At 41.8% G+C, this 72,089-nt stretch overlaps 1 protein-coding gene across 1 annotated transcript; it reads left to right on the top strand.

Moving 5' to 3' along the window:
• The first annotated feature begins 41,686 nt into the window (after positions 1–41,686).
• On the top strand, positions 41,687–42,199 carry LOC119521733 (ferritin light chain-like). Its single transcript, XM_037820341.1, has one exon. It carries the CDS (start codon positions 41,687–41,689, stop codon positions 42,197–42,199), a length of 513 nt encoding a protein of 170 aa, XP_037676269.1.
• The last annotated feature ends 29,890 nt before the right edge of the window (positions 42,200–72,089 follow it).

Below are 72,089 nucleotides of genomic sequence, written 5' to 3' on the forward strand. Positions count from 1 at the left end.
CCCAAGACCCGAAGAGGGGATTGTCCAAAATAGTTGCAGAGTGAGGACTTCTGTCTCTGTGGTTGATTTTCTTTCCACTGTCCCACCTCGCCTCACAAGTCTCACTAACAGCAGTGCCCACTATGACCCTTGGATCATTCTCTGCTCCAATGGAACCCACTGACTTTTACCTAACAATTAGATGCATTTTGATCTCTGAGAAAGACAAATCTTTGGGTTGTAGGGTATCCAAGAGTTAATTAAAAATGAAAATGACTCTCTTTGCATTCAGTTTCAAAGTCTCTCTAAGGTACATTGACAAGGACTGGGTCAATGAAAAATGCCCCGTGAACTTTATCTCTGTATATCTGCATCTAATTTAAATGGGATCTCCCTTTTGGTAGAATTTTTCAGAGACAGCTGAATACACACCTTCTAAACAGCTATGCTCTGGAAAATCCTCCTGTAATTTGAGATTTCTTTCACCCATGTTTCCTGAAGGCCTTGAGAACATCTTGTGTGTGTTTGCCCTCTCTAGCCCCAGCGCTGACTTGATGGTCCCCTGATGCGCAGTTTCTCTTTAATAACTCTTCTCTTTCAGTTACAACCATCAGTCAGAGGACACTCTCTGGGAGCCCAGGACCAGGAATCGCGGCCTGCAGGGATGTCCCTTAGGCCTGGGGACTGCTGACTTTGCCCTTCTCCAATGAGGATAATCAAGGGTCAATGCCTGGGGGAGGGGATCTCCTATCCCGGCGAGCAGCATGAGCCCTCCAGGGGCATTCTGGTCTCAGCTGCTCACTAACTTGCTGTGAGTCTGTGTAAGTCATTTCAGCTCTGATTCTTCATTTCCTCATTGAAAGCGCACGTCCTGCTTCTGAAAACGACACATTCCTCTGCAAGGAGTATTGCTTAAGAGGGCGAAATGGGCATTAGTCTCTTCTGTGACAGGGCAGGGTTGTCTTTTCTTACTGCCAGAGAATTTGGTGATTCCAGTTAATTTGTGGCATCCCGGCCCATCACAAGTGGTCATGGGAGGAATGAAAGCGAATGTTGGAGGTTCCAATTTCAAGTCATCGACAGCAAGCTAGACGTTCTGTTCATTTCACGTAGTGAAGTCTTGCAGCTTAAATTATGCATGCAGAGTGAGGAATGCTATTGATAAATATTATCAGAACTCACTCAAACTTGTAATTTTTTTTTTTAAGATTTTTTAGGTTGTTAAACCCTGAGCTCTCTGATTCATAGATTCCCAAAGCCAATCTTTGTCTTCTCTTTAATACTTTGATCTTACAGAATGGAATCCTTTTGATGAAGACAATGTGAGAATAAGGATGGTAGCTTGGAAACCCTTTCTCAACTGTCATCTCACTGGATGGCCCTAACAGCCCTGAACCGACCTGGGCTCCTTTCCCAGGCACTACTTGGGATGCAAAAAAAAGAAAAAACAAAAACAGATGGCTTTCTTGGTCCTCTCCCTGCCTTCAGGAACTGAGTGTTGATTTTCCAGGAGCTCCACATAACATTATCCTCAAAAGTAATAGCTCTCCTGTTTTGGTTCTGGCATGAAGAAGTTATGCTTTCCAGGGCTGGGGAAGCAAAACCAGGTAACGAATGAACGTGGCTGCAGCCTGTGGGACTTGACTTTTCAAAAGACTGGAATTCACAGCTACTTTATCCCACTACCTCCTCTGGTAGTTACAGATAGATGAGAAGCTCCTTGAGGGTAGGAGCCATATACTTTTATCATTTTCTTATGTCTCTCAGGGCCCAATAAATGCATCTTGAAACCATGGACTGAGGTTCTTTAAAAAAAAAAAAAATTCCACCAATTTCATTTCAAAGCAGACTTGATTGCATTGCTGCCCTGAGTGGGGTTCTCATGACATGGGTTGATGCATCGCTGTGCATTGTTATTAGTGACCACAGAACCCCCAAAACCACTCACCCTGGGTGTTCACACATGATTTGACATCTGTGAACTGTGAGTCTATTTCTCCAAGCAGGTGGTATAAATTCTCTTTCTAGATGCATGAACAGAAGCTTGGAGTGCACATGATTTGTCCAAAGGGCTACAAGGATGAAGCCCTCCTGAACCCTTGTCCAGTGCACTTTCCACCAGGCCACCCTTCCTCAGCCAGAGGGTGGAGCATAAATAAATTCATGCAAGAACAACGCCTTAGCTGTCGTGACATCAGCACCCTCAGGAGGAAGCCAGAGGGTGGGAGCTGAGGATTTTCTCAGGTCAGTAATCAGCAGTTATCTGTCACTTGGGGAAAGCATTTGGCCAGCAAATGGGGACCCAGTGCGGTGTCTTCCTTCCCACCTCCTTGCTCTGCATGGATTATGGATGGGCATTGGCAAGAAGTGGCTTGGGGGCACCCTGCAGTAGCTGAGACCATCTTTCTCTCTCTAATAGGTGCCTGTGAGCTGCTCCCAGCAATGGGTAAGTCTGTCAAGAGAGAGAATGCCGCTTGGCTGCCAGGAACAGGGGACTGCGGGCTGGAACCCGAGGTTGGCACACAGCAGGGAAGGCACAGTCCAGAGCAGCAGGGAGAAGGGAAAGCCTGGGCCAGTGGACTGGGGTGCAAGTCCTGGACTCACAGCTTTTAGGCATGTTATTTAATGTCTCTAAAAGTCCTGGGATTTTATTTTTTAGAAAAAGCAGCTCACAAATGCTTCCAGAGCCTGAAAGGGACTTGGGGATGGGTTCAGAGCCAGACCAAAGCTCACGAGCTCTCCAAGATTGCTAGCTGCAGCTGTCACTCTAAGGTGGAGCTGGGAGCTGTTAGTCTGAGGAAAGGGGGGCAATCAGGGATCGTTGTTACAGGAGGCTGAGGGGCATGCCCTGTCCTTTTGAATCCTGGGATGTCTCCTTTACAGCCATTCAACAATGAAAATGCTCGGATCTATCAAATGTGCAGCTACAGGTCACAAGGTGGAGGCCCTGGCTGGGTTTGGTCCTCAGAAGTGTTTTTATTTGGCTGCCAGAGTGGAGCTTCTATTTATTTTTTAAATGTGGAGCAACATGAAAAAAATGAAGGAGTTTTCTGAAAGAATCCAAATTTCCAGTTTTCATTGAAACTTCAGAGTAGCTAACTATACAGAACTGCTCATCACGACAGCAGCTGTTTGAGTGGAGGTGCAGCTTGCCCCCTTTGGAAGGCTCATGAGTTTAGTTAGCCACAGTCCTCACCGCTCCCTAGTGTCCCTGACATTGGGGCAGAGTATCCACTGCTGTTCGTACTGTGCTTGCATTGCTGTTTTTCTTACAGGAGACGAAGAACTCTTTGTTCCCACATCACTACCCAAAGGGGGAAATCAGGAAATAGGCTTTTCTCACACATAGTCTCCTTCCCTCCTGCTGGGGCCCTGCCACCATTTGTGTCTGGAACCACTGGAATAAACAGACTTTCTTACATGAATGAGTGGGAGGAGGAGAAGTTTCCGTGAGGGGATGTATCCAGATGTGCTCAAGAAATTCCAAGGGGGAAGGTTGAGTGGATTCAGCAGGGGCAGGTGGGGGAGGACCTGGATTAAATCACAGACAGCAGAGGTTAGCCAAGGTTTTGCCAGGACCCAGAGCCAATTGCTCAGAGTCTAAGGGTTCATTAGGTGAGGCTCAATTTACAAATCGTAAAACGACAGCTTTTCACTTGGCAATCTCTGGTGTTAATAAGTCGGTTATGAATGCAGGGTTAAGTGAAGCAGGCCCCCAGATTGTGCATGCCTCTGTGTGTGTGTGTGCGTGAGCAAGTGTATGTGTGTGTGACACACCATGTGTGGTTTCTCGGAGTCGGGGAAAATCTGTCAGCCTTTTTAATACTGAGTTAGTTTTGACAACAGAATAAGATGTATTTTGAACACATGCACGTCCTGCCTGTTCCAAAAGGGGGCTAATGAGAGAGGGCTGGGGAGAAGAAGGGAGGGTGCGGTTGGGTTTCTGTAAGGGGTATCTGCCTCCTTCTGGGGCAAAAGCTGGGGCATCTGTGTCCTGCCAGATGGCTTTTTGGGCTAATCCCAAGGGCCAGAGAGGACCAGAGCTTCCCTAGCTCAAGTATATTTGGACAGTGAGCTTACTTGCCAAATCTGTCCCCACCTCTCAGGACAGGTTCCGGTAAGTCGACGTGAATGGAAAGCATTTTGGTCAGAGTAGCCTATAGAATAGAATAAATCCTTTGAACCAATTGTATAAAAATGCAAATGTAAGGCAAGCAATTAAAAACAGATAGAAATTAGAGGTTTGGATTTTGCCAAGCAAGCTTTCTGCAGCCACCGTCAGATCTGCGTGCAATTTATCTGGATTCCGTCAGTGGTGGCCGGACTGGATTTTGATAAAGAGCCGCAAATCTGTCCCTCTCTAGCTTCTGTGACTTACCACACACTCCATTCAAGCTGAGGCTCCTGTGCAATCCCTTGCATAATTTGGAGTTAATCATTTGTACTTCACAGCCTCTGAGAGGCCTTAGACTTAGGAGGTGGGGACAGATTTGGCTTTTTAATCGCCTTGTATATTGTGCAGCTCGAGATAAATGACATCGACTGTCTGAAATCTACATTCTTGCTTCTGATGCAAAACTGTAATTAATTTTGTGCAGTGTTTCAGAATTGATCGTGGTCACTTGAATTTCTAATTTTTCATTCACTTCAAAGACCCTGTTTTTTTTCCTTCCCCTTTCCTTTAAGGAATGTGCTCAGGGTACATGAACGCTCTCTGACGCTGGTATAGAAAATGACACTTTTACGCCTCTTTTTCAATAAGGTGAAACGGAGGTCAAGGCCTATGACTCATATTTTTCTTTTAGCTTGTATTCAGATATATTTTCTGACTTATAGGAAATACAATCGAAACTTATTAAATTATAACCAAATAGTTTGGTGGCACTTACATATTGAAAAAAGCTCAAAAAGCTTCATTCACACATCCTATTCAGTATAAGACAATTAAGCACAATTTAGGCAATAATTACCCTAATTAACTACACTATAATATTTGTATTCAAGATCATGGCAACGTTGTATCAGTTCACCATTTAAATAATAACAAGGTTTCCTAATTTCTCTGTATTGATGGTTGTTGTATGTGATTCTTTGTTTGGTATATTTCACTGTAAAAATATTTGTCAGTGAAAGATTGAACAATATGAATGAATTTGATTATGCCATTGTCAAAAGCCCCATGCATCACAATTCCTTGTTTTTAATCACTACTGTAAACCTTGCAGCCGGAGGGCATAGTTTTAATTTGGGTGTCTTACTAATGAAAAGAAAAAAATAATTGTTTTGCCAGGATTTAATAATAAGCAATAAAATCAGCCAACCAGATTTTACCTCTGCATTCAATCTCTTTTTTATTATAAAACATTTTTGTCCTTTTTTTAGATTACAGGCGTAGATACTGAACATTTTACTAATAAATATTTCAGTTTGCTTATGGAGGCTAATGCTGTCATCTGAATATGGAATTATATTTCTTTCATGCTTCATTATCATTTCATGGTAGTAATGACAGTGAGGCGATGGAATATTTACAGGCTTTTCAGAAGACATTTATCCAATACATTCCCTGAAGGGCACCTAGGCTTAAAGATACATTATCCTTTTGTAAAGCTCTGCCCAGAATCCCAATTCCTGAATCAGCCAATCAGAACTTTTTGTTCCCCTTGAACACTTAACACATTGGTGTGACTTCCCTTCCCTCCACCCCCACTGGTGGGCCATTGTCCTGGAAGTTAAGGGGAGTTAAGGGAAACAGGAGGAAATAGGACTCTGATCTCTGTCATCACAATCTGTGTAATGGGCAAGAAATTCTCAACTTCCCCGATGCCCCCTACATCACCTTTTGCCTTGGGCATTGGGTCTTGGGCTTGACTGTGGTCCAGTTTTGTCTGAAAGGCCTCCTTCTCTATTTAAACTATTTTCTAGATGCTTCCAGACTCTGGGGTTGTTTCTTATTAATTGATGCTGCCATTGGGGCTGCAAATTGTAAACCACGGGTCTTTGGGGACTTAAAAGGGAGCTAACCTATGGTTATAGGACAAAAGGTGTCTGGAAGGTTCTTCTGAGGGATGGGAGGGACCACTCTGGGAAGGGCAGAGGTTGCCCATGTTCCTGTCGTGGTCCTGGAGGCCGAGAGCAGAGCCTCCACAGAATGTCCACAGAACACGTGATAGACAGTAAGGAGTGGTGGGGACTGTGGAGAACTGGCCAGCCCCTGTCCCGTCTAAGGTGGCAGCTGTTCCTTGTCTCCCACCAATCAGATTCAAGGTTAGCATTGTCAGATCTGATTTTTCAAAAGAAACTGGGAATCTGGAATTTCTTGAGAAATCTCTTGATTTTTAAATACTGGCAGCTGATTCAAATATTTACAAACTATCGGGTAAGCCAAACAAGACCGTAGTCTCTCTTGAGGCCCATGAGCTGTCAGGTTTTGAGCTCTAGTCTCGGGATGCCTGCGAGGATGTTTGCATTGTGTTCTGGGTGCAATGTGCAGACGGGAGGATGGTGATACCGACAGAAGCTGCTTTAGCCTTGAATCTCACATCCTGCTGCTCAGATGCCCGCTGCAGCAGGCTTGGCGTTTGCTTGGCAGGAAGGTCCCCTGGTGAATCTCGGGGAATTTGTCTCTTTCCTTTGGTCTCATTTTCAGTGCTTGACCGTAGTGCTTCAGAATGGCATTCAGTGTCCAATTTATTACGACTTTTATCTAAGAATTCTTTCCTGGACAAACTGATTTTTGTTGTGGGGTTACGGTATTGATGACTATCTGGTTTACATTGCATCTGTGTTTTCTTTAGCATAGATCTATTTGCTACTTTGCCCCAGCTTTGGAGACCTTTGGGTTATGCTATTTTCCAGAATTGGGTGAAAGGAAGGAGGAACCAGATACAGAATCTGGGAAAGCCAGTTGCTGCAGGGGTCTCGCTTGCTTCTGGGAGCTGGTCTTAGGCTCATGTGCTTTCTGTTCAGAGAGCAGCCTGATACCTGGTGGGATTTGGCCATGACAATCTTCTCTGCAGCCTGCAGTCCTGGGTGGATGCTCAAGGGCAGATGGCAGTGAAATAGCTCCACTGGAAGCCATTTTGCCATGGCGCAGTGAAGATTGCCTCGGTTTCTCATCATGACATCACTATCATGTCAGAATGGAAGTTGGAGATGTATCCAAAGGGGAATAAGTGGGGGTCAGGAGCAGCAGCTGCTTTGCACCAGATTCCAGCTGTGTCCTGGACAGGCACATGCTGTGTCCACGAGGACAGGACCACTGGTGAGGACCCAATCCTGAACTCAGTCTTGCTGGTAGGCTAGAGCTCACAATTTTGTAAAAAGTAGTGAGAACCAAGCTTCCCCATGGGGGAACAAGGGTAACTGTTTTCTCAGTCTTGTCTTTCTGCAGACATTTCTATATTTAGGTTTCTATGTGAATAAGAAGCAACAAGACATAGGGTTTTCCAATCTAAGACAGAAGATGAGTCAGTCTGGCCATAATTGATTTGAAAAAGGAAGTGGTGCTGGCTTTTGTGTATAACCCTAGACCCCCTCCTCCACCACATTGCATTATGCTCTTCTCTCCTGGGATTGCTGCCACAGTACGTGGGACAGAAGGACCTCTAAAGCCCCAACAGCTTCTAGAAAAAGCCCCAGGCAGACTGGGGTGAGGTGCTGCAGGTTTGCATTCTGGAAGCAGGAAGGGAATTATCAAGAAGTCCCTGGACTCTGTTGTCTCCTGGTGAGTCCTCAGTGCCCCTTCCCCCTGCCCCAGTCCAAGACCCAGGATCCAGAGGTGGGGGCTTGCCACCCACTCAGGAGCAACAGCCCAGGCTTTCCTTCTGTGGCTTGAGCTCTGGGCTCAGGGTGAGACTGGGTGTTCGGGGAGGGGTCTGATGTGGGGATGGGGGTTGTGGTGGAGGAAGACCCCTGTGTGTGGTTGTCTCTGGAGTTTGGAACCTGCTTTTGTTTTCTTCTTCCTCGTCACACCCTGGTACTGCCAGAGACATCCTGACCAGGGTTGCCTGATGAAACAGGGCTCCCGGTTAAATTTGAATTTCAGATCAACAACGAATCATTTTTTAGTATAAGTATATCCCATGCATTTTTGGGTCATACTTATACTAGACAATTATTTGCTGTTTACCTGAAATTCACATATAACCAGTTGTACTGGATTTTTATTTGCTAAACCTGGTAATCCCAACCTGGAGACAGTGAGAGCTTGGGCCCTGGCTCCTTGAGGCTGCTGGAATAAGGGAGAGAGACTTAACCCCCTTTGCAGAGCTTAAGGCTGTCTCTTTAGAAATAGACAAAGTCAGGCTGATATTTCCTTCACCTCCCCACAAATGCTTAAGCTGCTCAGTTTTGATATCGAAGGTGTCATTAGGCTGTTGTGAGCTGGGTGAACTCCTGCTCCATTCATTCCCATCCTGTCAGGTAAACGAAGGCTGCTCGTCTACGCCCGTGTGGATGATCCTGCCACACCACCTCTCTCCCCCCACCCCCAGCACCCCCAAAGATCTCACAGACATTGGAGCTGTTCACCTAGGCAGGACTCCCGCTTTCTGTCCAGGTTTTTTGGGGTCTGCTCTGTTTCCCAGAGAGCTTGGCGGGCTGAGGGTGTAATGTCAAGGCCTCCTAGCAGGGTGGCAGGCGAGGGGTCTTCCTCTCTGCTTCCCCCACCCCCTGCCTCACAGTCCCACTGACCCCCTTTCAACACATGTCAGTGTGCAGGGAAAGGTCTAGGATGAGTGGGATGGAGAGTGGGTGGAGAAGAGTGACCTTGATTATTTTGCTTCATTGCATGAGTTTGTTGCCAAAAAGCATGCATTATTTTTAGACTATAAGCACCAACAGTGTTGAAGAGGACAAACAATATGCCTGGACCTTGAAAACCCTTTTACCAAATGGCTGCCGAGAAAGCCAAGGGGACACGTAATTCACAATCCAAATCTCTCTCTAAAATTTTACCCATTCCTAGTTGGGGTGGTACAACCCTAACACCAAAATCAAATCACGATGATGAAGGGGCTCGGTGGACCCAATTCCTCTTTACAGGATTTAAGCTCATTGCATTTGGGTTGGAGGGAATAAATCCTGGAGTTGGGAGCTGCCCGCCAGTCGGAAATGAAATGCCAGGAGTGGGCGCAGGTGCGTCTGTCTCACTGGAGTGGTGGTCTTTACTCCCCCAGGGCTCTTTCTTGGCCAACATGTCTTGATGCCAACCACAGATTCCACCCTAAGCAGCACTGCACCTCTGACCATGGTGTCAACAGACGGCCCCTCCCCTCGGGGTACGAATTGGAGATGCTCCATACCTGATCTACCCTGGAAGGTTCCAGAACGCTGGTGGAGGTCAAGATCTGCTGTCTCTGTCTGGGGCTTGGCTGCCCACCTCCAGCGCCCCCACGGCCATGTGAGCCTTCTCTGAGGCCGTTTGGAGAAAACACATCATATTTTTGACGTAAGGCTCCAATCACAAAAAGCAGGGATGGCTCCTGCAAATGTATCGATTTGTTTTTCCTCCCTAGACCCGTGTGCTGTTTGTAGGTAGAGGGGGAGAAAGCCTGCGAACAGAGTGGAATCTACTTCTTAGAAGCCTGGGTTATCAAACTCATTAATCTACATGTCAAGAGGCTAGGAATGAATAATTGTGTGTAGAATTTATCTGCCAACATGATAGCTACTTTTCAGCTTTCTCCTCAGAGCTCCTTCCTCGTGCGCCCCTTATTATACGCTTTGTCTTCCCGGCTGAGCCTGCCTGGGCGCGGGGGAATCCGCACCTCGGCCCCTCTGAGGACAGTTGCTTTGAAACATGACACAGTTAGTCCTGCTGCTGTGCAGGTCCGCTCCCGGCCTTATTAGTGCGGGGACGCCTGTGCCATCACATCAAAATGGTGACTAATTAGAAACAGAGGGAGGGACCTCCCCACCCCTCACCCCCACTCGCTTGTCTGTGTGCGCTCCTCTCTGGATGTCGTGGAAAGGGTATTGCTTGGGTAGGGGTGGGTGGTGGACGAGGTCCCACTGTGCCCCGTGGGAGCGGGATCGAGTGGGCTTCCTGGACCCCGTGAGGATGGGGTGGAGGTTCATGGCTGGCAGCTGCATCAGAGAAAAATCTGCAGCTGGTGAGGACAAGTGGCACAGAGGCAAGCCAAGGGACTCAGAGCCTCGAGGGACCCGAGAGAGCACATGCTGGCCTTGGATTTGTAGACCCCATGGCTGCTGCTTGGGAAAGTTAGCAGGGGGCCACCAAGATGAAGTGCGATCCCACCCACCGCCTCTCTCCGGTGGTCTTCGCCTTGCTCTGTGTCCTGGGGTGCATCGACTGAGTACTTCCCAACGTGACCCCTTTGCCAGGAGCACCCCCCAGCAGGCTTTGCCTTGTCAGCTACATTTATGATGCGCTCATAATTAAATGTCCGCGCAGCTCACGGTGCGCTGACCACAGAGGGGCCATAAGCAGAAAGATGAATGGGACTGAGAGCTGTGATATTGCTTCACTCATGCATGGGCTTCGGCTGATGTTAAAGATTGTTGGTGATAATTATTAATATGTGACCTGGTTGGGTCTTTATGTGGACAATGACAATTTTAATAAAGTGGTCCACTCCGCGGTTGCTGTGTCTGCCCTTCCAGCCTCTGACATGCTCACTTTTCACTTTTGAATTTTTGAAGGGCCCTATTTCCTCTGTTTTGCTGGTGCCATAATAGCCCATTCATGGAAACTTCCACTCAGATGCAACCGATGCAAAAATCTGGCTGTGAAGATCAGTCCCAGTGTGTGGCTTCTTGACTTGCTCCAGGAGGGGAGGTTGGGTGGGGAGGGCAGGGGGAGATGTGAGGAGGGGCAGGTCCAGCTGGCTCATTCCATCTAGCTGGGCCTGGGGACATGGGGGACACCGCTCCTGTTTGCCGCCTGCACTGGTGCTTTGAGGTAGCAGACATTGTCGATGCCCTATCCAGACTTCTTTGATCTTTCACCAGCTCGTGCACCCAAGTCCAGCTTCTATGTGCTTTGCTGTTAGCTCCCTGACCTGTGGCCTTTTCAGGGGTCTGCCAGGGCCCATAAGGAGAGCTAGAACTGCCTAGGGGGGGTTCTGTCTGCCCAGCACCCAAGGTGGCCCATAGCCAATGACTGACACCTGTGGGTGGACAAAGGCCCAGCTCCTTTGCCTAGAAGAGTCAGGACAAAACTCGATGCAAAAAGTATGCTTTAGGACATGCCAGTCTAAATAATTGAGACATTTGAAAAGCTAAATTCAAAGGAAATGTTAAAAATGATCCTTTGAAGAGAAATGATAGCATGTAAAAATTACTAACCCAAATATAAAATCCCAGTTTATTTAAAAAGTATCTGAGTAGATGGAAAAGAAATGGGAAGATGGGGGTTGGGGGAGGAGAATAAAAATGTGTTGATTATAACTGTGTTAAAAAAAGAGAACTAAAAGACTCAATTCCTTTTTGACTTTAATAATTAAAAAAATTGGGGTTAAATAATACTTCAGATACACTCAAAATCATTTACTACTTGAATTCTAAATTGGATTTCTGTATATCAAAGGCAAAAAAAAAGAAAATAATTCATATATGCATATACCAAGGATAAAGCAGAAAAGGAAAAGGAAAGAATTAAAAAAAAACAACACAGTAAAAACATGCAAGATACATCATGTAAACCAAGCCAAGGAAATTGAGGGATAGAATATTGACATCAGACAAAGTAAGATTCAGGTAAAAAGTATTAGAACAGAAGAACTATTTTTATTGATGAAGGGCATGTACTTTGAGGCTCTGGCTATCACTTACCAATTTATTTTTGCATTTATTCGATAAATGCTGGGCTGGGGGCTGGTAACTCCGTGTTAAACAAGGCAGATATGATCCCTCTCTTCATTGGGCTTAGTCTGGAAGACTGAACTAGTCACGAACCCTAATATGCCAAATAGCATTGCAGTGAAATGAAGTAAGAAAAATTGTTCGGAGTATGAGAAGAAATGTGAAGAATCATGGTTGTATGGGAAACTTTCTCACATCTCGTTTGGTATTTGGCAGATCTTAGCAGGCAAGGATATCAAAGATAGAGGATTTCAAATAAGATTGCTGTAATGGATATATTGGATGTTGATTCCCAAAATGAGAGACTATATTAGAATCCATTAAACATTCACATTAATAGTATATACAGATTATAAATAATTGATACATTTCAATAATCAAGAAATGGGCATATTCCTTATTTTACAAAAGGAACAAGAAAATGAATTGAAGTTTTTTTAATTAGCAATTTTTTGCTACTAAAACTTCTCTGAAATATCTCTTAGGTCAAAGAGGAAATCAAAACTATATTTAGAGACTATTTAGAAAATAACAACAATTTTAGTTTCCTGGATGCTAAAACAAATAGCATGAAATGGGTTGGCTTAACCAACAAGAATTTTTTTGCTCCTAGCTGAAGCTAGGAGAAGTCCAAAATAAAGGCATCATCGATGTGATGCATACTTCCAGAAGACCGTGGCCTTCTGGGTGGCTGCAGTGATCCTTGGTTCTTGGCTTTTCTGTCACATGGCAATGCACCTGTCTTCTCTGGGTTCTGTTGACTTGCATCTTCTGTCTGTGACTTTCCCTTTGTGTGTCTGAATTTCATTCTGCTTATGAAGGACTTCCAATAACAGGCTTAAGACCCTTCCTGATTCAGTTGATCCACATCTTAGGTAATGTAACCTTATCAAAAGGTCCTATTTACAGTGCATTCACATCCACTGGAATGGACTAAGAACATGTTTTCCTGGGGTGCATAAACCCAAGCCACCATGCATTGTTTCAGAACTTACAGCGTATGGTCAAAGTTGTACTCGAAGGAAAATGCATAGCCTTAAATTCCAGCATTGTTAAACATAGAATAAAACCAAATGAATTAAACATTAAACTCATAGTAAATTAGAAAGACAACAATGAGATAAACCTAGGAAGATACTAATAAAGACAAATAATAAGTTAGTGAATGAGAAAACTGGTAGTAGATGCCAAATCTGTGAATTAGAACTGGACAACATTTGACAGGTTATTAAAATATAAGAGAGTGAGAAAACATATAGAATAATAGAAATAAAAAAGAACAAATATTCGTGGATTCCAAAAAGTAAAATGGTAGAAAATACATTAAGACAGAAAGTTCTGATGAAATGGTGACTTTCTAGGAAAATTAACTTTCTAAAATTACTAGTTTTAACTGTAGAAGTAGAAAACCAATAACAATGAATAACACAGGAAGAAAGTGCAAAAAATGTTAAAAACAAATGGTTGCATAGACAATTCATTCAAATCCTTTAAGGAACAGAAAATGATCATGTTAATAATTATAGATGGAAAACTTTTCAATTGAGCTTCTACAAGCAAGCATAATCTTTATACCAAAACTGAATGAGAATAGCAACCTACCTACCAACCAAAACCTACAGGTTGACCTCACATGTGAACATAATGCAAAAGTAGTAAATAAAATGCTATCCAAATGAATGCTAAACTTGTATTAGAAGAATAATATCCATAGACCAATAAGATCTTATTTCAGTATTGTAAAGATGATGTCAAACTAGGAAATATATCATTAAAAATTCATCACATCAGTAGGTCACTGGAGAAAAATATGTCATCATATACCAAAAGACATTTGATAAAATTCAACATCCCATCCTGCCAAAATCTATGATTAAAATAAGAATAGAAGGATAATTTATTGAATTAGTGGTTCTAAACCAGGGATGATTTTGCCCCTCAGGGAACATTTGACAGTGTCTGGAAATGTTTTTGATTATCATGTCTGGGAGGCTGGGGGTTGTTACTGGCACCTAGTGGGTACAAAAATGCTGCTAAATATCCTAAAATGACAGGTCAGGCCCCCACAACCAAGAATTATCTAACCTAAAGTATCAATAGTGCCAAGGTTTGCGATCTATCTCAAAACAATGACCTACTTAAAGGCAAAAACCTGGAGGATTCTTGTTACATTAAAAAAAGGCAAGTCTAAGATAATTTATGCCATGAACTGTATAGTCAAATTAATAAAAAGAAATGGGGAATGAATATTGGAAAGATCAAATCAAAATTATTTTAATATCATATCATTATTGGAAAACTCAAGAACAACATCAACACAAATACTCCTCTATCATATAAAGAAGTTCAATAATATGTCTAATTATAAAACAAATTCATATATAGATGTCCTATATATTGTACCAGTAATAACTAGTAAGAGATAAAAGGGAAAGAAAAACACTCTATTTATATAGGTGACACAAAATATAAAATACCTTAAAAAAAACCCAAAACTTAAGAAATGGACCACGTATCTATGAAAGACACAAAATTTTCCTGAGGCTTACATAAAAAGACTTAAGTACATAGAGAGAGATTTCCTAAATTTGATTTATAAATAATTGCATTCCAATAAAAAATTTAAATTGGATTTTGTTGGGAATTTTACAAAATAAATCTAAAGTTAACATATATGGATGAATGAATATAATAGAATAACCAATGGTTTCTCTATCTGGCAAAAATTAATTCCTGTAGCTACAATGGACAAAAGTGTGATACTGGTCCCAAAACAATCAGTTAAATCAATGGAGAGAGATAGTCAAGAAATAAGCCTATACCGTACCAGTGCAAGTTGTTAATAATCGGGTGGTATATGGAATCCTGTATTTTATGCATGAAAAAAAAAACAAGCCTGTGATTTAGGTGCCATTGTAATCAGAGGGGAAGCATTAAAGAGTACATAGAAGAATAGTTCATACTGACAAACAGAACAATCCACCAAGAAGATAGAATAATTGTGCACTTTTCTGCCCTTAACAATATAGCTTCGGAAAATATAAAGCAAAAACTAGTAGAACTACAAAGATAAATTTGTAGTCGTAAGACAGACTTCACACTTCTTTAAGAAATGAATATTTCAAGGAGACAACAAAAATTTCACATGGAATTTAAGTGATACTATGAACACGTTTGTACTAAACTTATATACACATTCTTTTCATACACTTACACTAAATATGTTTACAAAGGAAATTACAGCAAGTTCTAACAAGTAGAGCTCAGACAGGTGTTACTCACTGACCAAATGGAGAAAAAAATAACATGAGGAGAGATGAAATAACTCTCTATGCTCACAAATATAAAAACACATAAAATGTCATGTGTTAATAAGAAAATTAAAAAGTGGAAATTCAAACTATTTATAAATAAGCAATAGAGCATTAAATATTAAAACCTATGAGATGTGGCTAAAGCAGTAATCAGAGCAAAATTTATGGACTTAAATACATACATTAGAACATGAGGGAAATTGAAATCAAATGGACCAAGCATAATATTCAGGATGATAGACAAAGAACAACAAAAAATCAGTTTCTAGAAAGTAGAAGGGAGAAATTAATAAAGATAAAAACTGACATTAATAAAATAAATAAGAACAAAAACTAGTAGAATTGATCAATAAAACCTTCCTCAAGCTTGATCAAGCAAAAAGAGAGATTATAAATAAATATCATCAGGAATGAGATAAGAGGATGTAATTACAGACAGAGAGGAAATTAAATTTTATATGATAGTATCTTTATATTGATAGCTTTGGAAAGTAGATGAATTGCATTATGTTTTAGAAAAATATAAATTAACAAATTAGCTCAAGAAAAAGCAGAAAATCTAAATATGCTAATTTCCACTGAAGAAATTAGAAAGCTAGTCAAAGATATGCTCCTATAAAAACATAAAGCCCTGATGAGTTTACTGTTTATTTCTACCTCACCTTTAAGAAACTCATTTCTCATATTTGTAAATTAGAAAGTCAACTCATTCTATGAGCCTAACATGTCTCTGATACTAAAATCTTGGCAGAAGTCAAAGGAAGTTTTTCAAAATTAAATAATATTCTTTCCTGATAAACAAACAAAAATCCCAAACATCAGAAGGGAATTTCCATTATCAAGGTAAAGATGTCTACCTGAAATCTATAGCAGTGGTGGAACTATCAGAATTGCTTCCATTTGAGACATGAACAAGACAAAGATTCCTACCACTTCCATATTCAATATTGCATTGTATAATATTATATTGCTGTATGTACTCTCCATATACACTATTATATTGTATATTGTTACATTGTTTACTATTATATTGCATTATAATCTTAGCCCAATGTTATACAACATGAAAAAGAAAAAAAGGCATGGGAATATTGGAAAGGAAGATATGGTAGTGTTCTGTGTTTTTGGCAGCCATATACTTAGAAAGTGCAAGATGATTCATTGAGAAACCACTAGAGAGCTAATAAGAAAGTACTGCAAAGTGGTATAATACCAAGTAAACATATTAAAACAAACAGCTTTCAATACACTAGGATTATCTCATTTAAAAAAGTAATAGAAAAATTTCACAATTCACAATAGCAATAAGAACTGTAAATTATCCAGAATAAAACAAAACATTGAGGGGTATAATAGGCTCACACACACACACACACACACACACACACACACACACACACACACATACTCCTACATACCTTATTTTTCAATAAGAATACTTAATATTATAAAGACATATATTCTCTCCAAATTAATTTATGAAATCAGTATCCAACAAAATTTTTCTGGAACTCAACAAGTTGATTCTAAAATTTACATAGAAGAAAAATGCTTGAGAAGAGGTAAGACAATTTAGAAGAAAGAGAAGAGGTGGATCTGTCTTTCTAATTACCAAGACTGACTATAAAGCTATTTTAATTGAAGCAGAATGGTATTGGTGCTAAAGATTTAACCAGAACAATGGAATAAAAGTCCAGAAGTAATTGGCATTGGCATCTCATATTAATGGAGGGAAAGAGTGGACTATTTGAGGAAGTGTGTGAAAAAATTAGATACTATTTGAACAAAATAAAATCATAGTTTTTTTTTTCATTTTTATTGAGATTGTTCAGGTACCATACAATTATCCAAAGATCCAAAGTGTACAATCACTTGCCCCTGGGTACCCTCATACAATTGTGCATCCATCACCACAGTTAATTTTTGTTCAATATTTAGAAACTTTTCATTACTCCAGACAAGAAATAAAGTGAAAGATGAAAAAAGAAAAAAAGAAAAGGAAACTCTAATCCTCCCCTATCCCTAACCAACCCCCCTCAATTGTTGACTCATAGTGTTGATATAGCACATTTATTACTGTTTATGAAAAAATGTTGAAATACTACTAACTGTAGTATATAGTTTGCAATAGGTATATATTTCTTCCCTATATGCCCCTCTATTATTAACTTCTAATTGTATTGCATACATTTGTTCTGGCTCGTGGAAATGATTTCTAGTATTTGTACAGTTGATCATGGACATTGCCCACCATAGGATCCAGTTTTATACATTCCTATCTTTTGACCTCCAACTTTCCTTCTGGTGACATATATGACTCTGATCCCCTTTCCACCTCATTCACACACCATTCAGTGCTGTTAGTTATTCTCACATCTTGCTACCGACACCCCTGTTCATTTCCAAACATTTAAGTTCATCCTAATTGAACATTCTGCTCATACTAAGCAACCACTCCCCATTCTTAAACCTCGTCCTATATCTTGGTACCTTATATTTCATGTCTATGAGTTTACATATTATAATTAGTTCCTATCAGTGAGACCCTGCAATAATTGTCCTTATGTGTCTGGCTTATTTCACTCAGTATGTTGCCCTCGGGGTTTTGTTATCAACCTATTTTTTTTTTTTTAATATGGTTTTGTTCACTCACCATACATTCCATCCCAAGTAAATAATCGATGGTTCTCTGTATGGTCATACATATATGTGTTCACCACCTTCACCACTATCTATATAAGGGCATCTACATTTCTTCCACAAGGCAGGAGGGAGAGTCAAAGAAGGTAGAGAGGCAAAAGGAAGAGGAAAAAAAAATGACAGCTAGGAAGCAGCAAAGGGAAAAACAACCCCAAATCAAAGTAGAATAAAGAATCAGACAATACCACCAATGTCAAGTGTCTAACATGCCTCCCCTATCCCCCCCTCTTATCTGCATTCACCTTGGTATATCACCTTTGTTACATTAAAGGAAGCATAATACAATGATTCTATTAGTTATAGTCTCTAGTTTATGCTGATTGCATCCCTCCCCCAATGCCTCCCCATTTTCAACACCTTGCAAGGTTGACATTTGCTTGTTCTCCCTCGTAAAAGAACGTATTTGTACAGTTTATCACAATTGTTGAATACTCTAGATTTCACCAAGTTACACAGTCCCAGTCGTTATCTTTCCTCCTTTCTTGTGGTGTCTCACATGCTCCCCACCTTCCTCTCTCAACGATATTCATAGTTACCTTTGTTCAGTGTACTTACATTGCTGTGCTACCATCTCCCAAAATTGTGTTCCAAACCACGCATTCCTGTCTTCTATCACTCTGCAGTGCTCCCTTTAGTATTTTCTGTAGGGTGGGTGTCTTGTTCACAAAGTCTCTCATTGTTTGTCAGAAAATATTTTGAGCTCTCCCTTATATTTGAAGGACAGCTTTGTTGGATATAGGATTCTTGGGTGGCAGTTTTTCTCTTTCAGTATCTTAAATATATCACACCACTTCCTTCTTGCCTCCATGGTTTCTGCTGAGAGATCCGCACATCATCTTATTAAGCTTCCTTTGTATGTAATGGATCGCTTTTCTCTTGCTGCTTTCAGGATTTTCTCTTTGTCTTTGACATTTGATAATCTGATTATTAAGTGTCTTGGCGTAGGCCTATTCAGATCTTTTCTGTTTGGAGTACGCTGTGCTTCTTGGATCTGTAATTTTATGTCTTTCATAAGAGATGGGAAATTTTCATTAATTATTTCCTCTATTATTGCTTCTGCCCCCTTTCCCTTCTCTTCTCCTTCTCCTTCTGGGACACCAATGATACATACATTATCGTACTTTGTTTCATCCTTGAGTTCCCGGAGACATTGCTCATATTTTTTCATTCTTTTCTCCATCTGCTTCTTTGCATGTAGGCTTTCAGGTGTTTTGTTCTCTAGTTCCTGAGTGTTTTCTTCTGCCTCTTGAGATCTGCTGTTGTATGTTTCCATTGTGTCTTTCATCTCTTGTGTTGTGCCTTTCATTTCCATAGATTCTACTAGTTGTTTTTTTGAACTTTTGATTTCTGCCATATATATGCCCAGTGATTCCTTTACAGCCTCTATCTCTTTTGCAATATCTTCTCTAAACTTTTTGAATTGATTTAGCATTAGTTGTTTAAATTGCTGTATCTCAGTTGAAGTATACATTTGTTCCTTTGACTGGGCCGTAACTTTGTTTTTCTTAGTGTAGGTTGTAATTTTCTGTTGTCTAGGCATGGTTTCCTTGTTTATTCGAATCAGTTTTTCCCAGACCAGAACAGGCTCAGGTCCCTGTGCTTTTCTGCCCAGCAGGTGATGCCTGTTAGCCTATGGTTCTTGACTGGTATGAGGAGGTATGGCTGTGTTCCCCCAGGCTCTGGGGTCTGGTTCTGAATGGAAAGGGCCCCACCCCTTTCCTCCTAGAGAAGACAGACCCCCCAGGTGGAGGTCATTAGCATTTCAATGGTCTCTCTCTCTGCTTGTGCTGTCTCCACCCTTCCCCGAGTCAAAGCCCTGGAAACTGAAAATGACTGGGGCTTTCTCCACTGAGCCAAAAAAGAAACAGATAGTCCCCTTCAGAGCCAGTCCAAGGCAACCCTCCGGCTGTCCAAGGTCAGTCGTCACCCAAAGCCTCTGTCTGTTTTTTGGGGATGCGTACCTGTAGTGAGCAGTTCACACTCGCTACTTAAAACCCCAGTTGGAGCTCAGCTGAGCTATATTCGCTTGCTGGAAGAGAGCTTCTCTGTGGCACCACGCGGCTCTGCAGCTCGGGCTATGGGGGAGGGGGTCTCACGACTTGGATTAGCAGGTTTTACTCACAGATTTTATGCTGTGTTCTCGGGCATTCCTCCCAATTCAGGTTGGTGTATTGCGGTCGTCTCTATTATGGGGGGGGGTGGCGGCCGGTTGCTAAATCCTCGGCTCTCGAGATTGTTCGGAGGATACCGGCGGTGGGGGCTCTTTCCCGGAGGCGAGGGCGAGGCGGGGGACTGGGCCCGGTCCCCGGCGGAGGCGTGCAAGGTGTGGAGGGCGGCGAGAAGGAACAGACAAGACACTCTTCCTCCAGTAGGGGTAGAACAAAAGGACCTTTATTCAGGGGTGAGCACAGGTTATATAGGCTGGCATAGAGGGCGGGGGTTGTTACAAGTCAATGCTGAGGGGATAAAGGCTAGGATTGGTTCTGAGAGGGTGCGGAGGTTAGGATTGGTTCTAAGAGGGCACGGAGGTTGTTTGAAAAGGGGCGGGAGTTGCTCTGGCAACGGTGTCTGGCAACAATGTATGCGCACTGGTGGTGATGGGAGTTGCACTGGCAACTGGGAGTGTCCGGGCAAGATAAGGGGGTGGGAAAAGGCGGTTCCCTCCGGCAAGCCTCCCCTAACGGTGGTATTTTGGGTGAGGAAATGGGGCCTGCCTCCGGCCTCACTTTCCCAGGCCTGGGGGGCTGTGGAGGGTGCTGTCGCCCGTGCCCACCACCCTCCCCAGGGGCGGATCCGGTCCCCTGGCCCAGGCCCGCCAAGTTGAAGCACGTAATCAGTGTCCCGCAGTGTATGATGAGTGGATGGTCTCGTTTGTCCCCCTGCAGTTATTCTGGATTATTTACTAGTTGTTTCTGGTTTTTTGTAGTTGTTCCAGGGGGACTACTTAGCTTCCACTCCTCTCTATGTCGCCATCTTGCCCTTTGGACCTAAAATCATTTTTTTAACATTATGCTTTTCATCAAAGTAAATTCCAAATGGATTAATAAGCTAAATGTTACAGAAAAAATCTGAAAGCAATGTGAAAGACAATAGAGTGCAGAAGCTACAAAAGAAAATAATAAGTTTGTCCAAATAAAATCGAAGACTTCTCTATGACAAAAGGCATCATCAACAAAAGTCCAAGAGCACATGCTGGTGGAAAATATTAATAGCACTTGTAATAGACAAAGGATTGAAATTCAAAATGAATGTAAAAACTTAACAAATCAGTAAGGAAAAGACCACTAACCTCAAAGGAAAACAATAAAACACATAAATAGGCAGTTCACAGAAGAGGAACTAAAATGGAAAATAAACATATAAAAAGTTGCTCAGCTGGGCTATTAGCAAGGAAAATCCAAAATAATACATAACTAGATACCGTTTTGTATTTATTATATCCGAATAGGTTTGATAGTGTCACTTGCAGGGGTGGTATGAAGAAACACGCACTTCCGTTCTTTGCTTGTCAGGGTGTAAATTTGTCCAGATATTTTGGAGGCCAATTTGGCAGTATCTACTGAAATTAAAAATGCACACACCACGTGATCAAGGAAATATATATGTTTGTATACATGCACTTCCAGAAATTCTCACAAAAATGCTCTGAGAGTTGTGTTCGGATGTTCTTTGCAGCCTTGTTCATGGCAAAAGGGTGGAAACTACCTAAATACCCATTGATGGGAGAAGAGTCAAATAAACTGTGGTAAATCATACTGCATAGTGAATTTTTTAAAAAATGAAGTTGATTTATATGAATTGATATGGAAAGACAGCCAAGATATATTGCCATTTGAAAAAAGTAGACTGCATTGTAATAGGTATAGTATATCAAACCCATAGACCCAAACACTCTTTTCAAAAGAAAAGAATGCTGCATATCTTTCTCTGATGCAATTAGAGGATGAATGAGGGTTTGATTAAGGAGAATTTTTGCTTTGTCTGTATTGTTTGATTTTTACAAGGACGTGTTCTTATATTTCTTACGGAATTTAAATGAAATTTAGTAAAAATCAGTAGGGAAAGTAGAAAAAGTTTTGAGACAACCATCTAATAATTCATGAAAAATAAAGTAAGAGTCTTAACACAAAGCTAAATATCCCCAGGTGCATTAAAGATTCAACTTCAAAAATAAAACCACAAAGGAACTTGAACAAAGGTAAATGTTGCTGTAATGGTGATGACATCTTTCTCAGCATGATATCAAAGGCAGAAATCACTATGCAAAAAACTGATATACTGGATGACATAAAAATATGAACTGTTTTTCAAATGACATCAGAATGAAATTAAGGGATACATAATGTGTGGAAATTATTTAAAATATGCATTACAAAAGGATAATGCAATTTTTATTAATAGCTTTTAAACATTAAATAGAAATAGAAAAATGAGAAAGGAATGAATAAATCATTAGCAAAATTAGAAATGTAAGTGGACAATGAACATCTGGAAAAATTACTTAACCTCACTATTTAGATATGCATATTTGAACAATTTTTACTTATCAGTTGGCAACGATTTGAAAAAATACTGTCAGTGCTTGAGGAAGTTTGAGGAAGATGATTTTATTAGTATGAGTTGGGATACATTTCCTGAAAGAGAGTTTTGCAATATGTAATAAATGCCTTAAAAATGAGCATATTTTTTGACCCAGTGATTCAATTTCTAATTATTACTCAAATGGAATAATCTCAGATATGCAAACAGATACAAGTTCAATGAAAATTGTCAGTGTGTTTTTTTAATTAGCAAAAAAGTGGAAAACTACCTAAATATTCAATAATAAATTATTAATAAGTCTTGGTGCTTATGAAGGATGGAATATCATTCAGGCAATAAAAATGTTGCTGTTGAAGACTATTTAATGATGTGAAAATATGGTTATAATATGAGTGTGTGGGAGAACAAAATGACTACAAAATATATCAATAAATATAATTTTAGTTTTGTAAAAAACCAAAAAACCCTATGTAAGTGAATAAATATATGGCTAGCTCTATTTATATTTCTATGTTTATTTCTATTTATACCTGTTCTAGTTTGCTAATGCTGCCAGATTGCAAAACACCAGAAATGGATTGGCTTTTATAACGGGGGTTTATTTGGTTACAAAGTTACAGTCTTAAGGCCATAAAGTGTCCAAGGTAAGTCATCAGCAATCAGATACCTTCACTGGAGGATGGCCAATGGTGTCCGGAAAACCTCTGTTAGCTGGGAAGACACGTGGTTGATGTCTGCTCCAGAGTTCTGGTTTCAAAACAGCTTTCTCCCAGGACGTTCCTCTCTAGGCTGCAGTTCCTCAAAAATGTCACTCTCATTTGCTCTTGGAGCGTTTTTCTTCTCTTAGCTTCTCCAGAGCAAAAGTCTGCCTTCAACGGCCGTCTTCAAACTCTCTCTCATCTGCAGCTCCTCTTTCAGCTCCTGTGCATTCTTCGAAGTGTCCCTCTTGGCTGTAGCAAGCTCGCTCCTTCTGTCTGAGCTTATATAGTGCTCTAGTAAACTAACCAAGGCCCATGCTGAATGGGTGGGGCCACACCTCCATGGGAATTATCCAATGAAAGATCTCACCCACAGTTGAGTGATCACATCTCCACGGAAACACGATCAAAAGTCTCCAACCCAATCAACACCAATACGTTTCCTGCATAAGACTGCTTCATCAAATATAATGGCTTTTGGGGGGACATAATACATCCAAACCAGTGAAATAGCTATGCAAATAAATATATGAATGCATACATGAATATATATGGATAAAACTACATATATGAAAAAACAAAACTGGATAGAAATGGACCACAATGTTAAATTGTTTATTTCTGAACAGTGATGACACTATTTTCTCTGTATTTTATATTTATTTAAATGCCATAACCAATACATGAATATATTATTCTAAAAATTAAAATCCTACAGATCAAGCTGAAATCCTCGGGCCCAGCCCCTTGCCCCATGCCCTGCATCCTCTGCATAGGAATTAACTGTTCCATTGTCTTAGTTTGCTGAGACTGCTGTAACAAATACCACAAACTAGGTGGCTTAGAACAATAAAAATATATTATCTAATAGTTCTGGAGGTTAGAAGTCAAAATCACCGTGTCAGCAGGGCTGTGCTTTACCCCTAAACATGCAAGAGAGGATCTGTTCCTTTTCTTTTCTACCTAACTCTTGGTTTGTTGGCAATCCATGGCATTCTCTGCTTTATTTTTCACTTGTTTGTCTCTCTCTGACTTTGTCCAAATGGCTTCTTCTTATACGGACAGCAGTCATTTGGCTTAAGGACCCACTCTGCTCCAATATGACCTCATATTAATTTGCATAATTCCATCTGCAATGACCCTATTTTCAAATAAATTCACATTCTGAGGTACTGGGGATTAGGACTTCAGCATATCTTGTGGGCACACAATTCAATCTATAACATGGGTTATATTATAATTGCCCATTTAGTTTTAATTGCCAAATTATAGTCCAGAGTGACTTACATTTTACATTCTCATCAGCAATGTATGAGTGGCCTAGTTTCTCTACATCCTCACCAACATTTGGTGTTGTCACACATTTCTGTATTGGTCATTCTGATATGGGTGTGATATCTCATTGTGGTTGTAAATTGTGCTTCTTTAATGACTGATGATGTTGAACATCTTATCATATGCTTATTTTCCATTTGTAAATCCCCTTCAGTGAAACATCTCTTCATATCTTTTGCCCATTTTCCATTTGAATTATTTTCCATTTTATAGTTGAGTTTTGAGTGTTCTTTTTATATTCTAGATACCAGTCCTTTGTCAGATAAGTGGTTTGTACATATTTTCTCCCAGTCTGTAGCATGTGTTTTCAGTTTCTGCACACGGTCTTTCAAAGAAAAAAAGTTTTTGATTTTGGTGAAGTCCAATTTATCATTTTTCCCTTTTATGGATCATGCTTTCAGCATCACTCAAAGAACTTTTTTGCTTACCCTTAGATACTGAAGATTTTCTCCTGTTTCTTGTTCCCCAAAATTTTATAGTTTTACTTTTTATATTTAAGCCCATGATCCATTTTGAATTAATTTTTGTTTAAGGTATAAAAGAAAAAAAGTTAGATCAAGTTTCTTTTCTTTTCTTTTCCTTTATTTTGCCTATAGATGTCCAATTGCTCCAACATCATTGAATTATTTTTGTACCTGTGTCAAAAATAAGTTGAACATCAAGAGAATGAAAAGCCAAGCCAAAGACTGGGAGAAAATATTTGCAAAACACATACCTGATAAAAGACTTGTATGGAAAATATTTGAAGAACTCTTAAAAATCAACAATAAGAACACAAATAACCCAATAAAAAATGGACAAAAGATCTGAACAGACACCTCACCAAAGAAGATATAGAGATGAAAAGTAAGCATTTGAAAAGATGGCTATCATATAGCATTCGGGGAATGCAAATGGTAAGCCACTTTGGAAGACAGTCTGGCAGTTGATTACAAAGCTAAACATGTTTATCATATGATCCAGCAATTCTGCTCCTAGATATTTACCCAAATGAGTTGAAAGCTTAGGCCTACACAAAACCCTGCACATAAATGTTTATAGTGGATTTATTCATAGTTATTAGAAATTGGAAGCAACCAAGATATCCTTCAACAGGTGAATAGATAAACAAACTGTGGCACATCCATTCAATGGCATTTTATTCAACAACAATCAAAAATGAGCTATTAAGTCTTGAAAAGATACTGAGGAATCTTCAATGCATATTGCTTAATGAAAGAAGCCTGTCTGAAAAAGCTACATACTGTATGATTCCTACTATATGACATTCTGGAAAAGGCAAAACTTAGAGGCAGTACGATGGTTACTGGTTGCCAGGGTTACAAAGGGAGGGGGTCGTACAGGGCATTTTTAGGGCAGAGAATCTATTCTCCATGAAACTGTAATAGTGGATACATGACATTACGGGTATGTCAAAACCCATAGAACTGTACAACCCAAAGAGTGAGCCCTAGTGTAAACTAAAGACTTTGGTAGTTAATAAAAATGTAACGATATGGTTCATCAGTTGTAACAAATGTGCCACATTAAAGCAAGATGTTAATAATAGGATAAACTGTATATGTGTTAGGGGGAGGGAGTAAATAGGAATCCGTACCTTCCTGCACCATTTTTCTATAAGCCTAAAACTGCTATAAAGTGCTTTAAAACAAAATCAATTGAACATATTTTTGTGGGCCTATTTTTGTGTCTTTTTTTTTTTGTGCATTCCATTGATATATATGTTTATCCCTCTGCCAATACCACACAGTCTTGATTACAGCAGCTAAATAGTAGCTCTTAGAATTGAGAATACTGATAACTTCTACTTTCTTCTTTTTTCAAACTGTTTTAGTTTGCTAGTTCCTTTTTTACTATATAGATTTTAGAATAATGTTTTCTATATCTACAAAAACTCTTGCTGGGATTTTGATAGGAATTCTGTTAAACCTGTATATCAATTTGAAGAGCAGTGACATCTTTACTATGTTGAATCTTCCAATCCATGAACATGTTTCTCCATTTATTTAGGTCTTTGATTTCTTTCATCATCATTGTCTATACATGTTTTGTTAGCTTTAAACATAAGTATTTCTTTTTTTTTTTGAGTGATTATAAGTGGTATTATGTTTTAAATTTCCATTGCCACATGTTCATTGCCAGCATTTAGAAATACAGTTAATTTTTGTATGTTATCTTATATCCTGTGTCCTTGCTGAAGTCACTTATTCTAAGAGTTTTTCTGGGTGTGTATGGATTTCTTGGAATTTTCTACTTAGACAGTCCTGTCATCTGCAAATAGGGACAATGTTGTTTCTTCTTTTCTGATTTGTATGCTTTTAATTCCCTCTTCTGGATTCACTGCACTAGCTAGAACTTCCAGCACTGTGTTGAATGTGAATGGTGAGAGTGGACATTTTTGCTTTGTTTCCAGTGTTAGAGGGACTTTCACTAGAAGTATAATGTTCTTTGCAAGTTGTTTATAGATTCACTTTATCAAGTTGAGGAAGTTCCTCTCTATCCCTATTTTTCTGGGAGTTTTGATCATGAATAAGGGTTTAATTTTGTCAAATGGTTTTTCTGCATCAGTTGATACCATCAAGTGATTTTTCTTTTTTGGTTGTTAATATGGTAGAGGATCACTGACTGATTCTCTAGTATTTAACATGCCATGCACCCCTGGAATAAACCTCCTTAGTTATGGCATATAATCTTTTAAATATATTTCTGAATTTTATTTCCTAAAATTTTGTATTTTTTTAATCTATATTCATGAGGCCTATTGGTCTGCAGTTTTCTTTTTTGTTCAGTTTTTGTCTGGTTTTGTTCTCAGGATAATATTAGCTTCATAAATTAATTGGGATGTGTTCTGTCCTTTTTATTTTCTGAAAGATATTGTGAGAACAGTGCTAATTCTTCATTAAATGTTTGATAGAATTCACCAGTGACACCATCTGGTTATGGAGATTTCTCTTTTGGGAGTTTTAAAATTAAGGAGTCAATATCCTTAATTGTTCTAGGGCTACTCATATTATCTTTCACATATTGGATGAGTTATGTTAGCTTGTATTTTTCAAGGAATTAGCCCAAGTCACCCAATTTACATGTGCAGAGTTTTTTTGTAGTATTCCCTTATTTCCTTTTGATGTATTCGGAGTATGCAGTAATATCCCCTCTTTTATTCCTGTTATTGATAATTCATGTTCTCTTTATTTTTTTCTTTGTCAGTCTTGCTAGAGGTTTGCCAATTCTATTGATCTTTTACAAAGAAGCAGCTCTTTATTTCATGGATTTTACTCCATTGTTTTGTTTTCCATTTCATTGATTTCTGCTCAGAGCTTTATTATTTCTTTTATTCTATTTGCTTTGGGTTTATTTTGCTTTTCTTTTTTAACTAATAGGTAGTTAGGAGATTATTGATTTAAGACCTTTCCAGTTTTGTAATTTAAGCATTTTAGTGCTATAAATTTCCCTCTCAGCAATGCTTTAGCTGCATCCCATATATTTTGATATGTTGTATGTTCCTTTTTTCAATTCTATTTTCTAAAATTTAATTTTCTTTGATTTTTCCTTGTTGACCCATGGATTATTTAGAAGTGTGTTATTTAATTACCAATAGAGATTTTCCTTTTGCCTTTTAAAAAATTTCTGTAATCTCTTTAGGGGCAGAGAACATTCCTTGTACTATTTAAGTTCTTTTAAATTTGTTGAAGTTTGTTTTATGGCTCTTGATATGTTCTATCTTGGTTAATGTTCTATGGGTGCTTGAAAAATGTATCTTCTGCAGCTATTGGTTTATTATTTTTCATAATCAATTTCATCCATATTTCATATCCTTGCTGATTTTCTGTCCAGTAGTTCTATCAGTTACTGAGAGGGCAGTGTTGAAATCCAAACTATAATTGTGGATTTGTCTATTTCTTTTTTTAGTGCAATCAATTTTGCTATATTTTGAGGCTTTGTTGTTTGGTGTATACACTTTTAGGATTATTATCTCAGTGAATTGATCTTTTTTTATCATATGTAATGTCCCTCTTTATCTCTAGCGGTTTTCTTTGCTCTGATGTCTCCTTTAATGGATATTAGTATAGTCACTCTTCCTTTTTTAAAAAATTAATCTTTATATGATATATCTTTTTCCATGCTTTTACTTTCAATGTACATATGTTATTGAATTTGAAATGAGTTACTTGGCAACAATGCATAGTTTGGTTTGATTTTTATGCACTCTGCCAATCTCTGACTTTTAATTGATGTATTTAAAGCATTTACATTTAAGGTAATCAAATGTAATTATTTAATTATTAAGGTAATTATTGCTATTAGAAGGCTTAAGGCTGCCATTTTATTTTTGCTTTCTATTTGCTTTCTTGGTTCTCTTTTCTTGCCTTCCTGTGGATTATGTGACCAATTTTTAGGATTTCATTTTGATTTATTTATAGTGTTTTTGAGTGGATTGTTCAGTATAGTTTTCTTAGTAGTTGCTATTGGTATTACATGGTTTTACATATCAACATGTAATTTATCACATTTACTAGTTTGAACATTTTACCACTTTGAGTAAAGTATGAAAATTTTACTTTCATTTAGGTCCTTTTATCTTCCCCACTTTTAAGTATCATTTTCTTGAATAATAGATGATGTCACAGTTTTATTTCAATCACATATGATTTAGAAAGCTCATAAGGAGGATAGTCTATTGTATTTATCCTTGTTTTTCTTATTTTCATTATTCTTCCTTCCTGATTTTCCAAGATTCCTTCTTTTATTGGCTCTTTTCTGTTTTCTTCACCTTCATTTAACCATTCTTTAAGGGCAGGTCTGCTTGTGACAAATTATTTTAGTTTTTCTTCATCTGAGAATATCTTCATTTCTCTTTCATTCCTGAAGTATAGTTTCATTGGATAAAGAATTTGTGGTTGACAATTCTTTTCGTTTAGCACTTGAAAATTGTTTTGCTACATGGTTTCTGTTGAGAAATTTGATGTCATTTGATTGATGTTCTTGCACTGTTTTTTTTTTTTTTTCTGGCTGCTTTTTTTGACTTCAGTTTTCAGAAGTTTAAATACGATACATTGTTGTGTTGTTTTTTGGGGGGAGGTATCCTATTTGGGGTTTTCTCACCTTCTTGATTCTTTGGGTTTAAATCTTTTGCAAATTTGGATTTTTCAGTCATTATTTCTACAAGTACCCTTTCAGCTCCTCTCTCTTTCTCCTCTCCTGGGATCCTGATGAAACAAATATTGCATTTTTTGTTATTGTCCACTGTTATTTTTGTTATTGTTTCTGTGGTTCAGATTGGATAGATTCTGTTGTTTCTGTCCTCAGTTTCACTGATTCTGTCCTCTGTCATTTTCACTGTATTGCTGAGTTCATCCAGCAAGTTTTTGATTCTTGTTATTGTATTTTTCTGTTCTATAATTTTCACTTGGTTCTTTCTATGTTATGCTTCTTTGCTGATATTTTATATTGTTTCACTTGTTTCAAGAGAATTTGTAATTGCTTGTTGAATCATTTTTATGGTGGTTCCTTTAAAATCCTTGTCAGATACTTCCAACATTTGACTCTCTCAGCACTGGCATTAATTGTCATTTCTCATTCCAGTAGTGATTTTCCTGGCTCTTGGTGTGATGGGTAATTTTTTATTGCATCATGAACATTTTGGCTATTATGTTAGGAGACCCTAGGCCCTATCTCTATTTTCCATTTTAGCTTTCAGTCACCCTGTTTAGGTTTGGCATGAAGGTCCTGGCTTACTTTTTTTTTTTTTTTTTTTTTCATTTTTATTGAGATTGTTCAGATACCATACAATTATCCAAAGATCCAAAGTGTACAATCACTTGCCCCTGGGTACCCTCATACAGCTGTGCATCCATCACACTTAATTTTTGTTCAATGTTTAGAAACTTTTCATTACTCCAGACAAGAAATAAAGTGAAAGATGAAAAAAGAAAAAAAGAAAAGGAAACTCTAATCCTCCCCTATCCCTAACCAACCCCCCTCAATTGCTGACTTGTAGTGTTGGTATAGTACATTTGTCACTGTTTATGAAAAAATGTTGAAATACTACTAACTGTAGTATATAGTTTGTAATAGGTATATATTTCTTCCCTATATGCCCCTCTATTATTAACTTCTAATTGTATTGTCATACATTTGTTCTGGTTCATGGAAGCTATTTCTAGTATTTGTACAGTTGATCATGAACATTGCCCACCATAGGATTCAGTTTTATACATTCCCATCTTTTGACCTCCAACGTTCCTTCTGGTGACATATATGACTTTGAGCTTCCCCTTTCCACCTCATTCACACACCATTCGGTGCTGTTAGTTATTCTCACATCTTGCTACCAACACCCCTGTTCATTTCCAAACATTTAAGTTCATCCTAATTGAACATTCTGCTCATACTAAGCAACCACTCCCCATTCTTAAGCCTCGTCCTATATCTTGGTACCTTATATTTCAAGTCTATGAGTTTACATATTATAATTAGTTCCTATCAGCGAGACCCTGCAATAATTGTCCTCATGTGTCTGGCTTATTTCACTCAGTATATTGCCCTTGAGGTTTTGTCATCAACCCTTTTTTTTTTAATATGGTTTTGTTCACTCACTGTACATTCCATCCCAAGTAAATAATCGATGGTTCTCTGCATGGTCATACATTTATGTGTTCACCACCTTCACCATTATCTGTATAAGGGCATCTACATTTCTTCCACAAGGCAGGAGGGAGAGTCAAAGAAGGTAGAGAGGCAAAAGAAAGAGGGGAAAAAAATGACAGCTACGAAGCAGCAAAAGGAAAAATAACCTTAAATCAAAGTAGAATAAAGAATCAGACAATACCACCAATGTCAAGTGTCTAACATGCCTCCTCTATCCCCCCCTCTTATCTGCATTTACCTTGGTATATCACCTTTGTTACATTAAAGGAAGCATGATACAATGATTCTATTAGTTACAGTCTCTAGTTTATGCTGATTGCATCCCTCCCCCAATGCCTCCCCATTTTCAACACCTTGCAAGGTAGACATTTGCTTTTTCTCCCTCATAAGAGAACATATTTGTACATGTTATCACAATTGTTGAATACTCTAGATTTCACCAAGCTACACAGTCCCAGTTGTTATCTTTCCTCCTTTCTTGTGGTGTCTCACATGCTCCCCACCTTCCTCTCTCAGCAGTATTCATAGTTACCTTTGTTCAGTGTACTTACATTGTTGTGCTACCATCTCCCAAAATTGTGTTCCAAACCATGCACTCCTGTCTTCTATCACCCTGTAGTGCTCCCTTTAGTGTTTCCTGTAGGGCAGGTGTCTTGTTCACAAAGTCTCTCATTGTCTGTTTGTCAGAAAATATTTTGAGCTCTCCCTAATATTTGAAAGGTAGCTTTGTTGGATATAGGATTCTTGGTTGGCGGTTTTTCTCTTTCAGTATCTTAAATATATCACACCTGGCTTACTTTTATGGACTGTGGTTTCAATGGCAGTCTGGTTTTTAGAGTCCATTTGGTGTTATTTTGACCTGTTTTGTCATCTCCTGCACCTGGGGCTCCCACTGGTCCCTGCTGATGCTGTTTGAATGGACAGAAGGAACTTCCCCAGGCCAAGCCTCTTGGTGACTCTGGTTGGGGAAGGATGTCTCCAGCATACAGGAAGTGTGTTTCCCATGTGACATGATGGTAGTGGCAGGATCTGGCTCTGCCAGTGGCCCTGACTACAGAGTGTCTCTGGACAAGGAGAGGAATCTCAGGCCCTGTGGGGAGGATCACTTGTCAGTCCAGAGATGAACATTGTGCCATAAGCCCCCTTACTGGTGCCCCTTACTGAATAATGTTAATTTTCAATCTTTCCCTTTGGCCTCCCCACATATTGTTGAGAAGGTCTGGCCCATGCTACTGAGGGAGAGTTTCGGTCCTCTGGGGACTGTCGTGTCTCTCTGGAATACAGACTCACGAACATTAGTCTTTCTGAGGGCCAATTCCTGTCTGCAGTGCTGCCTGACACATTGGCCATAAGAAGGAAGTGGTTGGGGGAGATCCCCATGGATTCTCCTAACACTGTTCAACCAGTATACTGCAGGTGCTTTGCTCGTGTCCCTCCAAGCTTGACACATCCCTGGTGCACTTGCACACCAATTCTCTTCTGAGTATGTTTTCTTCTATCAATCAGATTCTATCTTCATTTTATATTTCAGGGAATTCTCATTCTGGTCTACTGAGAATGCTCTTTTCTGTATTCCAATGCAATTTAGAAATAAATAAATGTATAAAACATATACACACATACATATGAATTATAAAGATTTTGAGAGGTGAAGTGTAGCTCACCATCTTGAATCTCTTTTTGTGACCTCCTATGTTTTCTCAAGTTTCTGTAACAAGCCAGCATCATTTGTATAATCAGTAAAATCCATTGCTATGACTAAAACTCATTTTCATGGCTGTGTGTTGAGCACTGTGCTAGGGGTAAGTGCCCAGTAACCTCCTCTTGGGCAGCTTACAGGGAAGTGAAAATGTGTGCTCTTTGGAAATGGCCTCTTGCACATCCAGCCTTCTGGGGGTGCTGACCTGGGTTCCCCTCTGCAGAGCTTGGTTTATCTTCCACGAGTGTGCCTGCAGTTGCAGAATGCTGCTCTGAGGCCTCACAGGAGGGGTGAATCCTTCCCCTTCTTCAAATTGCCAGTGTGTGCAAAATGCCAACACTACACATTTAAGTGACGTATAGATCAGAACAGAATCATAGCTTGATGACATAAATTAAAGTAATTATATTCATTAGCATGATAAAAAATATGCAAACAAATGTTTATTAAATGCAATCATATATCAACTCCAAAGACTTTGGCGTTGTTTATGTCTTTGTTGCACCAGCATTTCGTCAAAGGTGGCCTGTCAGGCTGAACCTAATTGACACTAATGGTAGTGCAGGGAGGAGGAGCCAGCCCAGAATATCTCTGGGCTTTGAATGAGCGTTGGAGGTTTGCAGATTTGCTACCAGGCCTTACAGAGCCGTCCCTTAGCCGGCCCCAGTGAAGGCCTGGGGAAGGAAGTCTTGGTCCCCTTACATTTGGTGGGGGGAGGGCTGCCCACCTTGTCAGGATATATATCCCCAAGTGGATCTGAGGGCTTGCATAGAAGGGTCTAGATGTACTACCTACCATTGGAACCTGTCACTAAAAGATAATCCTTTTCTGTAAGGTTGGCTGTGTCTTTCCAGCTATTGCTGACTCTCTGGCAAATGAAAGCACTCGCCTGTCCCAGAGCCCCTGTAGGTGGGAAATAGGCCATCCTGATAGGATGTCTGTTGCATAGCTGGGTTGGTTTCTTGCTGGAAAGCCTGGCAGGATGTGAATCATATGCAAAACAGAGTCACAGAAACAGTCACATTCCTTGTACATGATGGGACTTGTTTTGGCCTTGAACGCTGATGTATCATAGGCATGCTTACATCAGGGCCCCCCATCCTTTGTGTATACAGACAACAATTATGACCATTGTCAACCATAACTGGAGTGGTTGTTTAGTCTTTGCATCCATCCATCCATCCACTCATCCATCCATCCATCCATCCATCCAACATATGTTGAGGACATAGCCATTCCTGGTTGTGTGCTAAGTTCGTTGGGGATGTAGAGATGAATTCCACTGGAAGGGACCAATGTGTCTTTGCACTTGGAGCCTTAGCACAAAGCGGAGGGTAAGCAACGTCGGCGGTGGTGGAAAGATGTGGAGGAGGTGGGAGGCGGAGAGATGGTTGAGGACTTGAGATGGGAACAGGTGAGTTGCACCTTAAGCCCTACTTTTTCTACCTCTGCCTTATACTTTGAGCCCTACAAAAACCTCAGCATTAGTCAAAAGGATTTGGCAAGGCTCCAGTTGCTGACACAGTGGACTACCATCCAGTCCCCTCTATGCTTTCTGTCTCTTGGACAAAAGAAGCAAGCAAGTGAGCTGCATCTTTGGCTTTGCCTTCTTTAGTGCTTCTTGTCCCTGACTGCCAGTACAAATTATAGAAACCGGCTTTGCGTCTATGTTGACTTCACAGGTGTCACCTATGCTTGTTCATCTGTCCTTTAAAGGAAAATGAGATGCTATAGGAAGTGAGGATTTTCTCTCAGGATCCACATTCTTCTCTTCGTCTCATGAAGGAAGTGGAAAGTGGAGATGCTGAAGTGTTGGTGGTCAGTGCCAGCACGAAACAAGAAGATGGTGTGGGGTTTCCATGGCTGCGCACGGGGACTGGAAAGAGCCTGGGAATTTGGCCGGCCACTGCAAATCCTCTTCTCTCCTTCTCTGAAAAAGGGAGCTTTTGTAATTTATTTCTACGGTTTGGTTTATGCTTGGAAGGAGAGAACAGATGTTAAGAAAACAAAGGAAGGTACACCACATTTGTTTCTGAGCCAATGGTGATCAATTCTGTATACTTTACTGCCTCGTCCATGTTTTGGGGATGGATATTTCAAGCCATTTCAATCAAAAGTGGTGCCACTCCAGGCTCTAAACAAAGGCCTAGATTTATTTTTTTTCTGGCAGCACAATCCTCAAAGATTACACTTGCTGCAACATTTTTAGCCACGTCAACATTCCTTAGGAAATACAAATATGGGCATTATTTCATGGAGATGGCACTGGGTAATATAATAAAATGGATTTATTTCATCTTAATTTATTTAAAATGTGCATAGACAGAACTGGGATAAAATCCATGCGATGAAATATCTCGTTTGCATGAATATATTGAAAAATTCAGCCACCTTCTAAGCCAAAAACAGAGGCAACTTTTTTTTCCCTTTCTCAGAATAAGAAGAAGAATAGGTGCTCTTTTTAAAGCAAGAAAGTATAGCCTTGACAGAGAGAAGTGATTCATGCCCCCTGGTCCCTGTGAAGGTGTGAGGGATGGGTGTAGACGGCAGCCAGGTTTCTGGGTAGGAGAATACGGGGAGAGAGAACAGACTGGCTTGCAGTGGGGCGCTGGCTGATCTGCGAGGGAGGGAGGTGTCTGGGTTTCCTGATGTGAGGCTGCACTGGCACCCCAGATCCAAGCCCCAGATCACACCCCTGGACTTTACTGGTCTCTGAAGCACCTGCTCGTGGAGAACCCTCCTCACCACGCCTCACCCCCCCAGTCTCTGGGATGCACTGGTCCAGGATGCCTGAGAGCCTGGGCTTCAGTCTGGGGCTCTCAGCATAGCATCTGTGCGACTGGGAAACCATTCATCATCTTTGACCTTGATGTGAGGCCGCTCAAGGTAGAGGCTGAGTCAGTCGTCTCGGGCTCAGATGCTTTGTGACCCTGACCAAATTCTTTACCTCTCTGGGCCCCAGTCTGCTCACTTGCAAAATGAATTTGATAGCGTAACCCCCCACATGTGGGTGTTAATGAAGTTTAAGTGAGATGCTCCTGGAAGGACTTAGAACCTGCCTGATTTATAATTAGCATCCAATGAATGATCACTATTTTTAGCTTTCTGATCAATAGCATGGAAATAATCTTTTAATCTCACAGGGCAGATTAATAGCTACTCTTATAGCTGATATTAATAATTGCTTTCAGTTTATTTCTTTTGTGTCTATAAACTTCTTGCGGTCAGAAATGACAAATGCTTGCAAAAGGTATCAGTTAATGCAGGTAGGATTGAGTTTCTTTTTTTTTTTTTTTTTTAGCTTTGCTCAGGCCAATTGTCTTCTCATCCTTGGGGCTTGGGCTTTACCTGCCTCCTCTTCCTGCTGCATTGGGCTGCACCGAGTGCCCTGGGAAGGTTCGTGCCAGGGCTCGCTTCAGGAGGGCTGAGTGTGCCCCGTGTGTGTGTGGGGGGCTCTCCCATCATCGTGGCCCTGGACTGGGCTGTGGGGGTGGGGCGGGGCTTGCTGTTCTGGGGACCCCAAACCTGAGGTTTGTCACCTTAACCATCCTTGGGGTTGCATCTTCTAGTCCTTGTACCGAATTCTTTATGGACAGGGAGGGCTGCTTCTGCTAAATCACCAGAAGCACTCACAAGCCTCGAGTCTTTTGAGTAAAACTCTGCATATCCAGCTTTCCATTTTTCTTTCTTTAATTTTTTGTCCCTGACTGGGAGCATATCCCGGAGCAACATCTTCAGCTTTTGAAAATTAGGACCATAGATATTGGGTCCCCTTTGGACCTATACGTTAGCCGAAGCATTTGGGGGGGAAAACAATCAAGGGACTCCCGTAGCTCTGGGTTGGGCCTGGGAGTGGGTTGAGGGATGGTTGTGGGGGACTCCTCAAGGAGTCCACAGAACAGAGGGCTCAGAAGCCTTTTCCCTGCTCCCACCTTCTCTCTCTGCTTGTGGGAACAACCCACTATATTTGGGAGCTGTCCCGAAACCTGGCCGCCTAGAAGAGGCTCAGGGCAGGTGTTCATGGCCTGCCTTGGGGTGCTTGTCCGGGACTCAGGAACGGCTCTCTCAGGATCCCACCATCTCTGGCCCCTCTCTCAGGGCCGAGGGGGAAGCCAGTGGCTTTCCTGGAGAGCGGGCCTTATCGTCACCTGCTGTTTATTTTGGCGTTGCTCAGTGGAGATACAGCAGCTGGCTTTGGAGACCCTTATACTCCGAGATGCAGGAAGGAACGAACTGGTGAGCAGGAGGCCAGGCCAGAACTCCAGCAGTTAAACCAGGCATCCAGACCCAGTTTTAGCAAGTTTTGATTCCTAAGTCTCTGGGGACTGCCCGGCAGTGAGCTCGTGCACCATGACAGACAAGGAAAAGTTCACAGGCCTCGTCTACGCCAGTAAGGAGCTGCAGAGCCAGCTGCTGCCTTTCTCGCTTTCCCTGAGACACCAAAGCAGAGCCAGGTGGGATCCAGAAGACCATTTAGTGACAGAACCAAGACACAACCAGGGTCTCCTGCCTTTTCGCCTGCTAAGGCGTGGAAACCAGCCACACAAAGAACAAAAGCCCTGGGTATTTTTAATTAATTTTTTATTAGAGAAGTTGTAGGTTTACCGAAAAATCATACAGAAAATGCAGAGTTCCCATATATCTCCCCCACCACAGTTTTCCCTATTATTAACACTTTGCATTAGTGCTGTACCTCTGTTACAATTGATGAAACAATATTATTACAATTATACTATTAACTGTAGCCCATAGTTTACATTAGGGCTAACTGTGTGTTGTACAGTCCTATAGTTTTTAAAAAATTTTTATTCGGTAATACACACACAACACACACACACACATATATCCTAAAACTTTTTAATAACATAAAAGATTTTTATAATTTCAAGAATGGTTATGGCAAAAACCGTTTGCTCTTAGACCATTCTGCTTTCCCTGGTCCCAGACTTAGCTTGTGCTAAGGTCAGCTCGTGACAGAGTGGAATCATGTAACATACACCCTGGTATGTTTTCTGCACCAAAAACAAAATTAAAAAGAGAATTAAAGTCCCTTTATTTGTCCTGTTGCTCCCCCAAAGTGCCTCTACTTCCACTGCCTTGGGGAAAGGAACCACAGCCAAGAGGCAGAGAAAATAAATGTAGGTTTCTGAACTTCTCAGGGCCTGGGGCTGGTAATTTATGAAAGATTTAGGGGACGTTCCACGATACCTTTGATGATGAGTGACTTTCGATTTTGGCTGCTGTGAACTGCAGCCTCTGGGCAGATGAACCTCACTGTGGACTTTTGGGTCCCATCTGGCCCATTTGGGTGGGTTTCCAGGCCCTTCTCCTCCCCCAGGAGGTAGAGGATCAGACCCTCTTCCCAGGGAGGGACACCAGGAAGGAAAGCCCAGGCCACCTGACCCTGGCTAGAGCAGCAACATGGGCCTGGATATTCCATTCAGGGTTGTCCTGAGCCGGCTGCCCAAATGCCCTCCTCTCCTTGCATTTTTCCAGATCTGGTGCCAGCTTTGGGCTTCAAAGCAGGCGTCTGGTTCTGCTGGCCCAGAAAATCCAAAGAATAAAGCCCAAGCCACAGTTTACCGGCTCTGCGGTGCCCTGGCAAACCTTCCATTAATGTCCACGGTGATGTTTTCCTGCTGTGGTGAGGCTGAGTGGTGCTGGAGGCCTGGTGGGCTGCAATGGGGGGTGATTTAAGGGGAAGGAGGCCCAGCCGGCACAGGTGTCTGGGGTCCCTGATGTGAATTCCCTGCAGGCAGGTGTGCTCGGTTCCTCGGGGAGAGCGCTGCTAATGGGAAGGCTGCTGCTGTGCCCTCCTGGGGCTCCCCCGGCACGAGGAATCAGCATTTTCCATCCTAATCCGAGTGGCTCTTGGGCCCAGCCTGGTGTGCACTGAGCTGGGGCATAGACTGGGAGACCACGTAATTTACGGGACAGTTTGGGGAGTGAAAGGGGGTGTGAGAATAATTTTGAGAGTGAAAGGGGGCATGTTGATAATTCAATGGAGACTGTCGTTCACACTGGGACATAGATGATTTTGGCATAGCTGGGTTGTTATTTTGGTCACCTCGGCTACCCAGAACTTGGGAAACTTTGGTTTCTGGTAGCAGCACGAGCGTGGAGGCACGTGCCAGCAGACCTGGGTGTGCAGAACACCCACAGGGTCTCTGGCTGGATGAGCCCAGTGGCTGATCCCAGGATGTGGAGCTGGGTGTCCTGTGGTGTTGGCTGTGTCCACATGGGTGGAGTGGTGAGCTGGGGACATGTGCTGGAGAATTCTCATTGCCTCCCTTTTGCTATAACTCCAGATTGGAGCCTGTCCCACTCCTGCAGCAGCAGCTCATGGGTTCTGGACTTGGACACCCCTAGGTTTTCATCCTGGCTCTGCCCCTAACTGGGTGATATAGATCCAGTTACTTAATGTTTCTGAGCCTTTGTTTTCTCAGCCATTATGGGGGCATACTATCTGATCTAACAGGGGTGTGGGAGGATTATTGAGATAATTGCCATGTGCCTGGCATGTAATATGTGCTCAATTATTATTTAGGACAGTGTCTTAGGTCAAGAAGGCACTCCATTTTGGTACTGGAAGAAAATATAACTTCTATTAGTATTTGTTTTAATCTATATTTAATTAAAAAGTTTTTTTAGACAGTTAAAAAATTTGAGGCATAGTATGCTCATATTATGTGTACAATAATACATATATAATTACATATATAATACACATACATATATGCATACATACATATATACATACATTATATAACAATATTTATAATTAACCAAATAAAATATGAATAAATTAGTCACTGTTGGGGTGCACGGTCAACTTTTTTACCGATTTGCATGATCAGAAAAAGTTTGGAGATTTCCTTCACAATTAAGGTAGAGCCAACCATCCAGATGCAAATCTGTCCTTTGGTGCAGACTCTCGTGGAACATGCCCACCTATTTATTGAGCATGTCACGTTCCATGTTCCGGGCACTTGGGTTACTTAACTGAACCAAATATGTAAATTGCATAGCACATTGGAAGGTACCAGTGCTATTTCAAAGAAGCAGGATGATAGGAACCTGGGGTGGGGGTGGCGGGGTGCAATTTAAGGTTGGGTGGTCAACATACTTCTCACTGGAAAAATACATTTGAGCAAAGACTTGAGGGAGGTGGGGGGCTTGGTCTTGTGTTCCCTCCCCCATCCCCTGAACTGTCCCCTTTCTCGAGTCTGTCTTCAGTCCCCAGATTCAAATCTGCATTTCTCCTGGAAATCTCTTGAACTTTTGTAGGTCAGAGTAGATTTTCATCAGCACATCACACTACTAGGAGGCCAACGTGCGCTGGAGCACACAGACATTTAATTAGCATGAATTCCTTTTCTTTCTCTTTTTCTTTAAAACAACAACAAGAACAACAACAACAAAATAACCCATGATTTGGTTTTCTGGGCTTTGCATTTGTCCTGGGAGCAGAAAAGTGAGTGTTAACTGCCAGATGCCGGGTCCTGGTTTTGGGACTTGCAGAGTGAGGTGCAGCCATGTGACAAAATCATGAGGATGAGATTGACCTGACTTTGTGGAAGCATTTTTGAGGAGTCCAGTTTTCTCTCCCAACTACATTTGTCCCCGACGTGACAAATGTTGGATGGAGCAGCCATTAGGGAATTGGCTTTAAGGTGACCCACTGTAATGACCGTGCCAATGGCCTGAAGGGAACTGAAGTTGTGGACAAATTTATTCTGTGGACAGTGAAGAATTTGGGGTTTAATTTGGAGGGTAAGCCCTCCAGTTCCAGCCCTTCTGAGTCCTTTAGTCTGTAAAGTGAGGCTTTTAATAGCTGCTCCCTCTGCTTTCTGAGGTGATTGTGGAGATCAAATAGGATAGAGAACTCTTTAAAATGAAAGTTGTAATTATTATTTAGCAGTTTTTCTAGCGGCCATGCTTGCCTACGCTTCTCACCACTGTTTCAAGTCTCATCCATCCTCCTCAAACCACCTTGGCTACACATCTAGTGGGTGACTTTGCTTTGACCTTCATCGAGAAGATGGGAGCCATGGGCCACAAACACCCTCGTCTTTCTGTCTTCAACCCTCTACCAAGCTACCCGCTTAAATACCTCCTCTCCCTCCTCTCTTTTCTTCTCCTCCCTGTCATCCCCTTCTCCACGATGAGGATGTGAACTTCCTCTAACTAAAAGCAGTCTCTCTTCATATGCGTTGGAGCCTCTCCCTTCTAAACTTCTTCAAAGACACTGCTCGTTCGAGTAACTCTTCTCTTGCTGGCATTTTCTACCTCTCTTTCCCTACTGCATAGTTCAGATTAGTATCTAAACAGGCTATAATATCTCCCATTCCTTAAAAAGTTCATTCTTAACTCCACATTTCCCTCCAGCCATTTCCCCTATTTTTCTACCCCTTTTACAAATGCTTACAAAGGAACTGTCTATATCTTAGTTTCCTAGGGCTACTGGCTTAATAAAAACAGAAATTTACTGTATCACCAGTTCTGGAGACACAGTAATCCAGGTATCTTCAGGGCCATGGTTTCTTTTAAACTTGTAGGGAAGTATCTGCTCCACGCCCCAATCTGGGCTTCTGATGGGGCTTGCCAGCAATCCATGGTGTTCTCTATCTCAGCTGTCACATGTTGTTCACTGCTCATTCTGTCAGTATGCATCCAAATTTCCTCTTCTTAAAAGGATGCCAGTAGCAGTGTACCCAGCAGTCCCACAGATCTGTCTCTTGCTAGAACAGTGTTTGGTCAGAACAGAACTGGGGACTATTCCCCTTTCTTCAGCCTCCAACCACCCTCCAACATCCTCTCCAGTTACAACCTCCAGGACCATTCTCTTAGCCAACCCCTGCGTCCAGGGCCAGCTGTGTGTGTGTGTGTGTGTGTGTGTGTGTGAGTGTGTGTGTGTGTGGTTAGCTCCTCATTGTTGACCAGCCATGAGCTCCCAGGTCCATCAGAATTATTCTGCTGATGTGGAGGCCTCTGTCAACTGCTGGGTCAACCTGCATCTGCAGGCCGCCTACACCTGCTTCTCTCTGGGCTTCTGTTTTGATCAGCACCATGGGGCCCTGGAGTGCTTGGACCTCTTCTTCTGTGGGTTGTTGAAGATGAAGCATGAGGGTGCTGAGCATCTCTTGAAGATGCAAAATAATCATTGCATGCAGGACACCCAGAAGCCATCCCAAGATGAGTGGGGAAAAACCCTGGATGTCATGGAAGACACTGGGGACCTGGAGAAGAACCTGAACCAGCCCTTTGGATCTGCATGTCCTGCATTCTGCCAAAATACACTTCATCTCTGTGACTTCTTGGAAAGCCATTTCCTAGAGGGGGAGGTAAAGCTCATCAAGAAGATGGGTGACCACTTGACCAACCTGTGCAGGCTGGTGGGCCTGCAGCCCGGGCTGGGTGAGTATCTGCTCCAAATGCTCATCCTGAAGCACAACTAGGAGCCTCTAGTGCCCAGAGGCCTTTGGGGGTGGGGTGGGGAGCTGTGCCTTCCCCTGGCATCCAGTCTTCTGCCTGAGCTCCTCCTTCCACCCAGAAGGCATCTTTTTAACCAACCACATTGCAACCCTCCAACAAGCCATAAACCAAGTTAAAAAAAAAAATAAAGATTTTTCAAGAAAATAATAATAGAAAAGGACAGCAGTCATATTGGAATAAGTGCCCACCCCACTCCTGTAGGACCTCATTTTAACTTGCTTAGTTACATCTGTAGCAACACTCTTTCTGAATAAGGTCATTCTGAGGTACAGGTGAGTATGACTTCAACAGTTTTTTTTGGGAGATACGGTTCATTCCATAACAAATTTTGTCTTCTTTGTTTACCACTTCTTTTTTAACCCTTATAGATTAGCATCTGTCCCTACAACTCCTGGTGACCTCCATGTTGCCACATTCAGTGGCTTTTTTCTACTTTCAATCTTTCTTTCTCTCTATCAACACATCTGACCTCTCTCTCCCTTTATAACACTCTTTCCTCCCACTTCCATGAGACGTCCCCTCCTTCTCCTACCCAGGGTCCTGTTCATCTCTTTTTCAGTCTCCCTTGCTGGCTCATCTTCTTTTGGACTTTCTTAGGAACTTAACTTTGGATCCTTTTCTCTCGTACACTCTTCTCCCGGCTGACTGCACTTTTTTCCTTGGTTTTAAAAACCTTATATATATGAATAATCCTAACTTAAAAAAAAATCTCCAGCTGAGATCTCCCATCTGAGCTCTGGACTATGATATCAGTGCTTCTCTGGCACCTTTTCTTGGGGACTCACCGGCATTTCAAATGTAATACGTCCACAACTTAACTCTTGATCTTTCCCCCACACACAGTGTCCCCTGATCTTCCCCTCCTCAGGAAGGGGCGCCTATATCTGCATCATTTCTCAATCCCTGAACCTGGTTTTTATGCTGCACCTCTGCTCTCCTAGACTCACAGTCAGTCCCTCACCCAGCCTGCAGAGTCTACCTCAAGACATCTAATCCATTTACTTCTTTCCATCTTCACCCTCTCCTGGCCATTATTTCTCACCTGGAGAATGCAGAGGTTTCTAATTTGTCTTCTCACCTCTACTCCTGTCTTCTTATAATCTATTCTCTAGTCAGTAGCCAGTCCAAGTCCTGCATCTGCTTTAAGCCCTTCAGGCCCCTCCTGCTACATCTTAAACAGACTTGAAACTCCTTAACCTGCCCCTGCCGTTCTCTCCAGCCACGTGCCTGATGGTCTATATTTAGTCACGGTGCTCTTGTCTTGGAGCCTTTGAATGTATCTCCTCTGTCTGGAGAGCTTTTCCCTCAGCTTGTACTTAACAGATCCCCATCATCCCTCTGGTCTTAGTTTAAATGCCACCTCTTCAGAGAGGGCTTCCCCAGCCACCTCTTTAGCTCAGGTCTCCATGCCTCATAGGTTATTTTTCCTTTCTTGGTATTAAAACATCTTCTGGATGTGTACCACGTGCAGGCACTTGTGTGCTCACCGGTTTACAGTGGTGTACCAGGCAGAGGAACGTGCCTGCCTCCTTGGAGCTGACACTCTGGCTTGAGAGACAGATAGTAAAAATTAGTGTACAAGATCTGAGCATGCTTTGTGAAGGAAACCAGCTGGGTCAAGCCCGTCAGCTCTTGGGGGAGGAAGGAGATGGGGAGAGAGGACTCTCCACAGGCAGGTGGGCTGGCTCCCCTGAAGGAGCCAGCTCGTTCAAACCAAGGCTGGATGGAGAAACTTCCAGAGGGAGGAGCAGTGAATGGAAAGGCCCTGGGCTGTGTTTCAAAGGCAGGTGAACCCCCGTGTCTGTCGCTTGGGGAAGGGGCAGAGGATGAGGGTGGTGGGTGGGCAGGTCCAGCTTACATAGTGGCAATAGCTCCATGTTCGCCTGTGTGCCAGTTTTGGCTTTTGCACTGTAAGCTCCACGAGGATATACATGTACTTTATCCATCACCACGGTATGGGCAGCTCTCTAGTGCATGCCTGCCCCAGAATAGGTGTTGAATATTTATGAACTCTAAATGAATATTATTATTATTAATGAGATTAACCAGATATCTGCCCCCTTCCTTATTTACATTAGCCATTTCCTTACTGAACCCTCTGTTTTCCAGCAATGCTGAAGGGACACTCAGCCCTGACTGAGTTACAACAAATTCTGATTTGGGGGATTCTGCATTATTTCATCAGTGAGCCACCAATGTGCCTCCCCTTCTCCCTGGGATTTCTGGCTCTACAGTAAAATCTTCCACCATTAGTTTTCATTAACAGTCCTGAGAATCTTCTGGAAACTCAACAGCCCGTTCCTACAAAAAGCCTCCGTACTGTTCTTGAGTCAGAATGGCCACGTTTGCCCTTCACTGTCCAGGAAGGCAGAGTCTCCCCCAGCTTTGCTGGCTGCAGGTGACTGGGGGATTCTTCTCACAGAACACACTTCTGTGTGGCTGACAAGAAGGCTGCGTGTTTTTTATATGCAGTGGGATGTCTAGACAGGTCCATCTTTTCTGCATTTGATGTGGAATTGTTGTTAGGCAGAGGGGACCTGGGAGAAATTGGATCCAAAACAGTTTGAAAAGATGAGATCCTTGCTGGGGCATCTGTGTTGTAATGAGATCTTCATGTCATGGGTTTTTATTTACTTATTCCACGTGAAATTAATTTATTGGCTGTGCTGCTCAGACGTCATTTGGCTCCCACTGTTGCTCTGGCCTGTTTGGAAAAGGACTTATTATTTTTAAGAACCATGTGATTCTTCCATGGAGCTTGACTCAATTTGATTCCACTGGCTTCCCCGAGGGACAGTGTCCACCTTGGAGTGTGTGTGTGTGTGTGTGTGTGTGTGTGTTGTGTCTGTGTGCACACACACACTGACAAGCAATGCTGTGCAAGTGTAAATTGGAATGCAAGAAAGCCCGGAAGCCTGGGTGTGGAGGAGGCAGAATGTGGACATAGGAGTGAAGAAAAAGATGCTTTGGAAAACACACCCCAAGCTGTCTTTGCGGTTATAATTACCCAGATCAAATGTGCAGCTTAGCATATCAACTGGGTTTGAACCCCAGCTCTGCCACTTGCCCTGTGTGTGACCCTGGGCACGTTGCTTCATCTCTCTGTGCCTCAATTTCCTCCCTTGCAACATGGGGGTCATAAAAGTGCCCTAGAGTTGTGGGCAGATCCAATGAGTCCACACGTGTTGAGTGCTTGAAGCAGCACCTGGCTCATGGCAGGTACTCACTGAGGTCAGCTAATGTGGCCATTATGTCTCCTTGATACTTTCCTTTTCCTTCTTATGGGCTATTACATCATTTTGTAAGAAGGTCTTTCCCCACCCTGCTTTTACCATTTAATCTCAATAGGCTTGCTATTGGATATTTATTTATGTTCCTCTAGGTGCTTGGTTTATGTCTGTTAAGCCAAATGGATGGGATCTCTTTTAGTGGTCACTGATGTTGGGGGCAAATCTATTTTGAGAAGACGTTTGTTTCCACTGGATTTTTTAATGACCTTGAAACAAGCATTCACTCTTTTATTCATATGTGGTAAAAGTTACTCTTCTCGGTGCGCAGTTCTATGATTTAGACACATTGAGCAGTTACAGCACAACCGCCACAGGGTACTGAAGTGATCCACCGCTCTCCTTCCCCCAGTTCCATCATAGTGCGCCTTGGTAACCAACCCTTCTCCACGTTCCCAACCCCGGGCAACCCCGGTGCTTTATGCTCCTTACGTTTTTGCCTTTCTCAGAACGTCACACACATGGTCTGCCTTCTTTCTCTTAGCGTGACATGTTTCCCATTTATCTACGTTGTTGTGCGCAGGAGTTTGTTCCTTTTTATTGCTGCGTAGTATTCCACAGTAGGAATTTTTTACAGTTTGTTTATCCATTCACTATTTGAAGGGCATTTGGGTTGTTTCCTATGTTTTGGTGATTATAAATAAAATCACTTTAAACATTTGGATCAGGTTTTTGTGGGAACATAGTATTAGCTTCTCTATGATTGTACGTTTATGAGCAACTGCCCAAGTGTTTCCTAGAGTGGCTGTTGGACCAACAATGTGTGAGAATTCCAGTTGCTCTGCATTCTCACCAGCGCTTGGTCCTGTCACTTTTTTTTTTTTTTGTATTTAAGTCAATCTAACAGGTATGTGATGATATCTCATTGTGACTTTAATTTGCATTTCCCTAATGACTAATGATGTTGGGCACCTTTTTAAATCTTTGTTTGCTATCCATATGTCTTCTTTTGCTAAGTATCACATTTTTTGCCCATTTTTATTGAGTTGCTTGTTTTCTTATTAATGAGCTTTGAGAATTCTTTATGTAATCTGGATTCACAGTCTTTGTTGGATGTGTGACTTACAAATATTTTCTCCCAGGCTGCAGCTTGGCTTTTCATTCTCTTAAAAGTGTTATTTTATTTTATTTTATTATTTTATTTTATTTTAATTCTGGTAACATATATACAACCTGAAGTTTCCCCTTGTAACCACATTCAAATATACAATTCAGTGTTGTTAATTTCATTCACAATGTTGTGCTGCCATCACCATTCATTACCAAAAAACTTTTCCATCACCCTGTTTGGAGTGATGGCCCAATTAAGCATTAACTTTCCATTCCTCACCCCCACTCTGGCCCCTGGTAATCTGTAATCTAATTCCGATTCTATGAATTTACATATTCTAGTTATTTCGTAGAGGTGGAGTCATATAATATTTGCCCTTTTGTGTCTGCTTATTTCACTCAGCATGAGGTTTCAAGGTTTGTACAGGTTGTAGCATGCATCAGAACTTCATTCTTTTTTATGGCTGAGTAATATTCCTAACAGTGTCTTTTGAGGAGCAAAAGTTTTTAATTTTAGTGATGTCTAATTCATCATTCTTTTCTTTAATTGTTCATGCTTTGGTGTCATTCTGCCAGTTTTTAACATCATTTTTATTCTCCCTAGACTATGGACAGCCTTAGAGTATGACTTCCAGACAGTTGCTGAGCAGGGAGGCTCCTGTTTTCCCCCAATGCCTCATGGCCATTTGATCACCAGCTAGAAATCCTGCCATAAGGAATTGCTAGTGCACAGATGCCATCTCTCAGATGTCCTGGTAAGAGGTGTGTTCTAGTTTGCTAATGCTGCCAGAATGCAAAACACCAGAGATGGATCGGCTTTTATAAAAGGGGGTTTATTTGGTTACACAGTTACAGTCTTAGGCCATAAAGTGTCCATCAACAAGGATAACTTCACTGGAGAATGGTCAATGGTGTCCGGAAAACCTCTGTTAGCTGGGAAGGCATGTGGCTGGCGTCTGCTCCAAAGTTTTGGTTTCAAAATGGCTTTCTCCCAGGACGTTCCTCTCTAGGCTGCAGTTCCTCAAAAATGTCACTCTTGGTTGCATTTGGGGTATTTTGTCCTCTCTTAGCTTCTCTGGAGCAAGAGTCTACTTTCAACTGTTGTCTTCAAACTGTCTCTCATCTGCAGCTCCTGTGCTTTCTTCCAAGTGTCCCTCTTAGCTGTAGCTCCTCTTCAAAATGTCAGTCTCAGCTGCACTGAGTTCCTTCTGTTTGCCAGCTCATTTAGATGGCTCCACTGATCAAGGCCATGCCTCCATGGAAATGATCTCATTAGAGTTATCACCTACAGTTGGGTGGGGCGCATTTTCATACAAACCCTCTAGGAATTTCAATCTAATCAGCACTAAAATGTCTGCCCCACAAGACTGCATCAAAGAATATGGCTTTTTCTGGGGGACATAATACGTTCAAACCAGCACAAGGTGCCATTGGAGAGAAGAGTCACTGAGGATATCTCCTAACCATACTGTGTCCCCATTGTGAGCAGGGTCACTGACCTGGATGCCCCCTTTCTCAAGGTGTCTTCAATTCCAGGGCCTTCCTTGCCTTTCCTGGCTATTAGGGCTTGACTGGGACAATGACAGTCCACCCCATGGGCTTCTCTAACTTTGAATATTAGGAAACAATGTTGAGGTACTGGCCCTCATCGTCCAGAAGAGTTTTGAACTTTATGCAAGTGGCACAGGGAGTGGCAGCCTTGATGGATCTGCAAAAATCTCTTCCCCTTAATGCTAGGATACCGACTGCCCACTCACCATTGCATTGCCTGAACAAGGAGGTGGGCTCCAGGTGTCTTGTGGTCTTTTAATGGGATTTTCAGGGTGCATCTCATCTCATTTGACCTCTTCCCAGTCTGTGCTCTGTTGCACTAGCTCCAAGGAAGGGCAAGGCATTTGGGTAGCGGTGGGTGTTGCAGTCTGCCAGGCTGCTACCACAAATATCACAAACTGGTTCTGGCTTAAACAACAGGAATTTATTACCAGTTTCAGAAGCTAGAAGTCCAGTGTCAATATACCAGTTAGTTTTGTATTCTCCCCAGATCTGCAGCATTCTGGTGCTGGCTGCTGACAATCCTTGGGGTTCCTTGGCATCAATCCCTGCTTCCTGTCACATGGTGATGTCCTCTCCTTTATTCTGCTCTTGCGACTTCCAGGTTCTCTTTATAGGGCCTCCAGTGGTCCAGATTAAGACCCCCTCCTCATTTAGTTGGGCCACATCTTAACACCTAAAATTCAAACTCAGCTTTCCTTGTATTGGTCTTCCGGAAAACTTGAATTAGAGGTGTGTCTCCCATCCTTGTGAATTGGTCATTGCCACTAGTTTTGCTGCTATTGCACAATAATTATGTTGAAATGTCACCTGATTCCTCCAAGATTGACTATGAGTCAGAATTCTATGGCTAAAGTTGATGACTTCCATAGTCAGGATTTGGAATTTAGTCACAATTGCACATACACAAAGAAACCTCTTTCATCAGATGGCCTTGCCCCCCCCCCCCGGGACACCCCCATACTATTCTTGGGGAAGGAGGTTTGCTCTGGACCTCAGAACATTCTTACCTCATTTTGAGGCATTTTTCCCTGTCCAAGTCTCTGAGACAATGCGGTAACTTGTAGCGGTTGGTGACCTTCTGCTGCTGTAATTCCCTCCTCTGGGCTTTGATATTGATTTTCTTCTTTGTGGCATATAAAGATTCAAAGCATGCCCCTTGCTCCTGGTCCCAGGAGGGATCCTGCTTCTGCAGTGAAGTCGGGGACAAGGCGAGTGCCGGCCATCAATTGGGAGGGGGTGTCCCCAGAGTGCCTGCCAGCTCCCAAAGCCTGGCTGTGCTCCTAGTGTGTGGGAGTTGGGCATGGGTTCTGGGGGACAGAGCTGGAGAAACCTTTGCGGTGGCTTCCCTGTGAAACTGGATTTTAATAAAGGAGAACCAGATGTGCCTCATCTTCCAGTGGTTCCTTCTTAGAAAGTCTGTATTTTTGTTGGCCCCGGGAGTCCTCCATGTGCCCCCTGCCTTCACCCCTGCACCCTTGCCCAGGATCCCCAGTGGGGGAGGAGATCGACTGCAAAGCATGTTGGGCTCAGGCACAGTCATATTTCATGTTTCTTTTTTACCCCATTCTCCACTCACCAGTCATTATCTCAGAATCCTTCCTGTGCCCACAGCCACCAGCCTTGCTCCTAAACCCATCATGGCCTCCACCCTGCACCCCTTCTCCTCCCCAACCTTCTGTTCTGCTCTGCCTTCTGCCCACCCATAGCTCCTTTCCCCCTCCTTTCCTGGATGATTGGTGTAAATCCCAGTTGTTGGGGGACAGAGTGGAAGTACTTTAGCTTGAGGTGTGTGTGTGTCGGAGGGGCTTCTGCTGCACCCAGCCCCAGATCTTTTCTAGCAGATCTGAAGACGGCAGTGCTTAACCACTTTCCTGTCCCTTCACTTCTTTTCCTTCTCCTGTCAAAGTGATATTTCCAGGGGGCAGATTGGATCACGTCACACCCTTGCTTGAGACGGACCACTGGCTCCTCATTTCCTTGAGTGTACAGCCTGGACATTTAATCCCTTGCCAGTCCCCTGTGGTGGGATGGCCATGTCAGGGCCCCTCCGTTCTTATGCCACTTCAGTGCCCTCCAGACACATGGCCCACTTGCCATTCCCTGAGAGCCCTGGGCTCAAGTGCTCCCTTGTTCTCCCTCCTGCTCTTCTTTACCTTCTCATCCTTCAAGTTTCAGCCTCGGGGTTCTGCACTAAGCAGTCCTGACCCTGCTCCTTTGCCCCCCTGATCAGGTGTTTCTCCACTGAGCTCCGGATCAGTTCTGCAGATTTTTTCCTGCAGGACTGTTATACGCCAGGTGCTGTGCTGAAGACACAGAGATGCAGGGCAGCACAGACAGCGAACAAGTGTAGAAACCAGCAGGATAATGCAAGACGTCCAGATGTGCATTGGGGAAGAAGCCACTGAAAGAACGGCCAAGGCAGGCCCCTCTGAGCAGCAACACTTGATCCAAAAAGAGTCCAGCCCTGCGGAGATTGCAAGAGAGCGTTCCAGCAGATTCAAAGGCTCAGAGTTGAGCAAAAGCTTGATATGTTCAAAGAGCAGCAGGAGTGGAGACGAGCCTGGTGCTTGGGACACCCAGAGGTTTCCAGAGGCTTCCAAAGCCCTCTTTCCTCCCTATGCCAAAATGATTTCTAACAGTAATCCAGAAATAATACAAATAATAATAATGGCTGGAAAATAGATGTAGACAGAGAAAACATTCTTTTGTTTAACTATATATATATATATATATGTGTATATATATATATCTACATATATATATACACATACATACACATACACACACACACACACACATATATAGCCATTCCAGAAAAAAATTACAGAACAAAAAAGAAAACTAAGTAATCAATTAATAATGTTAAGTTATATTAGCACTGTTTTTGAAAAAGAGGGAAAACCTCATTCCTACACATCTGTTGTGGTAATGAACAATAACATTAGGATTTTTGTTTTTGAACTTTAACTTCTGCAAATTTGGCAATGCCTTTGCCAGTCTTCTTCACATAGTCATGTTCAATAACTATTATAGCCAGATTTGTCAGTGTGTCTTTGTTCCTAGTTGGTTGCAAAATTCTTCTTTACTAATATACTTTCAAAGAATTTCTTTTGCACAAAACAACAGATATACAGAGAGTTGTGAAAAGTCTTAAAGATGAAGATAACTTGAGCAGAGAGTTACCAAAACCCCCTTTTCAAATGTGTCCCTTCATTGAAACTTTTTCACTAAAATATCATCACCAGAAACATTCGGCATAGATATCTATGTTCTCCCATAAAAAATTCCAAAGTCTTTCTTCTTTTACAAAATTCAGAAGGAACGGTCTAATGGTAGTGAGCCAGTGTCCAGTTCTGGGTGCAAATGATCGAGGCTTTCAAGCTTTGCTCTTTCAATTTCTTCTGGTAATGTAAGACCAGTTTCTTTCATCATTTCTCCTGATATTCTTGTTCAAAATTTGATTCTATCTCTATGCAAATGTCCATTTTCTTACATTCGTTTGTTGCATTGTTAATGGCCACCTCCACAACTTCTAGGCATAGATCTTCAAGGACCAGATTTAAAGCTTGATGTCTTCCCTGTGTGTTGTTCAAGGCAGATTCCAGCTGTTTGCAAATATTTTTGTGGCTGATTAACCTCAACTAGAACTTCCCACCAGGATAAGACTACTAAAATGCACCACGGCTATAAAATTGTATTTCCTCAATTCTTTTTTAGTTTTCAGACTAACAACTAGTGGAAATAATGAATTTCAATCTTCAAGGTATTGTTCAAATTGAATAAATTATCCATGAATGAAAATTTGCACTTATCAAACAAGGTAACACCATGGATTTCATACCCTCTTTAAAATTTTAAACAACTTCACATTGAACACTTAGGGTGACAGAATTGAAGTAACATAAGTTCTGTTTCTTGGTCTTTACAAAAACTGTGCTGTCATTGTTTATTTTGAATCTACTGCTTATATGCACAGTTGTGTAGTTTCACAGGGGTTGGAGATGCTGACTGGGTCCAAAGTGAATTTCTACAATTTTGAACTGCTACAAACGTTCTGAAAACAACTGGGTGTAGTTGAGCCCATGTGTTTCAGAGACCATCTATGTACCTGGGACTTATCTGATTTAACTTCCATGTAGAAATCAATGCTTATTAAAGCATAAATGAAAAAAAATGTACTAATTTGAAGCTTGCATATATTATTAAGCCTTAGAATTATGGTAGGTTTGTTAGAATCTCCACCAACGAAAGTTTTTCTGGGGGGAGAGAAGTCTTTTCTCTCTGACATTGTTTAGGATTGCAGTGATAAAAATGCTCTGTAGACAATGCACCCCTCACCACCCACATCTGGGGAACTTGGTTGTCCACTGGCAGGGTGGCCAGTGTGGCTGGAGAGCTTGAGTCAGGGGAGGGTAGTGAGAAGTGCGGCTGAAGGAGCCATCAAGAGCCAGGTACTGCGGGGACTTGCAGGCCACGGTGATGGGTCGTGGCTGTTATCTCAAGTGCAGTGTGCTCTCACGATGCCAGCTGGACATCCCCATCATAGAACATGGGCAAGGAGCCAGGAGCTCACAAAATAGCGAAGTGTCTCTACCACCAGACTGTACCCCTCCCGAGGGCAGGAGATGTGTTTCACTTACCTTTGCAAACCCAGTAGTTCGTCCAATTGCTTGAATCACTCAATAAAAGAGCTAATGAATGAATTGCAACCCTGCCGTACAAAAGTGGATCAAAGTAATGGGGGACAAAGAGCTGGGGAGGGGGAGATTAACAGCAGCAATGGCTGGTGATAGAGCATTGCAGCTGCACACCTTTCTGATGCTCCGTTTCCATTCTCTAACCTGATGCCTTCTTGTTTAGAAACGTGGGAGGGTAATATGCAAAGTCGTTTGCGTCTTGCTTTTTCACTTAATACATTGTGGGCATTTTCCCACTCAGTGTATTTTCAACGACACACTTTAAATGGTTGCATAACATCGCACAAGGTCATGGGGGTGGTTGCTTCAAATTTTAAACATAAAATTCCTGAGTCATAGTTTGTGCTAAATTTTAACGTTTTCCTTACACATTTTCAAATTGCTGTCCAAAAAGGTTATAGTAACCTACTTCTTCATCAACACTATGTTTTATAGTCCTTTCTAACCTTTATCCTTCTGATAGAGAAAAAGTGTTATTTTATATCAATATATGTTTCTTTGATAACTTATGGGATAAACATCTTTTTCATATTTTTATCAGTCATTTTATTTCTTCTTAGGTAAATTTCTTGTTCATGTCCTTTCACACCTTTCCTTTTTCTGGGCCAGTTCCACGCTGTTTTATTGTCACAATTGAGTAATTTATTTTAATATCTGATAGGGTAAGTCCTTTCTAACTCCCATTTTTTTCAAAGTTTTTATGAGCATTCTTCTCTTTTAAAGGTGTTGATTGAAATTGCATTATATTCATAAATTAATTGAAAAAGTGCTATCTTTTTAATATTATCAGAACATAGTATATCTCTCCATTTATTCAGATCTTCTTTGAAGACTCTCAATTTTGAGTTTTACTAACAGGCACACATTATTGTTTAGTTTACTCTCATGTATTCACTGTTTTGATTGTTATTGTGCATTACTAATTATGATTAGTTTTTACTAGTCATTGTGGAGAAGTAAGAAAGCATGCAGTTTTTTAATATATTTGTTTTGTAACTAGCTACCAGGCTGAACTCTTAATTCTAGTTTTTGTTTCCAGCTGATTCTCTTTTCCAAGTCAACAAACATATTGAGAAACACTTAAAATTTTGCCTCTATCTTTCAAATAGTCAAAATTTTCATTTCTTGTCTGTATTTTATTGAATTGCCTCGAGTAGACAGAACATTGTTAATGGTTACAAAAGGTAGCCTTGTCCCATTCCTGACATTAGTGGAAATGACTCTAGTTTTCCATTGTTACGTGTGATTTTTTCTGTGGTTTGATACAGACATTTTGCATTGTTTTAAGATCAGGTGCTTCTATTCCAAATTTATTGAGTTTTTATCAGGAGAGATTCTGAATTCATGTCATTCCATCACAGCTTCTATCAAGATGATTACAAGGTTCTTCTCTGACTTTCTGATGAAATGAATTATCATTAATAAATTTTTCAACGTCGAGGCATCTTTGCATTTTGGCAAGAAAACCTTGATCTTTCTGGATTTCTGTGGCAATAGTTTACTTAGGATGTATACATCTGTATTCATAAAGGACATTGGCTCAGAGATTTTAATTTTTGTTCTGTCTTTGGTAGTTTTCACTGTCAAGGTGATGTTTGCCTTGAACAATGAACTGGGAGAATTTGCAAGTCTTTCTTTCTTCTGAAACAACTTAGATGATATGGGAATCACCTGTGCTTTGGGGTTGGGAAGAAAATGACCTTTAAGTTTTTTTTGAATCAGTTCTTTGACAATTTTTCTAGTTCTTCTATATTTATTCCTTTTAAAAAGATATTTCAATATTTCTTTTTTTGTGGTAATCCATATATTTTCAAGAAATTTATAAACCTCATTGCGATTTTAAAGCTATTGTGTGAAATAAAATACTTGGCCAGTATTCTTCTATATTGTCAAGGTCGTGGCAAACAAGGAGAGACTGAGAAACTGGCCCAGACCAGAGGAGACCCAGGTGACAGGAAGAAATGTGATGCTACGACACTGGTACAGGAAGAGGTCATTAGTAGGAAAAAAACTGGTGAAATCCGAATAAAGTCTAGAAATTAGTTTAAAAAATTATTGCTGTAGAGTTGTTCATCATATCCTTTTATAAGGAAAACGTCATCCTGATAGAGATTTTATTCCTTTTCTAGTCTTATTGTTTCTCTTTAATTTTTTTCTCGATTAGAATTGACAGGGGTTGGCTTGTTTTAAGGAATTTGTTCTTGAAGTTCTTTACTAACTCAACTTAAAGAAAAGGAAATTGTCAAGTATTTTTAATTTTTTGGTAGCCTTTTATTTTGTTATTATTTCAAACTACATAAAAGTTACAAGGATAGTTTAAGGGACTACCATACATCCTTTACCAGTTGCTTAAATTTTGCTCCATTTACTTCTCTCTCTCTCTGTCTTTCTGTGTATATATGCTAATTAGAATGTACATACTAATATTTAGTGTGCATTGTATCCATACTAATATTTTTTTGTAAACCATTTGAGAATAGGCCAGGGACATTACACCCCTTAACTTCTATATACTGCTACGCTATTTCCTAGGAGCAAAGACATTGTTACATAACCAGAGCACAGTGCTAAAATCAGGAAATTTAACATTGATATGGTACTATTATCTAATCCACAACCCCTATTCAAATTTTGTCAGTTGTCCAGTTTTTCCCATACTGTCCTTTATAGCTATTATTTTTTTTCCCTTGCAGGATCGAGTCCAGGATCAAGTATTGCATTTAGTTGCCATGTATCTTTAGCATCCTTTAATCTGGAACGGTTACTTAGCATTTCGTTGTGTTTCTTGACCTTGACATTTTTGACGAGTCCAGGCCATTTATTCACAGAATGTCTCTCAATTTGGGTTTGTCTTATGATTCCTCATGTGCAGGCCAGGTAGTATACAGATACTTTCAAACTAAGTAAATAATATATTCCACTTTAAATTTTCACCTACTAGTTTTAGTATCCATTGTTGATTTTCTAACTCCATCACTCATTCTAGATCATCAATTGGACATTTTATTATGAGGAAGAGTTTTATTTCCTCTCCCCTTTATTTAAAAAAATTCGTTTATTTAGTTATATCATGGGCTCGTGGATTCTTTCTTTATTCAATGGGTTATAATTACTATCATTATATATGAATATAGTTTGATGCTCAAATTGTCCCAGACTTGGCCATTAGGAGTCCCTTTAAACTTGTTCTTGTGTCCTGTTGACATGTCCACATGACTCTTTGAACATTACTTTCTGGTGCAAAAGATGTTTCAGGTGCATATTGTACTTTTCCTGCCCCAGCTCTAGACTCAGTTATTTCTCCAAGGAGCCCTTCCTAAAGCATACAAACAAACAGACTATAAACAAATGCTGATCCCTCGTTGGTTTCACTTGTAGTTGGTTTCCCTTTTTGCAGTGGTATTGGGTTAGAATTTTGAACCTAGCTTCTGTGAGTTCTAGGCTTGAACAAATGAGTAAATATATTGAGGCTAACGGGAACCATTTCTCACTGTTGGGGGAAATATGAAATGTGCTCTGTGTTACTGTATTGGAACTGAATGTAGCAGATGACCTCATAGTTTTAGTATCTATCCCTCTGTCTATCCATCAGAGATCTAGAAATAAATATTGACAGCTCTGCGTGTGTGCATGTGTGTGTATCTTTGCTGAGCGGGTCTAGAAACTATGACACGCCTGTAACAATGAACATATCTAGTGCCAAGATCTTGCATTTTAATTATTATTTTCAAATGCTTAAAAAAAGTTTATCCTTCCTTAATGCATGCTATATTATAGAGAAACTTTGTCAAAGCTATGTAACATTTACAAAACTGCATTCTCTTTAGTCCAATAGAACTTTTTGCACTATCTCTTATGGTATCCTCTAGACTCCTGTGTCTCTTGAGCACTTGAAATGCAGCTAGTGGGACTGAAGAACCAATTTTTCATTTTATTTCATAAAAATTAAAATTGAAAAATAAAATAAAATTTTAATTAAAATTAAAATAACCACTGTGGTTAGTGGTTACCGTATAAGACTTTTGGATAAAAGGTTTCATACACATACAAGTTCAGTAAAAATATTGTTCAACTCCATATTATTCAAATACCATATTGGACCTTTGGATAAAAGGTTATATATGTATGTGTGTATATATATATCTATTTACTTTCATTAATAATATTGTTCAAATCCTTTCTCTTTCTCTTTTGGTCTATATAATCTGGCAAAGACTGAGAGAAAAATGTTTACATCTACCATTTTGCCTCAATCTATGTCTTCTTAAGTATTAATAGTAACATCTCGGATTTATTTTTGTGTTTGCCTGGTGAGTCTTTTTCCCTTGCTTTATTTGGCACATAGGAAGAGCCCAATATTTATGTGTTGAATGAGTAAAAGCATGAATAGATATTTTAAACTCTCTGAGATATTTTATTTTAGATGTGTTTCTTTTTAATGGCATAAAGCTGGATTTGGTTTTTGACCCAAATTAATCTTTTAATAGAGAAATTTAACTCATTTACATTTTATGCTTTATTGCTTATAGTTTTTTTTTCTTTTTATGTGAAATTAAAGCATATCCTATGCTAGTTCTTTCTAGATAAGAGTTTTTTTCTCAGTGAACTCTTCCATCTTGAAGATTTCCATCTTTACACATACTAAGGAAGATTTCTTTCTTTTTAATAATTACTTCTTCATTCTTCTTTTCTTTCCTTTTGAAATACTTTTATATCCAGATTAAGTGCTCTCTGTTTCTTATTTTGTTTTCTTTTTCATTTATTGACCCTTTTTGAGTTCTGGTATCTTCTGTGCTTGTCTTCTATTTCTCAGATTTGGTTTCCGACCATTTCCAATTTGCAGTTTTATACCTCCATGATGAAAAAATTTGTTAATTCTGTTTTTCATCACCAAAGCAATCTTTTCAGGGTTTTTCCTTTTACTACTGTCTCCCAGTTGAAATGTTCTCTGGGAAGATACTTAGAGAACCTTTACACTTTTCTCCCATTTTTTGCACTAACTCTGCCATATAATGTGACATTTTCTCTAATTGCTTAGATTTATGTCTCTATCTTGAATGGCTAAATATTTCCACATGTCTTATAATTTCTCTGTTTTCTCTCCCATACCAGGGGAGGTCAGAGGGTTATCTAGTAGGGGTTTCTGAGAGGGTGCGAGGCTCCTGTTTAAATCTCTCAGCCCTGGTCAGTGGGAGGACGGGAACGTTAAGATTTACCGTGCTGCTTCTTTGCCAAATTAGCTTCGGGAGTCACAGCCACCAGCCCCCCAGGCAGAGGGTCTCACCTCTGTGCTGAAAAGTTTCTGCTTCCTATCTGTTGTGGGAACCCCACGTTAAGGGGAATAATATTCCCTCTTCCATCTGCCACAGATAGGTGAGGGAGACAGACATTTAATGGTCTCAGCCTTCCAGAATATGTGTTCTTCTAGTGTTTTGTTCATAAGAGAAATGGACTTTAAGGACTGTGAGAGAATTTGCTGGGACTGAGAGTAGTTTTCCACAGAGAATTGCGTGTCACCATCTCTCCTGTCTGGCAGCCAATTTATCACCCCTCAGTTACTTCTCTATAGGGATCAGGGTCAAACTGACTCAACCCAAGGGGTTCTCCTTTTCTCTCCTCTCTCCTATTTGTGACTGAAGTTCAAACTTCAAAACTCCGGCATTGCAAGGTGCTAAGGGTAAAGCATGGAGTTTGGTTGACTTTATTTTGGAACGTAGGAAGAATTGTAGCCCTTTCTAGGGTCCTGACCCCCCAGTATTGGGATTGGGCGGTGGGTAACGATTGCCTGAGGGATGCCAAAGATGAACTGCTCTCTCCCAAAGCCTTCTCCAAAAGTGAGGGATTCCTTGGAATTGGGGCCTTTTGTTGCTAGAAGAGGGACTCAGGAAGTGTGGAAAAATGCTGGATGTGCATGGTGGAGATTAATGAGTCCAGGCCAGACCTGGCTGGGGAGGATGCTCCAGGGGCCCCAGTTCCTCTAGCCTCAACACCTGGCTGGGCAGACACACCTTCTAAGCCCAAGACATCCCTTGCTGACCATCCTAGCTATATACCCTCACATTCTGGGGAACAGATGGGTGCTGGGGCAGATCATGGCTCTGCTGCTTATTAGTGCAAGTTTCTGGCCTCAGTTTCCTCTCTGGTACATGGGGACCAACATTTCTATTTCATTGGATTGTTGGGCTGACCCAATGATAGAGAATCATCAAACTTTTTCTGTACAATAAATGGCACATAGTGGGTCTCCACGAACTCAGGGGAGGCAGAACAGCAGGTAGTTAGGAGCACACTTTCTGGAGTTGAACTGCCTGGTGTAGAAATGTGCACTGGTTGCATACCCTGAGCAATTTAGTTAGCTTCTTTGAGTCTCAAGTTTCTCCTTCATAAAATGTGGATAAGCTGCTTCCTACCCCATACACCTGGTATGAGAAATGGATGTAAACCGTCCAATGTACTGCTTGGCTCATAGTAAAAACTCAATAAAAGTTATCCGTTTTTAATTTTAAAAGCCCTTGCACTTTTCCTTCTTGGTATACACCCAGACAATAACAAGCACAAGTACACCTGGACATTGATCTCAGAGTTATTTGTCATACTGTATGATAAACTGGAAACAACCTAAATGTTCCTCAATAGAGCAATGGAGAAATAGATGAAGGTGTATCCTTCTAAAGAATACTGTGTAGCGACTTAGAAGAATGAGGTAGCTATGCATGTACTAACAGGGACAGATCTCCAAGACCTATTGTTGAGTGAAGGTAAAGTTCTGGGACAGCAGGTTGCTTAATATAATACCGCTATGTAAGAAACCTCTGTAAAGTGAGTCTGTGCAGGGCGAACTTTGTGAGAGTGTGACCCGTGGATGATGGGCCTTAGCGTGCATGGCTGTCGCTGTCTTGAAATTCTTAATAATTTAATCTTGGAACCGTGTTTTGTTTGTGAAGTCTGATAGGACCATGTAGCATATGCACAAGCAGGGCTGGAACTGCTGGTGTCCAAGTAGAAGCTTTGTTAGGAAATTATTACAAAATAAAAGCAAACACATGGACATTGCAATAAAATATGTTAGGGAGTTTCCAGAATTCTTCAAAGAGCTTAGAATCTCTGGTTTTGAAAATTGCTGCGACACTGCAAAGCAAATAGCCACAGGCTTAGATTTGAAGATTGTACATTCTAGGGAAAAGAACATTATTGTTACATGAATCTTCAGATGAACCAATTACTAAGGCAGAAGACGATTTAAAAAATTATTTTTTCCTTTTAATTGAAGATGCAGAGATAGATGGCATCAACAGACATTTTGAATTATATACAAATCAAGAAGTCACTTTCAGTTCCTTGCATGACCTCCACTACCACAGGAAATGCCAGAGGAAACATTTAAATGCCATGGTGCAAATTTACATTTAAAATTAAATTCACACTTCCATGAAACTGATTTGTAGGAGGAGTTAAATCTTTTTCAAAAAATTGTTCCATGAGAATCATCAGTTCTAGATGTACTAAAATTTGAATTTTAAAATAATTTATCAGAAATTTATCTCAATGTTTTCAACAGCCCAATAACAGTTATATCAGAAGAAAGATTCTTCTCAAATGAAAAATTGTATTATTTGCCAAGATTGATTGGCATCATTTTCAATTGTATTGGTTGAAAACGAAGTTGCTGAAAGTGTAAAGTTTGATGTTCTAATAAATGAATTTATGCAAGTTTTCAGAAAAGCAAACCAGAAAAATCTTATAGCCAATATAAATATCAAATTAATTAAGAATATTTATTATGTTATATAAAATGACACCAAAATATTACTTTTGCAAGTAATGTTGTTACTCATAAATTATGCTGTTATGTTATGTTGCTAATGTATCACTATTACCCTTTTACCTCTTATAAGGAATAAAAATTTTTTAAAGGAAAATGATTTGCATTTTAGTACTCCAGTGCACCATATCAAGTGGTACCTGATAAAGCCGTATCTCATTACTAGCAGGGCCAAATTCGATCGCTTGGGTAAGGTGATGACTGCCAGGTTTTGCCCCGTAAAGTTATTGCTTTTCCCTTTTTAATTAATAAGCATCTTGTGGGGAGAACTTTGAGACTATGCAGGTATCCTGTTTCGTATTTTGCTTTCATCTATTAGTTTTAGCATCCGTTGATGATTCTTGCTTGCAACAATTGTTACTGTTGGGTTTACCTGATGGGATTTTCCATTTCCATCATTACTTTTATTCTTATTAATTGAAATCTTACAGCAAGATTGGGCTGTCCCTTGCCTCATTTATTTATGTAACCAGCCATTTATATATCTCAATATGGACTTGTAGATACTTGTTTTATGCTAGGGTTACAATTCATTATTACTATTATTAATTATTTTGTTGTTCAAATTGTCCCAGATTTGGTCATCGGGAACTCCTTTAAGCTGACTCCTGAGTCTTTTCAACATGCCCCCATCTTTTCTTGAGCCTTTACTTACTTTCTGGCATTACCAGATTTTTTTATCTGCCCTAACCCTGGGAGCTCTTCTTTTATGCTACATTTTTAGGATGAATTCAGGGGAAGCTCTTTAAAACTTTGCCACCAGAAGACCACCTGTGTCACTCAACATGCCCAAGTCACATGCAGTTTGTTGTTTGGGTGGCTGTGATGATCCGGGAGGGGGCTAGTGGCCCGTGAGGATCTGGTGACAGAGGAGGGGTAACGGGAGTCTCCCAGGATGCAAGTACAGATCCACACATGGTTTATCACTATGGAAAGGGACACGCTACTTCTTGGCCCTGCCTCCAGGACTGATGAGTTCCACAGCCAGCATCTTCTCTCCATCCTGAGGTGATGGAGAGATTCTAAGGGATTGTTTGGGGGCATGGGAGTCTGGTTGGGAGCTGGGTCTGGGCACTGCTCTGCTTTCCTGACTCCACCTTCAGTGCTGGAGTGTCTCTGATTTTAGGGCCTCTCTGACTTTTGGCCCAGCCAGCCCACCTCTTACCATGATTCCAAGTAGAACTCTAGCTGCTGACAGGTGTCACCATGCCAGCATTATTTTCCAGAAGAAAAAAAAAAGCCCTTTTGCCAGGAAAGAAATCTAATTCTCTAAGCAATGACCTCAACTTGGGATAAAATGTAAATATTCCAAAAATTTTTAAATCAAAAGAAAAATATACCCCGCCAAATGCCAAACCTTCTTGGGTAGTGATGATAGTAGATAGAATGGTTGGAGAAAATGGTGGTAGGAAAAAGAATGAAATGTGTATACTAGTTTAATGAAAACATAAAATCACATTGTTTAGGCTAAGGGATATAATACTCCTAATACCTTCTATTTTAGGGTGCCTTACAGATGGACGGCTTTAGTGTATGGCAAAATTCAGTTAAATATAAAGGCATGGTTTATTCAGGCAATACTTAAGGATTTACCAATGAAATCTGGGTGTAACATCGAAGTTTTGTTGCTAAAGGAGCTAAACTTTGCTGCCAGATAAGGACTCAAGTCTTTTCTAGAGTTCTGGCAGTTACAAGAAGCACAATTGAGGAGGTCCATTTGGTATCAGCGGAAAGCAAAGGACACGACCTCACTTTTTAATTCTTGGAATCTTCTAAATTCAGCAGGAAAGTTGCTGAGGGAAAATGAGGGGGATCCCTGTCCCCACTCCACCCTGCAAACACAGCTGAGTAAATGTTTGCCGAGTAGAACCGGCTTTAACAAGGTCCAGCTCTAACCCTGATGAGGTTGCCTGCTTTCTGTCATGGTGGACTGCTAATTGCATTTAGAGAAAAGCTCTTTTTTGTTGACTTTTTAGATTTTTCCAAATCATGGCCGTTTTTATTCCTTCACTCCACAAGGTTGATTTCTTTCCATAGAACAGGAACAATTGTTGTCAGTGGGTGCAGGAGCTGGAGGAGTTGGAGCTGGGTGAGAAATATGGCAAGTCAGAGGCTGACTTTGGAAAAAGCTAGACCCAGTGTCCTGGGAAAGGCGTGTTTTTCAGAATCCCCTGCTTTGGACCTCTGGGAAGATGGGCCTTACTTGTGGCACTGGAAAACATGTGCCCATCATCAAGGCCAAGAGGGTCTCATGTCCCCAAGGCACCATCCTTTGGCAGGTATAAGGCCCCCAAGGTGTGTTGGTTTTGAATGAATGGACGAATGAATAAATGAGGAATATTTGTTGAATGAATGAATGAATGGAGTAAATATGGGTTACATAGGGAGGAGAATCTGTCAGACGTGCACTCTCTGGTACGTAGGTTCGGTCACTGTTGATAATTTTAAAAATCTCATTAAGCAATTCTGGGACATAATATTGAAGGCAGGCAGGCAGGGTAGCATATTGCCTTAACACAGAATCCTGGGATTGAAGGGAAGCGTCTAGTTCAGTCCTCTACAAAATCCTCAGCAGGCAAGCAGCCGGCCTCGGCTTTCAAACTCCCAGAGTTCACAGAGAAGGATACGTGTTGAGCTGAAATCCTCTGCCTTGCAGTCTGATGCCCCTCCAGGCTGTATCTGACTTTAGGCGACTCAGAACAGGGGCTGGGTTTGAATCCCGGCTCCACCGTATAGCAGCCGCACGATCCTGGGCGAGTCATCAGCCCTCCCCGTGCCTCGACTCCTCACCTATAAAAATGGGTTCACAGCCCTGCTTATGTCAGGGGGACGCTGTGAGATTAGGTCAAGGGTCATGAGGGCGCCAGAATCATTAAACACAGGGATGTGTAGACAGCAAGCGTGTTTTCCTGGAGTTTCCTCTCCCCCAATTTCTTCATCTGTTGCTCTGCTGTCACACTTTCTAACCCTCTCACCAGCCTGTTTGCTCTTCTCCAGGCATCCTCCAGTTGGTTCCCCCCACCCCACAGGACACCCCCGAGTGTGCTTAGCAGGCTCAGTAAGAGGGGCACCTCCTAAGGCTGGGCATTTATGAACCTGTGAGCACAGCCAATGTTTGATTCACTAATCAACCCGTCTTATCATCACCCTCAAAAGCTCAGCGCCCTCTGTTTCAGTTTCCCAAATCTTTCTGGCGGGGAGAAGGAATACCCAAATTAATGCTTGTATTGTTGCAAATTACATTCTCCATTGCAGACATAGTGTCTTCTGGCCACAGTTTTATACCCAGGTCATGTTTATTTGATAATGCAGGGTGTGTACACCACATGGTTCCTTCTCTCTGTCTGTCTGTCTCTCTGTCTGTCTCTCCCTCACCATTCAATCTCATCCCAGTCTCTTCCCTCCAACCAGACTCACTGAGTAGCATGATGCCACTACTATTCTTCCTGCTTCCCAACCGTTTTAGGATTTTGAACTACTACCACAATTTCTCCCAAGGCAAAGGATTCTCTAGGATACCTCGGATGAGAAGAAAAGGATTTAACCCAAGGCAGGAGCTGCTTTTCCTAAGAACCAATTCTTGACAACTGGCCACCGCCACCAACTTAGATCTCCCCACCTACCGATGTCTCCTGATCTGATTATCGAAGGTGAGACTACCTGTGAGGGAAAGAAGGGAGTTGTGCCCTGTTGTTCTGGGTGAAGGAGAGGAGCAGTTCTGACCTCGGTGGTGGGAGCTACAGCCTTAGACACTTGCGCTTTGTCCTCTCCCCATCTCCCCCCACTGGACCACCCTCACGGTCATCCATTCTCATCCTTGAGTGGACGCAGTATCTGTGCTTTTTTGTTCTTTCCAGGTGTTACAATTTAGAAAATCACTGGGGAGGCTGAATATGAATAAGAATTCACAGAACCTTCCCTTGGGTGCCTGGATCCGCCTTCTAGGATGGGTTTTCCTGTCCCTGAGGGGAGAAGGACAAGCCAAGCTCTATGATGATGATGTCTCTCTGCTGGATCTGCGTCTGTGATTGTAGCAGTGCCTGGGAAGTCAAAGAAACCAGGGCTGAGGAACCGGTGGCTTTGGTGCTAAAATCTGTCTTTCACTTGTTTAAATTACAATACTGAATAATTATGTATGTGTAAAAACTGTCAAAAGTATACTTAAATCGTACCTTTGCCGTGTGCTAAAATTACTTTTCATCATGACCTATTTGTACATCATTTGAACCAAATACCTCAGCCTGGAAATGTAAATGTGTTTTTGTTTTTGCTCTGCAGGTTGGGTCAGCAGAAGTCTGCAACAAATATGATTGCAAGGGTGAAGGTGACATGATTTACTTAAATCAGGCAATTTCTCCATTAAAGCATTGAAGCCTCAACTCATAAAGACACTCTTTAGCCGATGAACTATAACGTCGCCAGGCATTTGTCATATTAGGTGATTTGAAAGGAAAGAACAATTATAAAAATGAATGTAATTCTCTGTTGAAGGAAAAAAAACCCAGTTTTTGCAGCAGGGGGTGGTTAATTTTCTACAGATAAAAACAGGTTTCACAGCAATTCTGCTGCTATATCATTCCACAATTAAAATACGAGAAGAAAAGATTCCAACGCCAAAGCAGACAGTTGTAGGAATTGGTTGGTTGGGAATGAGAAAGCAGATTTCCCTTTCAGCACCAAAGGTTATTTTTTTTTCCCCAGAGGAACAAGTCTATTGCCATAAACTATGCTGGGTGTGCCCCTAACTCCCCACCTGACCCCAGTCCCTGAGCTGCTTTTAATTAGCAGGATTATTAAATTGGAAACATTTTAAACTGCTACCAAAGCTGCTTTCTGGCATTATGAGCTGAGCTAGAAGCATTACAATAAAAGCTGATGGATTAGCAAAGAATGTACTTACAGCAACTGATGCCCAGTGCCATTTTATATGCATTTTGCAGCCTCCCCCTTCCCCCTGAATTTTGTGTTTTCATGGGGAATTTAACCTTGGCACCTTCTATAGCCTGGAGCTCTCAACTTCCCACAGGCTAGGGTGGTAGATCCCAGAGGGAAGGCTATTGGAACCCTGGCTTTAAGGACCTCCTCTGGTGTTTAATTTTTGGAACATTGGAATAATAGCAATGAGGACACATTCCGAAAGAATACAGGCCAAGGAGTGCCGATGGGGTTGGAGGGCTTCAGCAACCAACTGAAGGCATTTACCTTAAAGCGTTATCTCATCCTGTCACCTTCTGTCTTAATATTATTCTTTCTTAAATTTTCTTGTGTGAATATCTTATTTCTTCACCAAAATGAATCTATTCATTTGGTAATACATACATGGTATTTGGTTGGCACTGTGCTAAACTTTTCACTGTATATTAACATTTAATTCTAGGAACAATACAGTTATTATCCCTATTTTTACAGGTGGGGAAATTGAGGCTTGTAAATTGTAGAGCTGAATTCAAAATGAGGCCGAACGCTTAACCACAGTGTCCAAACCAGTCCCTGCTCTGAGCTTTAGAGTCCTTATCTATCCAAGAGAAGTTTGGAACAAATCCTCTCTGTTCCTTTCCAGTTTGTTCACGTTTTTATCCATGGATTCATTCAATGGGCACTTGGGGTGCGCCTGCCGTGTGCTTAGATCTATTCTAGGCTCTGGGATGGTGGTGGACTAGTCAGATGAGCTGCCTTCTCTTATGGGGAAGGGGCTCATGCCCCAGCTCTGACTGTTTCAGTCCCATCTGCCAGCTTAAGGGCTGACCCTCTTTTGAGTCTCCATCCAGCTCATGGGCTCCATTCAGGAGCAAGTTTGGCCACTATGGGTCTGATAAGAAAGTCTGGGCTTTTGAGCCAGAACTCACTCACTGCTTGGGAGAAGGTGCTCAGACCTAACTGGGGCCCACAGGCTCATCTGTCCAAGTGGAGAGAAACCATGTGCCCACTTTGCCACTTGCCACGAGGAAGCCCGGCTTCTCAGCTTGGTGTGATTGCTTGGGTGGCAAAAGCTCAGCAAATCAGCGACAGCCTGTGTTAGGTAGACTGGAAGGAAGAGGCTGGATTTTCTTCTGGGTTACACCAGGGTCTGCCTTCAGCCCCCTCCAGGCGTTGTTTGTCAGACGGAAAGGGGCTGGAGTTAAGGAAGGCTGGAGGTGGGGTGAGGTGGCTCCCTAAGAGGCGGGGCCTGGGGTGAGCAGACCACAGCCATTCCTGGATTATGACTCAAAGCACACAAACAAGAAGCATTTATTACCTCCAAAGTAGTGCTGGCTCTGTAGTGTGAATGGAGAGGTGAGGTATTGCAGCTGTTATCTTTTGAACTAACTGCTATTGCATGTCCCATGACCAGCCGTGGCAGGGTTTTTGTTCCCATTAATGAATGGGCTATAAATCTGTCGGGGTTGACACTAGCAGCAGTACTAGAGGGTGTAAAGAGAAAATGTGCAGAGGAATTTTGTGGTCTTTGCTTGCCTGGAAAATGAGTTCAATAAAATGGAGGTGATCAGTGCTTATTTATAGGGCCAACTGATACATCCAGCATTGGCCGTCAGAGCCTAACTTAGTGTTTTCTCATTCACAATCACTCTGTAAAGTCCATCACGTTGCTGGGGGCAGCTTGCAGAGCAGAAGGCAGAGGAAAAGGAGACACCTGGAAATCAAGGCAGTGTTTCCCACTCTAAAGTTTAGGCGCTGTCAGAGGTGACTGGCGGAGGGGTTTCATTTTGAGGCTTGTAACAAGCAGGAAAAACCAAGGCCGTGGATAGTTCTTTATCTACATTTCAGTTTTGAGGGTGAATGACAGGAAATGGGATAAAATTAATTGCCATTTTTCAGGCCTCTGAAACAATAAATTCCAGCAACCATAAATTGAGAACTGGGTTAAGTACTGAAAACAATTTATTGCTAATTTTTCCCTTAATTGCATTCCCAAGAAGAAGGTTTGGTGCTTACTGGTGGAATTATTATATAAAAGTTATTCATTAGAAAGCACAATGAACGGTAAATCAGAAGCTTACCTGAAACAGGGTCAGGGTTTCCCTCCATTCATTCTCCCCTCACCCAGCCCATCTCCAGCGAGGCCCTCTGCAAATAAAAGGATCTGGGAAAATGCACCCACCATCCCTCGCGCCTCCTCTATGGCAAGACCCGGGGGAGATGAAGTGTTGATTCAGTAAGATGCCACACCTTCTAAAAGTGTCACAGGGGAAAGGGAGCCCAGAGGACATAATGGAATGATCACCACTTGGCCTCCCTGCCCCATTTAATTTGTTTGGAGGCTCCAAGTCCTGTCAGGCTAACTGCACTTGAGGCCAGTCAACAGCCTGACCTCATTTGCAGAGGTAGTTGAAAGACAGTGACATCATGTCAGAAACTGCTGGGAAGAAATAAAAATCGGTTCTCGTCTCACCTTGGGCATGGAGAGCCATCTTTCAGGGGGGGGGCTTGTTGGGACCGGCCCTGGCTAAGAGTGGAGTTGTTGCGAGTTATCGTAAGCTATTGGAGGTAATTTGTTATCACTTATTTCTTTCGCAGGAGCTTTTGGCTCTACTGTGTGTGTGTGTGTGTGTGTGTGAAAGGTTGTCCCCGTATCCCCACTGTCTGTGATCCTTCTTTCCTGGTGGAGGCCATCAGGTGGGCACTCACCTGCTCAAATGAGTTTCCTTGGCATTTTGCAGCCAAAGAGTGGGTGATTTGTTTGTCTGACTCAACCAGCCAGGGATAGAGCCTGGCCAGAGCCTGTGCCCACCCAGGACCTCCTGGGGGGCTGAAATTGCAATTTTTAGTAGCTATTTTGGGGAATAACCCATGGGTAGCAAGGGTATTCATGATGTAACTAATGACCATGCCTTAGTGCATGGTAAGGTCAGTGGGGCAAAGTGTGTGATCAGTTAGAGGGATGCCCTTCTCTCCCTTCCACAGTGGCACCTCCCATTTCAGGCCAGTGATGGCCATGGTGGCGGGACCCACTGGCTGTTTGGTGCCAGGCTGTGCCATCATCCGGGGCAGCCATCCATCCACTGCTGGCCAAGGGAGGGATGGAAGGAAAGATGTGAGGGAGCGGCATGGTATCCAGGTCTCGGAGGCTCTTCCCAGTGACCTGGCAGGGATAGGGAATGTTTGCACTTAAGGACAGAACAATATGGCACATTCTCATGTCACTCTGGGGAAGGCTCCAAAGTCACAACTGGAAAAAAGCCATAAGTCCTTTGCAAGCCTGCTGGGAAGGTCCTGCATTAGAGAATGACCCTCAGTCTAACACAGCTGTTTTTCTCTAGTGTCAGAACAGAGTGCTATGTCTTCACATGCTTTGAATCCCAGAAGCCTTGAGGAGTTGGTAGATTTTGATCTTTGTCCCTTGTATCAGTCCAAAAGTTACCTTCTTAAGAGAGTCACACGTGGAAGACTCTTGTGACAACAGTGATATCATTTTGTACATTGAAAAAATGAAGCCATCAAGGGCAAGATTATTTTTGGTCTTTGTCTCTGCTGAAGACCACATGTAAATAACCATAAGTACTTATCTATTTGGGCAGACTCTGACTGGCTCCATGGTAGGCTGCTAATGATCACTACCATCATTTCAGAGGGTGTTGGCAAGGCGATAATGCAATTAACATCTCCCTCTTTGATAGAGAGTGAGGTGGAGACAAGCTGACTTTTTGGAGCCTGATGATCACTGATAATTAGGGGAAACCCTTGAGGGGAATATACTGGGTTGTTTGAATAATTACACCCAAACGTGTGTGTAGCGAGTCCACCTCTGAAACAACGCGAGAGCAGGGCAGACAAGTGCCCATCGGTTCCAATCCTTCCAGGGTTGGGGTGGACATGGGCATTCTGCTCTTTATTTTTAGCAAATGTGTTTAGCTAATGTGGCTAGAACCATGGGTGATGTTTCAGGAAATTTATTTAAAATTCAATTTGTACATCGTGACTTTAAGCACTACTTTTGGGGAAGTGTGTTTTGCATTATGCCATAAGAGTTCGGGATTATGGACTCCGAGGGAATATGTATAATTTTTATGCACTATGTTTATTGGCACATTTGTGTTAATAGCCAATAAGATGATATTGCCATCTTAATACCGCGCCAGTCTCTGTGACTCCGTGTCTAATGAGTGAGGGTCCCGTTCCTCTGAGTACCTGACTGAGAGGGAGAAAGAGGTACCATGAGCCAGAGGGTCTGGAAAGAGATGCTGGAAATCCAAACACTGGCTTGGCAGGTTGTGTCTCTGTAATACAGAAGCGGGGACCTGTAATGCAGAGAAGGAATCTGGATTTAATCAGGGGACAGGGCCATCGAGGAGACATTAACGTGCTTGTTCAGCAGAGTGACCTTCCTTTGCAGAGAGTAAAACCATCCCAAATGATATTTAATTCTCAGTTACATAAAGCAATGCCCCCCCCCTCCCCCGACTTGCTTCCCATGACCCATCAGCTCCTGGGAACTGAAGATCTCGCTTTTTTGCAGTGAATTCACTGCTGTTCTGGACAGATAACAAGATGTCAGACAGCTGACCCTCCAACTTTGCTCTAGCTCCTCAATGTGGTTTGCACGCGATGATTTTCCGAGGCATACCTCTCGTATTGAATTATTCATGAAATTTACACCAAGCAACAGTGTAATGTTAGTTATATATATTCACTGCAAACATCACATTAGTGCAAACTGTGTTCACTGGAACATTTAAAACAAAAAACTAAAAACAAGGCTCAAGGCATTGTCTGCTCCAAGGGTGCGTACTGGTCATTACACTTTGGGGTCTTCCTTTGGGCAACCATGTGGGATTTGGGGCTGAAGCCTGGCTGCCCAAATCACATCCTCACCATTGGGAACGTGCCAGCACCAAACCACGACAATCGAACAGGCTAAGAATAATCATCCAGGTCCATATTGTGATTCCATTTGGTACGAAACCAGGCAATCCGGTGGAATTCAAAGGTGGAGAAGGAAGTAGTACGGTGGGGGCTTCTTGTGAATACTGGGGGGAGAGGCAGGCAGGCAGTGGAGGGGCTTCTGAGTCCCCGTGTCCCCTGAAACGTCACGGCCCTGTCCCCGCGAGGGCAGGTTTGATTCTGTGACTACCTGGGCCTGGAAAGTTTATGTCTGTGTCTCGGTCCACCCTGCCTGATCCCCAGACTCGGAGCCCGTGGGGAAGCCCATGTTAAGACGGGTAGAATTTGAACTCAGCTGCCTTGGCTTTGGGGGCTAGGTTGCTTGTGGGTCGGGGGCTGCAGGGAAATCTGCCCCCTCCCCAATCTGGAAATCACATAGGCAGCACTCCCTCTTCTGAGGGTAACACTTTCTCCTCCCCAGCTCCTCTCCTCCCCCCAAATCAAGACATATTTGCCCCAAGAGCCAATATGGCCAGGTATTGGAAAGAGAGCTCATAGGAGAAACTGCATCTCAACAAATGAGCCTTGAAGACAAAGCTGTTCCTAGCCAGGGGGAGGGGCAGCAGAGTTGGCTTTGGAGAGACAGTTTGTAAGTCTACCCCCATGCCAACAGGATAAAAATATTCAAATAATATTCATCTGAGTTTTATGGTCTTATTTCTGCACAATTTACATCTTGAATCTGTCTGGCATTTTTTTTTTTTTAATGGTGGTATAAAGAATGGGTGAGACAAGATGCATTTTATTTCTCCCAACCCAGTGGGACCACTGGGTTGGGGGGCTCTCGGTTCCTACCCTGGCAGTCGCCTCTTTCCCCGAGGCCAAAAAGGAAGCCAAGATTCAAAGATGTGATCATGGTGAAGGGAATGAGCTTTGGAGGCAGCAAGGTCTGGGTTTGAATCCAAGCTCCACTATAACCAGCTGTGTTGCTGGGATAACTAACCACCCTCTCTGAGCACTGGCCTCTTCATCCGTGGAATGGGGAGAATACCCCCACTCTGGGCTGGGGTGAAGCCTGAGGGAGGTCTCACAAAGTGGGCACCCCAAGGCGTGCCCGGTGGTGAGAGCTCAGTGACTCAGAAGCTGCTGTTGATGCAGAGCCCTCTGTAGGTCCCCTTGTTCAAACGGAAGACCAAATGTGAGGGCTCTGTTCCCACCATCCTCAGCCTCATTACCTGTTCTCAGTGCCTCACTGCCTCCCCAGAATGGGGTCCTGCTCCTTGTGCTGATGCCAAGTACCCAGACATGCAAGGATGACAGCCCTGGAGGGGCCAGCCTCCTGTGGCTTCCCTCCATCAGCCACAGAAGTCACTGAGGACTGAGGAGAAATGTGGGTTTGGAATCAGGCTGGCCCGTGTGCTGCCCCAGCCCTCCTTTCTCTGTTTTCTGGTTTTGGGACCTGCTACTTTCTACATGTGTCCTGAGGCTCTGGAAGCCCTGGACGGCTCTATCTGGCACCAGCACCTGCCTCCTAGTTTCATGAGCTAAGCCTTTGCACCCTCTTTGTCTGTTAGAGCCCAGATCTGGTGTATTTGCTGCCTCATCCAAGAAGCCTTCCTTTATC

Source organism: Choloepus didactylus, chromosome 27 (genome assembly GCF_015220235.1).
Source record: "Choloepus didactylus isolate mChoDid1 chromosome 27, mChoDid1.pri, whole genome shotgun sequence".
Classification (NCBI taxonomy): domain Eukaryota; kingdom Metazoa; phylum Chordata; class Mammalia; order Pilosa; family Megalonychidae; genus Choloepus; species Choloepus didactylus.

Bases quoted from the DNA above. Each gene is read 5' to 3' on its own strand.
- LOC119521733 (XM_037820341.1), top strand. From the start codon at position 41,687: ATGAGCTCCCAGGTCCATCAGAATTATTCTGCTGATGTGGAGGCCTCT.